A 64,177-nucleotide genomic window follows, 5' to 3' on the forward strand; every position below is an offset into this window, starting at 1 on the left:
AATCGTTAGAATCCGCCGTGCTGTCGCACAGCAAGCATTGGACCGATCAGATTACAATAATGTATTGACCTATGGTGCCCTGGCGAGATGACGCAGACTGAAATAAGCATAAAGTATAAAAGTACAAAATTGTTCAGCTATTGCTGAGTGTTTCGTTGTTAGGCAGTAACGGGGAGAGAAGCCAACAATTTGTGTCAGCAACTTTGCCTAGGTTTATACCAGCAATGGAATGGCTCGTCTACTGATGGAACACTTCCTCTTTTGAATGTGGTGACATCACATCTTTATCCGGCATTGTCCGGGCTTAAGAAAGGGTGTATCAAAAGACTAAATGAGTACTGAGCCTAGCAGGGGTATTATTAACTTCCTTATGAAGGTCTCACTTACTGCCTCATGATTTCCAATATTCAATGTGACATCCTCAGTGATTGGCTCTTTCTGAACAACTAACATGATACTCACCATGCCAGAAATACTCTGCCTCACGTGACCACAACAGCTCGGCCAAATCGGAGTTGCGTCTTGTCGGTGCACTTAACTTACACACTCTTCAACCCTCATTATTATGTTTTCTTCCCCATGTAGTGAAGACTAACAGTGGACATCTAAAATGCTATGATGTTTGCATAATTCTTTACAATGCCGTGCATCTTGTAGATACTGATCAAGAACAAGAGGGATATTATCAAACATCCCTAAAGGGTATAAGTATGATAGCAATAATGACTGATCCGGAACCACAACAAATGTAGAAGTAGATTTCTTTATCCATTTCTCAGGACAAATTGTGGATATCGTATTATGCTCTGTGCGCAAATGAAACAATGGATTCGAAGTACAGTTAATGACAGAATGGACAACTCAATCGAACATTTATCGCAAATTAAACACGTTTACCATCATAAATTTTCATCATACATAAACCTGTCATTTCCTGTCCCGTTTGGGAAATCAACCCAGTCGAAGTGGGTGGATTACAAGTAATAAAACGCAGCTTGCGGTTATAAAATGGCGGAATATCGTCCAATGTTCAATGATTTGTCCATCTACTGTATTTGTAGCCCTAGATTTGAGCCACAATACTTGTGCTATCTCCTTTTGCCATGAAGGTAACGGTTTCATACAGTGTATCGCTTATCAGTCAAGCACAATGAACAAGGAACAAGTAACTAAATTTTGTTTTAAATGTCTTAAAAATGGGAAATGACGCGACAAATCAAAAGAGAGGTCACTGGCTTATTTTTTAGTCCGTGACAACGATTTAAGTTCCGTCCAGCTCACAGGGTGAAACAAGCACCAAAAACTGATTCGGCAGAATATTCGATTCTGAATGTGAATAATGTTATAGTGTTCGGTAACCCGGACTCATGGATAACACTACTCTGGACAATCAATAGATCTTTGAAATGCTTCAGAGTGATAGTAAGGGGACTAAATCGGTGCATAAATTAAGCTAGTGTGTATCAGAATATTTAATTTACCGTATTGATGTCAATAGTAATTGGTTGCTTTCCCTGTGGTCGCTGAACTTCCTCGAGGTCTTTGCATATTTTCCTCGTGGTCTTTGCATTATTATTAACGTAGGAGGCACCACGGGGACAGATATTGGATTCTCAAATTTCACGGTTCTTTTCTAATCTATCTCTGTGTATGCTCTCTTCATTAAAACTTTCACCGTCATTATTTTGTGAGAATCGAAAATGCATTTCTAGAGCACAGAGTCAACATAATGATGACGGCCATTTTGAATTTCAACTATCGGTAAATTTAAGGTAAATGCTTCTCTCGAACAAACGTTTGACCGGTGACCCTTGACTTTTATTCTTGATTTTGAAGGAGAATAGTAAACAGTTTCCTTTGGAAAAAAATGAGCAAAAGTTGAAGTCTTTCACTTTCAAGACGCATGCTATCTTGAGGAAGTAACGTGTCATGTGATCCCAGTGTGATCAGTCTTTCGGAACACCTCGAATACTTTGTTAGCGGAACTTTTCCATGATAGGGAGCGAGGTGAGCACATTCTTCGGGCCGATCGATTTTGCGTTTCTGTGTCGAAAATTTCAGATATACGTTGACATTAAAACATATATTACTGTACATTGTAGGTCAAAGCTAGTATAGAGTGAGATTGGATGTGTAATTTTGATTAGTAATAACTACTATGTACAGTTCACTTTCATTGTAGCTGTGTTGTTTTAACATTTCGAAATACTCTTCGTCACAGACGTGATTGACCTCACTGGCAGTGCGTACTGCAGGGACGGGATTGTCGGCTAACCAGGTTTTGATCATAAGTACCACAGCTCGCTTAGCCTCGGGGCTACCACCGAATGTAGCCTAGGGAGTCTTTTGGCTACATCACTCCAGCTCAAGGAAATGAATCACCATACTGTGCTTTTTGTTGGTTTTCCTCGTAGGTTTTCCTCTACCGCGATTGCAGTTAATCCTGTAGTTCTAATTACAACTTTACTGAAATATGTAATACGTGGAAACATTCTCCCTTGACGATTTCTGCGTGATGACAACGATAATTTTTATATGTTTTTTGGGGGGGAGGAAGAAATTTCAAATTGTTATCGTCGATGATTGTAACATTTCACTCTTGCACTGATTTACTATTTTGAATCTTGTATTTTACTTTTTTGATTTTGTCTTTCTAAATATTTACAAATCTAATAATTCTTACATAGAACAGTACACGGTTTAGGTTTACCAGAAGTGAATGCGCCTTACTTGTATTGCTTTACTATCAACTGAACAGTGAAGCGCATTACTTATGAGTGTCATTGACGTAATACTCTTTATTAGTTAAAGGGCCAGTAATGCTAACTTTAATATTTTTTTCACAATTTTTGTTCTTAATGTCGACCTGATATTTCTTGCACTACTCCCTAAAGCACGTTGATATACACAGTATTAAGCTTGCCAACCCAGCCTTTGTCAGTGTAAACTGCGTTCTTATTGTTGACAAATGAATTCTCGACGTCCGGACTAGAATATAAAGGTAAACAATAACAGTACATTTTTATGGTTGGTCTTTCAACCTTTTTGGAATTTCAATAAGAACTTGTCATTGATACACAAAATAAAAATTATGAAAAACCATCAAATGTTAACATTACTGGCCTTTAACATAAAGCTAAAGTAAAAAATACTTTGTTTTGTGTCGGTGTATGGGTAGCTTTCGTAGTTTTTCTGGAATTAAACTTTGTCTTTGAATTATTTCCATCGTTGGCGATAATCTGAGGCAAAATCAACCGTGTCCCACGACTTTTAAAAATAATTCTTTAGAGCATTCATATCAAAAGTTTCAGGACAGTACATTAACACACATTGTGAATAACAGATACAAACAAGGAACACAAAGCAAAGATCTTATTACATGATTTTCCATAAGACGAAATATCACTTTTTTCACACTTTTGTTCGTTAAAGCTCCATAAGCTGTAAATTTTAGAAATTCCAAAATTTTTTTTGGGTCGGCCACCGTGTCAGCTGATCCCAATTTGGTCAATTTGATCTCGATTTGCACCAACTCTAATGGTCAGCTTTTGTGTGGTGTTATGATCAACCACAGACAAGGAGCTCCTTGTCTGTGGATCGACCATATATCGTTCAACATGACCAGAAAATAATATATAGCACGTCTAGTCCCATTCTATGAGACAAGCATCAATGGAACATAGCATACATACTTTAACATTTCACTCAATATGCTTAGCGCGTGCCATCTCAGTGAATGAGACCAGTGCTGGGAGGCAAAGTCCCTTGTGGTTCACCCTCACGGCGAAGGCTCCTCTGAGTTACAGGTAGTTGCAATGATTGTAAGCTTAGCCTTCAAGTCATGCGCTGGCCTTTTCCAAGATATTGGCTGCGTAGCGCTGTTAGTATATGGCCACGGCTACACAGCCAACATGGCGGAAGAAGCCAACGGACGGCCCTAGGGCCACAACATGCTGTTAGGTTACGGGGCCTTTGTCGTGCACCTACCACAACGACAGTCTAGAGAAGATGTCAACAGCGGCAAGCTTCATTCGCTGGAAAAATGAGGAGAATTATCACAAGTTTAAAGAGGCTTTAAACTGTCGAGGGGAAAACCTACCGCCGTCGTGAAGTGGATAATGTCGTTTATTTCATCTATTCAGGCTTTAGTATCTCCAGAAGCCGGCCGGGCCAGGCGCTCCAATCCGACACCTGAAGATGGCGGTAAGTGCATGCAGCGTGTGTCAAGGTTGTATTTTGTGAATTATTTCGTATTCCATAATAAGTTATATGTTACGATTATTTTGCAATTTCGTGAAATGTATTAATTTCAGGGATGTTTTAGTCTTGATGTCATGAGATCTATTAATGCTTGAAATATTGTGTTTGGGGATTATTTTCTACCAACAAGTATGGTTAAAGCGAAGTGAGCGGATTTTGTTAGATAAGCGTGTGTTTTGTCAGTCATCTTACAAACTCACATGTGCGGACACAGGTCGACTAGGCATTATATTTGTGCTGATTGCCAAGGTTCAGTCTACAGGAGAGTTACTATATACACTGTGTAGTAACTCTCCCTAGACTGAACCTGGGCAATGGTGTCACTTGTATGAACCTGGGCAATGGTGTCACTTGTATATTTTGGCATAGATTGTGAAACTATATAAGGGTTTCCAGAGGGTTGTTCACATTAGCAGATTACGATGTGTAAAATATGATTTTATTAATCATAATCGTATTTATTAATAATCATAATTATCACAACTATTGAGTTTCCAGACGGCATTTACACAAAGTAGACGACATTGTTTATAAAAAAAGTTTTAATATTCTGTAACATTCATATAATAATTTATGATATTTATAATCATTTGTTATGATAGTAATAGGAAAAATCAGCACAAATATAATGCCTAATCGACCTGTGCTCTCACTCTGGTTTAGCACCTCTTCGAAATATCGTCTTCGTTTTACCTGTTCACAGTAGTGCTTACTTTCTGTGTACATAGCATGTCAGGTGTGGTCGACATTGCTGATTGCGATGTAAATATGTCAATATGGGGTTTTCTCTGATTTCATCACGCACTGTATACTACAACCTGATTTGTGAAAGTTCCTTTCCAGCCTTTCCCTATTGCATTATGATCAACGTAGAGGTGAACTCTCGTATTTGTAAATACAATCAACTCGCCCACACGCGACCATGTGATGTGTCACATGTTTTCTGAATCGTCAGCGGAAGTCTGTACTAGGCGTGCTTACCGGTATCTCGTGTTTGACGCATTTGATTTTCTTCAATGAAACCAACAGAAACAGAAGAAGTGTCTGCAAATGACATGAACAAACTATTAATCTTAAAAGAGGAAGAGTGCCTTCGTTGGGTGGCATATGTCAGGAATATAAAGAAGCCTGGGTTTTGCTGTGTCGAACGGATATGTTAGACTTGCTCTAAGTCTGTGGGAATATAAATATCAAAACAGAATACATTGAAGGGAATGAACTCAAGGAGATCGTAACTCTAAGTGGTAGGCTGTTGCGTAGATCGTGGGCGTGAACGCCTTAGCGGCCAGTTATTGATGCCGAGAAAAAGCCAGGCGACCTAGGGCCTTTCATTGCAAGTTCCATGATAGAAACCAAGATTTTTTTGACTTCGCAAAATCCCCTTTTCATTGTTGGGCTTACTAAGAACGGTTTAGCGTATGGCCAAGCGAGGGCGCTTTGGTTCAGTCTACATCAAAATGTAGCTAATAGTTGCGTCTTGAGAATACAATAAGTACAGCGGATATGTAATGTAGGGTCGATCGTTAAACATTCAAACCTTTATTCAGCGGATTGATTGGGATGAAATCTAAAGCATCGATATATGCTGTCGTAAGCATGTTTTGATTGTGAGCTTTAATTGAGTGCCGGATACACACGTACACGTAAGCGGAATTCACGTTGTTATTAATAGCATGTCAAACATAACAATTTAACAAGCGTAAATACATTCATGAATAAGCAACTTTTAATACAGTGTTTTCACTTCGTCTCTCCGCAGTTACAGAATATACGTAGCCCGCACCCATTTTTGACAAATGGCGAGATTCTCGTATTACTGATGTTAACTTGTGCACGGTATAGCGACCAGTCAAGGGATATCAGTAGATTTCGCGATCGAGGTAAGTCGGTTTATTTGCATTCCTCAAGGTAATGCGTTTGTTAAGTTTATTGCATTATATTGTGATCAAGATAATGGCACATTTTTCAGGACTTTGAGATTAGGGTAGTATACTTGCGACTGTTATACGGGGCTGTGGTAGCATATAACAATAATCAGATTTCTTTACGCAGTTTACAGAAAGCTATTAAGTTAGATTGTGATTTCAGGGAAAATAAAAAACAAATAAGTCAAGTTATGGTCGTGTCACGTTTAGTATTCTAAAGAGTTTGGGAATACATCTTTAGCCTAATCCATAGTGACATAGCTTTAGGAAGAGTTTATCAGATTTAACATTTCTTTAAAAATCGGGTCTTATTGCTTGTTTACTTTCGTTCTCGGTTGAAGGTAGAATGCGCCTCAGGGACAGACGGCCAGACTCTCAAACTTTTACAATTCTTTTTAATCTTCCACTTATGGGGATTCATTCTAAGAAAATGGTGTAAAAAACTTCACTGTCGTAGCTTTTCGAAAAGTTTTATTGTTCTTCATCGAGTTATCACAGGGATGGCTGCCATTTTGAATTTCAAATATTCGTGAAACTTGGGTAATTTGCTTCGATAGAATTATTGAAATGTTCCCTACGGAAAGTTTGAGCAAATTCAAGTCTTTCACTTTCGTGAAGCATACTACCTTAAACGATATATGGACAGCATTTCACAGTTTCATTTCTACCATCGCATTATGGAGCTATACTGTCCACCTGTCCTGAAGACCACGGTACATTCTGTTGTCTTATCAGCTTCCAGTAAGACTGAAGTTTTCTTCAATCTTTCGGAGAAACAGCAGACATTCTAAGAGACGTGTTCAGTGATAATATTTCACAAAATGTCTTTCTTTTCTGAGAGAATCGCACGAAAACCTGGGTACGAGGAAAAGCTTTTATAACAAAAACAATGTCAGAAGTCTTCCGAGTACTACGAAATACATAATTAATTATCAGATACTTTGCTTTCGTTTAGATAAAAGCTGTGTGCTAACTTTACCGAAGCAAGCATACATTCAGTTATAATACAGGAGGTGAGTTTTCAAATATACACACTGCCATATACAAAAGTATTTACCCGTCCAACGTTATTTAACATGGAATTCGTTTTCCCTGTCTCTTGTATTTTAATTTATTTGCAAACGCTCAGCGATAATTAACAAAAGAAAAAGTAAATCTCGTTGTGCTGTTACAGTATATTTGAAATCGCCTTGCTACCTGCATCTTGTTCATTTCGAAACAGTTCTGCGTCTTAAGATTGCTTCGAGCACAATTCCTTCATAAGAAGGTACCAGTAAGTTCTAAGAAATCTTAAATGTAATTAACTACGATAGCAGATGTATTACCACTGTTATTTTCATATTTTTTAATGATAATCGAATTAATGCGGCTGACTCGCAGCGTGTTTGCAAGATTATATCGGATTGGTCGATTGCCACTATCACAGCACTTAGGGAGTCTATTTGTATTGTTTTCATTATATTGGTAAGATTCAGCCACCCAATTGGATAACAGCTTCGAAATCGCTGCGAGTCGGCCCAATTAATGTAAGCAAGAAGCAAGCATTCCCATCAAGTATGATAATTGTCTGGGTGCACACATTTGACAAATGCAATCGTATAATGTATGATAAACCTACAGCTCTAGATTGCTTCGACTCAATGAGAAGGCATCATTGAATTTGGAACTAAATTTGTAGCTTTGCATCTTTTGATTGTTCAAATTTATAAAAAGCGTTAGGTGCCCTATGGTTGAAAGTTGCAATACTACAAATTACCCATATAAAACAAGTGTAAAAAACAAAAACAGATTAAACCTATATTGCTAGAGTATCCAATTATCCCAATTGTCCAATTATCAAGTTGTGTTTTTCACACAACTTTAGATAGAATGCGCCCAAGGAATATATAGTCGGACTCTCAAGCCTTTACAATACTGTCCTTTGGCTGCCGCCACTTTTAGACACTAATATTGAAGCTCACTTAAGGTACTATGCACCTCGAAAGTGAAAGACTTAAACTTTTGCTCTAACTTCCTCAGGAATCTTTCAATCATTCTCTTTCAAAATCAAGAATAAAAATAGGGGGTCACCGTGCAAATTTTGGTACTAGAGAAACAAATTACCCAAGATTTACCGATATTCGAAATTCAAAATGGCCGCCATCCTGTGTTAACTCTGTGGAGAAAAATAAAAATTTTCGAATTTCAAAAAACTAAGCCGGTGAAAAGTTTTCTTTCACCAAGCACTTTAAAATGAACCCCACATGTGGTATATCAGAAGAGAATTGTAAAAGTTTGAGAGCCCGAATGTCTGTCCCCGAGGTGCGTTTACCTTAAAAAAGTTACACGTTTGGTTCCTCATAGAGTTAACACAGGAATGTCGTCCATTGTTGTTAAAAGTCAGAAAATATTGGGTGATTTGTGTCTTTTAGTAACAAATTGTGCAAGTTGACACTGATTTTTGTTCTTTATTCGGCCAGAGAAAGGTTAAAGTTGCCACTACAGAAAGATGAGCAAGAATTTAAGTCATACATTTTTATCGCCCGATTGTATGTCAAAAGAATATTAGAAATTCTGCACTAATGCTGTAGAATGACATCATAAAGCTCCGAAAATGGCAGTATTACGATAATTTGCTCCTTTACAAACAATAAAATATTTCAAAGCGACTGCATGTATACCTTCTTTAAATACTCAATGCCTCACGACACTGATTTATAGAACAGTCTGCATAATATACCATTTCATCACATTCTCACATGGTCAATGAAGTACCTTCCAAAATCACATGACCGCCGGCATGCTGTCTCGTTATGTCAACCAATGAAATGTATTTTCGTGTTTTACATGTTTTTTCTTTACAGGTGTCTCCTATTGGTACAGAGGTATACCAAATACCAACCTTTAGCCAAAACGCATCTGCTCCGAGTCAAATCTTCATCGGAAGCACAACAAACAAGGTATGAAATGAAATAGGCTTTTCAAATCAAAAGCACTTGTATGTCCTCGAATCTACCTTAATAACCTTGTAATGACCTTGACATCATTAGTTAGATTTATACAGTAATGCGCCGTAGACTTCTCTTCATCTGCTATCAGAGTCACCAAGAAAGGAGCTTACTGAGCACACGGGGCCAGGGGTCAGTCCCCGGGGTGGGGTTCTTTGTACAACGGTTTATTGTATTTTATTTTCTTATTTTGGCTGTCATGTTTTAAAAAACAGATTTCGACTCCAAACGTTCTGACGGTTTTCTTTATTACCTACAAGTCATTATCTCCTCTCCAACCTGTGTACACAATGCCAGCGGGCTAAGCGGCTGTCCGTATCAGTGGGTTAATTGATTAAGTCAACACCACAGCAGTTCCAGACGTAGTAAAATAAGACCTTTTTTTACTATACGTATGGGACTGCTGTAGGTGTTGACTTACTCAATTAATCCATCTACTGATACTAACAGCCGATTAGCCAGTTTGCAATGTTTGCGGAGCAGGTAAATGGCGTGTGTACAGGCTGGAGCGGAGATAAGGACTTTCAAGTAAAAAGAAAGCCTACCAGACGGTTTTGAGTTGAATTTTTATTTGACATATGACAGCCGAAATTAATAATAATAAAATAATAAAAATAAAATAATTTTAAAAAGAACCCTACCGCTCCCCACCCTAGGGGACTGACCCCATCCCCTGTGCTGAGCATCATATTACCCTTTTTGTTACAAATAAAAACATTATCAGGAAGAGGGTAACACACCTAACGGGATTTATAAATATGTAATGTTTCTTGAACGTGTGCTTTTGTACTAACCTTTTGACAACAACATTAAGGTAGTATACTCGCCCGAGACAGATATTGAATTCCTTTTGATTTGACCGGAATAAGACTGTTGAGTCCTTTTACTATCGTCCGCTGAACAGATTTAACGACCCGTTTTGTCTTCAGCTTGTCTGAATTCTTGGTAAACGGTTTTGAAGAAGTATGAAAGGAGGAAAAATCCCGGGATAGTGGCCGTCATGAGTTTTATTTATTTGTTAAGTTGAAGTAAGTTTGTCAATAACTATGAAATATATATTTTATTTTGCAGTTGACCCTTGACTTTTCCAATTCAAAATTATTTCATTGAGTGGAGAGTGATGTAAAGGTCAATTTCATATTCTTCTGATGCTGTCGTAACTCTGGAATATCAGCAGATCAATTGTAGAGTTCAATACACTTCTTAAGGTTTAAATTTCTTCATGGATTGTTTTGTCCAGCATTTGGTCATATTAAACACCACACAATGTAAATATCATCCCAGGTGTTGTATGCCATTCTTGTCCAACAGAATGAAAGATTTGATGTGAGCAACAGCGGTACTGTATATCTCTCCGGCTACCTTGACCATGATATAGATCAAGAGTTTGATCTTAGCGTATTCTCACTGGAGCAACTGGTAAGTTTGCCAATCGAATCTGGCTTTCAATTGAATTCTCGCAGTTACAAACCACAAAGCAATACCATACAGGCAAACATACTTCGTCGAAATAAAAATTTGTATCATACACACTATATACCAATGAATAAAACACCAAGGGTTTTCTTATATCATGAGAAATCTAATCGTTACAGATCACAGGAGACAAGGTTTGCTTGAAACATAGAGTTCATGTTAAGGTCGAAGATAATTCTATTTGGCCACCAAACTTCATTGAAAGTTGTTGTTTTTGTAATGGCTACAACAAACGTCCAAGGGACTACGTAAGTAGATTTTCCTATAGATTTTACAAGTTGTTCATATTACGGACATTTCGCAGTTTAACATATAAGTTTCGATTGCTTTGTTTTGAAAGTAAAAAATAACAGCTTCTTGATCACGCTTGGTCTTATTAATGCTCGTCTTACTACATTCTGTTGCAGCCGTTTTTTGCGGAAATTTTGTTCGGCGAAGCAAGAGTTCCTCTGGAAGAAACAACGCCACTTGTATGGAAAGACAAAATGTTCTTGGATAGCAGTCCGAATAAATGTAAGAAAGGCAATACGAGTGCCTATTGACTTTGTAATTTCCAATACTTATTTGCTTTGTTGGAAGACAAAAAAACCATAATAGGTAGTCAACTGTCTCTCAATCATGAGTACTAGTCATATTTATACCTGCAACTGTAATAATATGTACGTTATAATAGTTTTTATACAAAGAAGTCCATATGAATCATATCCCCACTAAAATTCGTGCATCCGGATCTGTAGAAGAATAACTATATGGGCTATACAGGTTGTTCATATCAAGTTCAGCTGTCTTGATATTTCAGGTATTATTCAATATGTTGTGTTTCTCGAAGGTTCTTTTCTTTCATTTCAACCGAACAAAAATTTGTCGACGAGTAACTTTCACGACGTTCGTTCTACTCTCACCCTGATTGTAAATATCACACAAAAGCATCGATGACATCAATATTAATTTTTGAAAATTTAACCATCGAATGCTTTAAAAAGTCATTTCAGATTATGAATATCAACAATACTACAGATGAATTTTCACACGAAGCAAATTTAGATGTCCTTCAGAAATTACGAGACATACATTCGTCGACATACCTATGGCAAGGTCTTAACTTGCGGGAGACATATCAAAGTAACACATATATGACTGAATGACTTTACAAGCACTCTATTGCCCTATTCAACAGGTTCGGGAGATTTGTATATTTTACTAGACGACTTGGATTTACAGAACGAGCAGTTGGTCAGTAATTTTCCTCGCTCTGCCATGGCAATACGATGTGTTGACAGAAACACGCTTGAAGAGTTTTTGGCTGGACACACACGACTCCTTCGGGTAAACTGTGCTCTTTAAATGTTATATAGGGCTCAACCATATATTAAGGAAGTAATGTACAGTTGAAGGTCAGCTTGATATGTTTTCAGCTTAATACGTGCTGTCTCCTGCATTTGTGCTGTTATCCTGGACCACCACTTTAAATCTCTTCATCAAAAACTGAATGTCTTTCAGATCAATGACGTGCCATCAAGACTTCAGGAGAAGACGTGGTTCTCAAAGAGACAACAAAGGCAGTTTGTGAGATTCGATTTCTCAGATGCAGTGATACAGAGGGCGCTTGACGAAACTCCCGTTTCGTGCGAAATATTATTTCCTGGTTTGAGACGTGCGTTCAGATTCACAACCGTATTGAAAGTGCTAGGTAAGGAGTCCTACCTATCTTAATACATTCACTTAGAATAAGGAATCTATACTCAAACCATGTAAAAAATTTCATTTATTTTGCCAAATAATTGATACATTACTGGAAAGAAGGTCAATTCTGACTTATGAGGTCAGACTTTGGTTGAATACCAACAATTTCATATAACCGTGACTACCTATAGAGAATACCTATTTTAATACAGGAATTAAAAATACGTTCTATAAAACATCAATTGTTGCATAATCCTATCGCTCATGATATTGATTCGTGTTTATTTCTGAAATTTTTTTTGTATCGATCTAAAATGATAAATGAAATAAATTAATAAATATTGATTTTGAGTGGGGATAGCAGTGGTCAAAGGTTTTATAAGACGTTTTGTAGAAATCAATGCAGAATAGTTTTAACAATATGGAAAAGTAGTTGCTACTGTTTCGCCGAAATAAATGAATGAAGCATTACGAGGCAGCTTCTGACATATGATAAGTATCCTGGGCTCGGAGGTGCTTTGAAATTTGTGAAGAAAGCGTTCTTTATGTCACCGAGAACATACAAACCGTACATAGGTAGAAAGAGATTTGTAGGTAATTTGTAATAGAGTGATAAACCTATTGTGACTTGTTGACGTATGTCTACGAGTTTTCATATAAAGCTATTTACTTAAGGTATTATGCGCCTCGAAAGTGAACAACTTAAACTTTTGCTCAAACTTTCCACAAGGAATATATCAAGAATTCTCTTTCAAAATCAAGAATGAAAATCGGGGATCACAGTGCAAATTTTTGAAAAACATATTATCCAAGATTTTCCGATATTTGAAATTCAAAATGGCCTCTACCCCATGTTAATTCCATTGAGAAAAATACAATTTTCGATTTTCAAAATAAAAAAGTTGGTGAAAGTCTTTCTTACTCCAAGAGCTTCAAAATCAGTCCCCACAAGTCGTAGATCAGAAAAGAACTGAAAAAGTTTGAGAGTCCAATATCTGTTCCAAAGGCGCCAGCTCATACTGTGCATATCCTTTACTAGTAATGTATCTGAAAAGTGTTTGCGATCATGGAGAGTTGAACGGAGACACATGATTTAACGACTGATAGAATAGCATGTGTCGGACATTTTTATACCAAATTACAGTAACAAGTTGTTGCTCAAGGAAGATTTGAAGATCTTAATTTACAAGTTTCAATTCTTATCCTATTTGAAGGATGCCCAGATGGTTACTATGGCCTACAGTGCGAAGATGTCTGCATTTGCAAAAACGGGGCAGCATGCCACGTTTTGAATGGAGCCTGCAAGTGTACACCCGGTTGGCGCGGACCTGCATGCGATATACGTGAGTAAGGTGTCCATGTTGATTATGTTTTATTGAAAAAATTATATAAGAATAAGATGTAACTCACTTACGTCTGTTTACTGTTTGTTTACGTTATCTAATTGTTGTTGTTGTTGCATCATCGGTCCTTGACATTCCAGTGAGACTTAGAGGTATCCGGAAATCGTTGCTTATACATGTGTTACAATGAATTTTGAAGCTTTTGGGTGAAGAAGGCAGGCGATATTTGCAGACACACATTTTGATGTAATAGGAACGTAATTTTCCAACTCATTCTTGAAAAATATTAGAAAATTCTCTCATCGATAGACTATACTATGCTGTTTTATGAGAACGTAATGGACAAATAGTAATACAGGAAAACTTAGGGGCTAATCTGTATAATGACGTCATAGCATCATGTTATGTATCTCTTCATAATCTTAAAATTACCCTTTAATATGACACTTAGATGTAGACCACTTTTCACAATTTACAGGTCACAGTGAAGTACGTCTGGGTGCAGAGTACAGGGAAGCCTACTTCGGGGAGTATGTGTTGCTCTCAGCCACCGGTTACAATGTTGAACTCAAAAATGATAATGTAAAATGGTATCTCAATGGATCAGATGAATTCTTGAGTGGCTCGAAAGATATTACGGTTTCAATCAACAATAGGTGAGGGATTTTTATTGCTATTATATATTTTTTTTCTGATTATATTTTCCCGAATACATCGGCAAAGATGTTCTCTGATCGACAAAAATAGACAGCTTTCTTCGATTACTAGTATAGTTCTCTAGCTGTTTGTAGCTATAACAACAAATGCGAGCCAAATAATAAGTAATTCCAAAACTACGTGATTAAAACTACATTGAAACTTAGCCGACCATGAAAAAAGCTGAGAACATAAAGATGTTTCACCGACTACTAATGGCAATGCGTTCATACCCTTAACATTCCGATGTGACAATACACGTGTTGACAATTGGCACAGTCCATTCAAATAGAATCATTTTTAATACTACCGTCTGTCTGTCTTCTTTTGTCTGTATCTGCGTCTCTCTGTTTTTGTGTCCCCGTCTCTATATCTGTCTGTCTTTCTTTTTTCCTGCCCTAATCCCTTTCCATAGTTCGAACACAGTAAAATTGACAGTTTTCAGTGTTGCTGATAATAACGCCGGAGTTTACCTAATTTCCGTAACCGATTCCGAGGGTAACAACTTAACAGATACTACATTCCTGTCCTTCAAAGGTTGGTATCAGGTACTGAGGTTAGAAATTTAAGTACAGGTAGATGTAGTAGCAGGTAGCAAGAATGATGATATATAGGTAAGCTTGACTATTGTGAGTGAGATACATTGGTCACTTTGACAGTTCATTGTAAATGGGATAATGTAACGTTGATCGTTCGCCGATAGGCGGCGTGTGTCTCAGTCGGCAACACAAATCAATCATCATTCGCCTTTAGTAGTAAAGAGATATACTAACTTTTAATATCATACTCAGGTTGTCACGACAACTACTTTGGTGCAAATTGTGACTTGGCTTGTGATTGTGAAAATGGAGCTCAATGTGATCGTTATCAAGGTTGCGTATGTCAAGCAGGTTGGACTGGTATCCACTGTGAACAGGGTTGGTAATTCTTTTATTGTTATTTTTACCGGCAGTTATTATATTATTTTGGTTATTTTAATATGTTTGTTACTTTTCATATAATTATTACGTAATTTACTCAACTAACGAAGGTGTGTAATTTTAAATCCACTATTTTATATCTGTATAAATATTTCAGTGCGTCAAAGTAACATTGTTCCAATTTGAAAAATAAGGTGCGTCAGTCAGTACATCTCACATTTCGTTTAATGCCATTTCAGCATGTCTATCTGGCTGGTATGGCAATAAGTGTACATCTCAGTGCTTGTGTGAGAACAATTCTACCTGTAACACCGTGGATGGAACCTGTAGGTGCATGGCAGCGACTTGTGGACTGTATTGTCACATCAAATGCGAATGTGACAATTCACAAGACTACATCTGTGAAGAAAATATTGAAAAATGTCTTTGTACAAGCAGTTTGAAAGAAAAAGGTAAACCTTAAGGTAGAATGCGCCTCGGATACAGATATTTGGACTCTCAAACTTTTCCAAATCTTTTCTTATCTACCACTTGTCGCGGGGTCATTTTGAAGCCCAAGGAGAAAGAAAACTTTCACCGTCTTAGTTTTTTGTAAATCGAAATTTCATTTTCCTATATTGAGTTAACGCAGGAATGGCAACCATTTTGAATTTCAAATATGGGTAAATCTTGTGTAATTTGTTTCTCTATTACCAAAAATTGCATGGTGACCCCCGATTTTTATTCTTGATTTTGAAAGAGAAATGGTTGAAAGATTCCTTTGGAAAGTTTGAGCAAAAGTTAAAGTCTTTCACTTTAGAGACGCATACTACCTTAAGTAGGAATGGGTAAAAAATAATTAACCCTCGCTGTTGTTAAATGTGAACGATCATCGACACACTAAGTCATGTTAAACAATGAATATTTCATTAGAAGTGCAATACATATGTGGGCATAATTCCTGTTTAAATAGATTCCCCACAAGACCGTGAGAATGGTACACTGACGGTGAAGATAATCGGCGGTGTCGCTGTCGTGGCACTTATTTCGACATGCCTAAGTTTCGTCTTTTTTATCCGTCATCGAAACGGCTACAGAGGATTCAAGGCCATTGTTGATACAGAATTTGATGACTATATACAGGTAAAGGAATGCACGTTTGAGTGAAATACACTGACCGACAACCGACACCGAATTACAGACAAACTGACTTCTATTGGGCCAGCATCATACACAATTTTACTGTCACTATATACTTGTGTTATACCATCTTGCATTTAATGAGACAATAAGACAATAATTTCGTCAAAGCTGAGTTGGTCTTTTCAAACTTCATAATCGGACCTTTTTGAATAAAAAGAAGAACAAGACATGTATGTGTTTTATATGCTGTTAATATAAAACCAAATGATGACCCTTCTCTCATGATATTATACGCTTGTTAATTTTTAGGGGTTAGCGCTTCAATTAGACATTGCAGAACATTCTCAAGCTCTTTGTCTTTGATTGCTGTAGGGACTACTTCATGACCACCCAGATCTCCCCGATTGGAATCTCAGACGAGAAAAGATAAAAGTGATAAGAGAAATTGGATATGGTGAGTTCGGAAAAATTGAATTAGCAACGCTTGAAAGACGAAATGGACCAGTGACTGTAGCGATTAAGTCGCTTAGCCCAGGCAAGTTATTGATATTGTAAACTTTCATTTTTAGTACCTTTCATTAAGCGTTCTTTCTCTCTGTTTTTAAGTTAAATGTTCGACAATAAGCAACATGTCTTAAAAGAGAAACATTTGTGGAAGGTATCTGTCTTCGATGTTGTCGCAGTTTTTGGATACTATTACCACTAACCGTTCTCTTCTGGGAATAGCTGGCGAGAGGACTTTGGGAACAGAAACAGAGTAGTTGCTCAACGTCTTCATAGATAGCACCGTTTGTACCTTGAGGTATACAGTCACCTGTAATCTACATGTGCCCATATATGGTCAAAGGGGCGTTCCTTGATATTCAAAATATCCATGTGAGGGCGCTCTTTTTAAAAAAGCGGCCACCCGCTTAAAATCTGTGATTGGTTGGATTTTCTCTTTCCATGGTAACTGTAGTAAATTGGAACAGGTGACAGTCCACCATGTTGCCAGCTGTTGTTCCTTCTTTCTTCTACCGTCCGTCTGCTGTCCTCTGTACTCGTAAACACACCTCTCATATCCAGTGGTTGTTCGAATACAATTGACATGTAAACTCATCATATTACCTTCTATATATGTGGATATCATGCACGATCAGATCCTCTCACACTGCTTATACGCCAGTACTATTATCATTTAATTGTTTTATTTATGAGTGTAGGTATTACGTAATAAAAGCAAAGTTTACGTCAAGGTGAATGACCTCTGAAACAATACTATGATGGTTGATTGATAACATTGTCCACGTACGAACTTCACCCAACCTTGCTGTGTTGATGTTGTAAAATCGCCGTTACACGTCAATTAAAACAACGCCTTGGCCATTTATTGTAAGTTCTGTAGCTTGAAAGATCTCGATAGTACAGACATACATGACATTGTATAAGCTATACAAATATGCAGGAGGTAACGCTATGCTTTAATTTGGTGACGAAGGATGTTATTCTTTTTTTATGAAACAAAATATTTATTATTACCCTCTTCTTTCTATCGATATAGCGCAATGTCTTCCGATCTCGTACCGTGACTTTTGCCATGAGATCACGTGTTTAAAGAGACTTAATGGTCATCCTAATATTATCAATTTTCTCGGAATAGTACTTTCTGGAGGTAAGTAATTAGACATACTTCAATGTTTAATTTTCCTTTTCCAAAAAAGACGGCTGATATACAATGAAATGTACCCTTAACCGGTTCATGCGGAGTGCATCGTTTTAACACAATTCGACCAAAATTTGAAGGTATAAAGACAAAAGACTTACACACTTTAAAGCACATGCCTGAAAAGTTATTACGGTTTACTTTGGAACAAGAAAATGTATTTTCAACGACATATGTTGTGAAATGCAACTTGATATAACTGCTGCATTGAACATAAGCATTATTCTTGTCATTGAAAGGTCCTTAAACATCATGATCATCATGATCATGATCATGATCATGATCGTCATCATCATCAATATCATCGTCGTCGTCGTCCTCGTGATTTGAATCATCGTCGATTGTATTAGTTTTTAGTAACATCATAATCATCATCGTCGTCGTAGTCTTCATAATAATTACTGTGCAATAACTATAGCTTCAGATATACAAAGCTGTTCTTCTCGCCGGAAATAAACAACATTTGACCATTATTGTCAAAGCTCTCCATTATAAGTATTATCTGCCCAACTTATACTTTCTAGAGCCAAAATATATTGTTGTGGAGTATGCTGCGCATGGTGACTTGCTGAGCTACATACAGAATCTGAATAGTGAAAGAATAACATTTCAAGAGGAGAACAGGCTTATGCGAATCACCAGAGATACAACACTGGCCATGCAGTATATGGAAAAAGAACGGGTTTGTATCTCATTAATAGTTCTTTAATTACAGTGGAGCCATTCTTGGTAATTCGCATTGCCATTTTAAATTTTTCATGTGATATTTATTTTAAGCTATTGTATGCAACCCAGGTATGTAGTTAACCGGGAATCTTTTATTGCAGTATATACACCGAGACCTTGCCTGCAGAAATATATTGATTATGGAAGACTATGTCGCCAAGATCGGTGATTTTGGTTTGAGTCGCGATATCTATGAAACTGGACAATATTGTAAAGACGCATGGGTAAGTGTCGAGACTATACGTATTTATCATCGGCAGCGTTATTATAACTGACATGATAACTATTGCTTGTGTTTTATTGTATGTCAAGTTTTTGGTTCGAATACGGCGCAGATGGAAATAATTTTATTATATTTGAGCATGATAATCATATTCAATTTAATACGTTAGATTTTGGTTACTTATTCCAATTTAGCGAAACATCTTTCTTTCTTTTTACTTTACTCGTCACTACCTACATACTGTATCACTAACAGTCGCAGGACCAAGGTCCGCTACCTCTTAAATGGATGCCGGTAGAGTTCCTGACTCAAGGCATTTTTGAGAAGAAAAGTGATGTGTAAGTTTTGAGTTCTTATAATATCAAAATCTTACAGTGATCTTACATATAGCAACACATCTACATTTTGAAGCCACCCCTAGCCTTTCTTGAAATACAAATCCCAAGTTTATGGTACGGCAGACCACTGTGACTACACAATAAAAAGTCAAATGGATAGAATTTTAGCACACAATGCTTGGTATTAGTTCTTATCATACATTGTATGATTGTATGTAACTTTAATCAATGCACTAAAATGAGATTCAATTTCTTTTAGTTGGTCGTTTGGAGTTTTATTGTGGGAGATAGCAACTCTTGGTAAGTAATATCTTATATGGACTCTAAATATTTACAGGACTTTAATCTCTCTAGCTCCGAATATGGAAACTGATGGCGCTTAAAAGAGCCTGAGCTCAGAATTCACAACTCACAACAGCCAGCTTAACATAATTCCCGATACCAAGATATGCACAATGCATGCTTACGCTGATATTAATAATTACAACTAAAGAAAATCATAAGAATAATATTCCTGTCAATGTGAAAGTACTACTGGCGTACCATCATCACGGTAAAATCAAACATGTTTTAACTTTGCCAATACAAGAGCATGATATGTAGTGGTCTTGTAATTCCAAGGACAGGTAGAATGTGGTAAGACGCTTTTCTACAGTACTCGGATGCAAATAGAGGTTTTAACGCTTTATTAGACATTAGTGTAGCAATTTCCACCTTCAAGAAACGTAAATAGGGATTGGGCTTATTGCTTAAACATTGTAAATATTGCGAATATCACTCAGTCATTAAATAAAGTCAGTCACACATGCTCTTTGTCAATAAATTCCCTGCGTGGTGTTCCTACATCTACACCAAACAAATGAAATAGAGATCACTTTCGCAGGTATGACGCCGTTTTCAAACGTTCCGACTAGTATGATGGTGAAATTTCTACTGGAAGGCCAGAGGCTTCGGAAACCTGAAAACTGCTCAAAACATTTGTAAGTCATTCCTCTAATTTTCATTTCTATCTGCAACACGCTCTGTTTTGTACATAGATTTTGCTTAATATCGTCTATGTCAACTGCTACTGTTATTTCTCTAACTAAGTTTTCCGGTGTTAAAGTAGCTCTTCCAATTCAAACCATTCTTGTGATGATATCGCCCTCAATTTTGTTAAGCACGTCAATTTTGACATCCAATATGATAACCCTTCACAGATACGACATAATGCAGAAGTGTTGGCGATCAGAACCCGAAGAAAGACCGTCAGCGGAAGAACTTACCAAAGAATTCGAACGTTTATTAACAAGTGGAAAGGTAGTTATCTGTCATTTCATTTTCTTAACAAAAGTATCCTCTTTGATTGATAAACATTCACACATACAGTGTACCTCTAACAATTCGGTGATCTATGTGTATATCTCGACAAACTTATACATAACAGCTTTTACTCTTTATACGGCGGCTGTGAAGTTCAAAATAAACGGCGCGGTTCAAAGTAGAATCCGCCTCCAGGACAAATATTCGGACTCCACACTCTTTACAATACTTTTGTGGCCTAGCATTTGTGGGGGGTCATTTTGAAGATTATGGAGTAAATGAAGTTTTCGCCGGCTTAGTTTTGTGAAAATTGAAAATTCTATATTCCTCCGTAGAGATAACATAGGGATTGAGGCCATTATGAATTTCAGATATCGGTAAATATTTGGTAATTTGTTTCTCTAGTACAAACATTTGCGCGCTGACCTGTAGTCTCATTCTCATTTTGAAAGAGAACAGTCAGTTGAAAATTTACTTGAAGAAAGTTTAAGCAAAAATTTAAGTCCTTCATTTTCAAGGTTCGTATACCTTAAACGTATGGTTCAAAAGTTGACTCGCTTAATTCTGTGCCAAACAGAACATAATTTTACTACATAGAAAGTTTAGTGTAATATTTTGATGACAGTGTAGACTTCGTTTCAAACCATTTCGTACAAACGGTCCAGCTATTACATTCACCCAAGTTTATTGATGTAAACTCTCTGTGAAACTAGCAACCATCTGTTTTGTTTTATTTTAGAAGTTCTTCGTTAATGTAATTCCCGATGACTTTGAAGTCTTAGACCTTTAGTGGGGTTGGTGAACATCAAATCTGTCAAGATGGTAAATTTGCTTGGTTCAATGGAGAGTGTACAAACACTTCAGCGTTGCCAATCGGCACTCTTTCAGTTCTTGCGGAATGAGATCATTTGTGACACAGGAAGAAGAGGAAACTAGAGATTCATTGTGACGCCATGAAAGTTCACTTTCTTTGAAAGTGATGTATTTCATTCCAAGTCATCGCCTGAACTTACAGTCCACGGACACTTGACTAAGTTCGACTCTCAATAGAGCTTCCTACCCACTATAAGTGGGTGTACTTATGAAGACCAACTAATTTTAATTATTTACACTTTTATAGAGCGGCCGAATTACTGGTAAAGTAATTTTCCCGGGGCTCATGAATACATCAAGAAAAGGAAAAGATTAGATACAAGAAAAGTATATCACAAAGGCACGTTGCTTTTAACATATTCTTTCAATTTACATTTGTACAATTGCTTAAAATTCTTTATCAGCCATCATCCAACAAGTGTAACTTTAAACGCGATTTTCTGTCAGTGTAGTAGTTATCACTTTCAATTTCTTTGTGCAATCCTGTAGTATAATACACATTGGCTGGTTTTGATCGGTACGATTCTGAGATGGCATTTTAGTCAGAAAAGACATACAGACTTCTGCGATTACAGCGCATCGACCTGGTAAGCGGTGACATAATATTTGTTTGTGTGCAGTATTTATGTAAGGAGTAAAAAGTAATAGAGTTTGAATAATGGATAGAACAATATATTGGAAGCAATTATCTGACAATTTTCGATTCATTGTAAATACCGTTTATGCACTTTGCAGGCGCTCTTTCCGACAGAATAAAACCATTCTAATGAACAATTGGGGAAGCAGCATCCTTCTCGGACACAGAAAAAAAATCTTTAATTTTTATGTCTAATACTATTGACCTTAAGCGCTTGTAAGTATAAATAATATTTAATCTTCTCAAAAGGAATCTTATTTTCTAGGTACTGATATCAAGATCATTTATTTGTTAAAATTGGTAACAAAACTGTAATCGTTGTTCATATTGTAATTTACGTGTTATCAATGTCTTTTCCATCTATAGTAAAAACCCCATCAGAGGTTTGTGAGTCTTTCAGGGAAAACTAAGAATGCAATTGCATTATTCAACACATGGAAATGTTAAGGAAAACAAGAGGCCATTTAGTATCATTCTTCGCGATATTTTAATGTAGGGTGTTCAAGAAACTTCTAACACGGTTTCTTCAATAATTTGTAATCTGTCCTTCGTCTCAGGAACCTGGTACTAATACTTTATTATACATTATCACATCATTAATCATTGTAAAAAGTATCGATATCACAAAACTTGCTTGTGATCATTCTGGCAAGCATTCTGAGGTCTTAATTCATTACTTCATTTAAGTGAGAACATTATAACATTAAAAGCATCACAGTGACAAAAAGACAGTGACGAAATGCTTTCTCAAGAAATAAACTTTGTAATTGTTGATTTAGCGTGCTATTACGTATACTCTGTAATTTTGCTCAAGTATCTTAAAATTTTGATACATCTACAAGATATCAGTAATTGTAATTTTTGCACAAAGTGAAATAGCGAACAAGCTACTGTGTTTTCAGGAAAATATATTGTCACATGGTCGATCGATTGGAATCGTCAAAATTGTCCGGCACGTATTGTTCTCGACAGTCGTTGCTATCCCGATTAATTTTACAAGGGATCGGTAATAATGTGTTACGGAGATATTTTATCTCAGACAAAGGTTAATGAACCTAGCGGACATCAGCACCAGTTAAATGGTCAATTAAAACAACAAGATCTCAATAATAAGTCCATGTGCATACAAACCATATTTGCGACAAAATGTACATATGTTTGAATTATGAAAATAGTCAACACTTTATAAAGGAACATGATAATTTCACGTGATGGGTTTGCAACGTGTCACAGTGACGTTTGAATATTAATTGTTTAATTTTATTAATTAATTGTTTATGATTGGATGTATCATTTTATCTTTAATTCATGTCTATCGTATGATAAAAGCCACGCCTTAAAGATAACGTTTAAAATCCTATTTTAAAACAATTCATTAAAGTTAGTTGCTTTAGGGAGAGGAACACCGCGGGCCCAAGACATTTAAACTATGGGAGAAGCGTTTCTTTGGCGATGGCAACTGGCAAGCTTGTCTACAGAGAAATAAAGTCTATGTAGTACCAACGAACTCTGAACGTCTCGTGTAGTCAATACACTGAAGATCCCCAGGTACCTCTCAACAGGCCAAGGCGAGTCCACGAGAAGAAACAAACGATTCCCCCTTGAAAAAACGAATAGTAACAAACGCAGTGGTATACCATTATCGGATAGTTGTAATTCCTCACAAAGTTTGATACTGTATACATATTTAAAAATATAACGGCGGTTTTTTAGATCATGATGTGCCACAGTTCTGAAACATCTATGCTTAGTCATTTACGTTGATTTCGATTAAGGTAGAATGCGCCTTGACGACGGATATTTGGACTCTCAAGCTTTATAGATTTTGTTTTCGTATCTACAACTTGTGAGGGCTTACTTTAAAGCACCTTGAATAAGAAAAAAATCACCCTCCTAGTTTTTCGGAAATCGAAAATTGTATTTTCTCCCATAGAGTTAATGCAGTTGTAGCCCCCATGTCGAATTTAAGATATTTGGTAAATGTTCGGTAATTTGGTTCCCTAGTCTGCGACAAACCTTGCACGGTGACCCCATATCTATAATCTTGATTTGGTAAGAGAATGGTTGAAAGTTTCCTTGAAGAAAATTTTAGCAAAAGTTGAAGTCTTTAACTTTAGAGGCGCATACTACCTTAAACGTGTTAAATTGTCGGGTGCGTTGTGCCTGTTGGCTTAGCAAACCCTAAAGCTGACAGATGATGACAACCGGCATGTATCATCCACATAGCGATGTTATTGCAGCCTAGTCAGGCAGTTTGCCTGGGAAAAGGCACGGAAACATCAAAAGCATTACAGTACATGAAGTAATGTCCCGCTCAGTTAGTTAGGGATGTTGTTAACTTCCCGTTTTTTCACGTTTTATCTAAAGCGATTTACTGAGTTCTGAACCACTATATGTGATTCTGGCTAAACCCAAAGCAAACTGTCTTATAACTTGATAAAAAGTGAAAAGGCATTTCAAAATGTTGTATGATAAAAAAGTCATTCGGTGAATAAAAAAGTTTTGAGGTTTGATTTAAAAATGTTAAAATTCTCACTGCAACGGAGTAAAATGGGCAGCCTGTTCCACAACCGTGGAGCACTTGTAGAAAATGACCTGTCTCCATAAAAAGCCGTGTTAACAATAGGCTGATAAAGTGTATAAGCTCCATCTGTAAAAGAGCGAAGAGTGCGGCCAGAAGACGAATATTATACAAGCTGTCTTAGGTACGAAGGAGCCATATTATTTAAAACTTTGTAAGTCAAACAAATTATTTTAAATTCAACCCGTTTCTCTATAGGGAGCCAGTGCAATCTCTTAAGTAATGGTGTAACATGTTCTGTTTTCCTTGTTTTAGTGATTAATCGTGCAGCGGCATTCTGAATAGCCTGTAACTTATTAATTTGATAATTTGGCAGACCATAAAGAAGACTGTTACAGTAGTCAAGCCTTGAAGTAACAAAAGCGTGGACTAATTTTTCTGTTGATCCCTGGTCTAAAATATTTCGGATTTTACTAATCCTCCATAAAGCAAAAGACGCTGTTTTACACAAATTTGCAACATGGTATGTCATGGTCATTGAAGCATCAAATGTAACACCAAGGTCATACACTGTGGATGATGAATGCACACTGACACCCCCGACTTGTACATCGCACTCTCCTGGTTGGTTATCATTACCAAACTTAGAGGAGAATCTTATAACTTCAGTCTTACTGTCGTTAAGTACAAACATGTTATCATGCATCTAATGACGAATCTCACTGACACAGTTTTCAATTTGTTCACTTGGTACACAATCACGCGACCAAACAATGTACAGCTGAGAGTCATCAGCATAAAACATACCTTGTAATCTGTGGTTATCTATAATGTCCTCAAGGGGTGCTATATACAAACTAAATAAAACAGGTCCAAGGACAGAACCCTGGGGAACACCACAAGCAACCGATTGTGCCTCCGACATTACCGACCCAACGCATACTCTCATTGTTCTGCCTTGTAAATATGAAGTAATCCAGTTGAGGACAGTACCGTGAATACCAAACCGATGACGTAGTCTATGTATCAATATATTATGGTCGATGGTGTCGAAGGCAGCTGACAAATCAAGAAGAATTAGAACAACATCATCCCGGCGATCAAGAGCCCGTAGTACGTCATTTTGGACTCGAATGAGTGCAGTCTCAGTACTATGTCCCTCTCGATAAGCCGGCTGACATTTGGCATACAGACTATTATTGCACAGATACGAATTAATTTGAAATAAAACGGACTTCTCGATCAACTTAGAGATGTATGTTAAGTTTGAAACGGGTCTATAATTTTTCAAAACATTTTTATCTAGGTTTGATTTTTTTTAACAATGGACGTACAATCGCTGATTTACATGGGTTTGGGAATTTACCAAAATTTAGTGAAGAATTGATGATACATGTGATTGCTTGAGATACTTGATGCACGCACTGCTTTAGCAATACTGTTGGTATAGGATCATGACTTGAGGATTTAGTGGGTACGAACCTATGAGTTTCTCAACAAAGTTAATTGATACTGGTTCGAAAGCGCTGAGATTACAACGTAAGTCTGTAGGAGGGTCTGAAGGTGGAACAGATATCAGAGTCTCACGAATCTTTTCGATCTTGGAGCGGAAGAATTCTGCGAAAATGTTCGGTAAAAACTATTTGGGTCCATGTCCGGTATGACTGAAGCTAACACACCCTTAGTACCAGCGATCTCATCAATTATACGAAACAAGTTCTTGGTATCCGCACACGCAATGCGATTGCGATGGTAGGATGAATGTGCATCACGTAATTTGGTTGTATACTGGTTTCTAGCAGATTTAAACATTTCTTCATGTACAACCAGGCCTGTCTTCATCCACTGCCTTTCTAACTGACGAAGGTTTCGACGTAGCATTAACAGTTCTTCTGTAAACCACGGAGAACGCACTTTATCCAAAACCTGTTTGGTGACAACAGGTGCATGTCATCAATAACTGAAGTCATAGCATTATTGTACGCGTTCACAAGCTCATTGGAGCAGCTATCAACTTCCGTGAGACTTGGCAATGACGATGCCGCAATTTTCTGTTGAAGAGCACTAATGTCGATGTTAGCAAGCTTTCTCGAAGATCGGAGAGTTTTCCGTGGGGGTGGTCGCATGAATACTGTTGAGAAGTGAATAGCTGCATGGTCAGATGGCAAGAGCCAATCAGATTTGATTTCGTTTACGCAAGGATCAGCTGCACTGGTGATAATGAGATCCAGTGTATGGCCTTTGGTATGTGTCGGGCCAATCACATGTTGAGCAAGTCCCATCGAGCTGAGTAAATCTGAAAACTTAATGTTATCAGTATTCGCAACATCGTCAAAATGAATGTTAAAGTCACCAACAATAACTAGCCTCCCACGAGAACAAATCACACTCTCCAAGAGGGTAGAAAATTCACGTAGAAAATCGTTGATAGTTCCCTTTGGTGGCCGATAGATGACTAGAAGATGAACAACGGATGACGAAATATTCAAGTTACCATCAATGACTTCAAAACTCTTAAATGACTGTGTCTTGTTTGAGATGAATTTCAAGTTAGATCTAAAGATAACAGCCGTCCCTCCGCCTCGTTGTTTCCCGCGTGAAACCTGAACTATTTTATAACCACTCAGCGATGATGATAAACGCGCTGGGATGTTATTGTCTGATTCTTTCAACCATGTTTCGGTTACAACAAATATATCAGTATTATTTTGAATGATAGAATCAGAGACAGACTGTATCTTGGTACCAATGGATCGGGCAATTTCATAACGTGAACTTCACGGTGCGAGCTTGTACAGATGTTGATCCCCTACGCAGGGTAATAAGATTTAACAAATTGATAAAACGTGGCTGACTCACATTTAGACGCTGAAAGACACTTAACACTGTGGTTTTAGGTTTACTGATATTCCTTTCTGAAAGTCGAGCAGGTTTATTGGTCGTTATCAAGTAGCATGATTGGGTCCTTGCAACAATATTAACACTCTTCTTGCAGAAATCGGCTCTCTTCCCTCTGTGAGTAGGTGGTTTGCGTTGTAGTCCACATGACTTAATCACATTCCAAACTGCTAATGGTAATCTCTGATTGGTCGGCGACTTACAAAACAGATGTAACAGACTTCTACTGTACAGCATAACTAAAAAAATAACTTGTAAATGAAGTCAACCTTTAACAATAGCCTGTTGGTAATGGCGGCTCGGACCAGGATTCGACCTGCAAGTTACTCCAGAACCGCCGATGCCAAGAGCAGAATAAATGAGCAAAATACTGAGTTTCTCGTGTAGTAGGTTGAATGTACAAATGTTCATGTACGCTGCTTGTCACTTTAAGTCCGTTTAGGGAAAGCACAGGCGAGAAAAGGCAAAGGTTTTGGGAGCTCGGTCATGAGGCTGCCGGCCAGGCGCACTCCAATACATGCTATGTTGCGTTTGCATATTCTTTACTATGTCATGCATAGTTCGGATACAGATCAAGAACGAGGATATGGCTAAACATCTATATAGGGATACAGTTGTCGGAACTGCGCTCAAAGGTCGTATGGGACCCATCCGACCAATGTAAACACTGTATCCAAGGTACGATGGTAATTGATGAAAGTTAAAACATGTCTGTCATAACCTAGATTGTGTAACTGAAATGTTGCAGGTATAGTGATGAGGTGCATGTAGACATCATGCACGAAATACATTGTTTGTAAAAAATAAACTCGCTCAGGCGACGTTCCGACGACCGTTCCCCTTTAAGAGGTAAGTATGATGTAAGAATGACTGACCGAAAACAGACAAACTAGTAAAGAAACATCTCCGTCCATTTTTCTGACCCAAACTGATTGAAAAATCGTTCCATACTCCAATCGTCAAGAAGACTTCGGAAATTTGATTAAATAATCACTATTATGATTTGAGCTTGCTTTGTAAGTATTTCATAATAGTTCCTTCCCTTAAATCACCCCGATTTGACAAGTTTTAAGTAAAATAATAATGCTGATGTGTAAGTCATGAACGATGTACTCTAAAATGTTGATATTACCCACAGTAAGACATCTCCTTCTACACTCTGACTTACCCCTTTAGCAATTAAAACTGCTTCAAATCTTTCCATGTTATATCGCAAAGAGACACTGAGTTCTTCACAATTCAAGAATGCGGTCCAATTTTGCTCGGTGGTATGTTTAGCATATCACTATATGTACAAGTCCTAACAGATTGATTATTTACCAACAAATATGTCTTTCAAGCATAGCTCCGACGCCAGCCACCCTTTAAACTTTAAACTTTTTCCTCCTTTGATGTCACGAATAATACGGATGTAATGTACAGAGTCACTTAACTTTCCTAGATAGAGTAATATCAGGCACGCACTTCAGGTTTTGTATTGTTGTTCCGCATATTGTTGATAACTCAAGATAACAAAAATTTTACTGCTGCAGTTCTGCTAACTATACGACAGGAGCAATTGAAATTTTGGCAGGACCAGTGACTGATCTTTGCCGCTTTTGCATTTCAACACATGCATCATATTGAATCACACTACACCACTGCTATAACTTGCTCAAAATGTTGCTATTAACACGATTGGAACTAATTTGGGAAAATTGCATGGTGAAGTAATGTCGGTATAATCTGTAAATGATAGCTCATTTGCTTTCCTTTTTAAGTTATATACTTTTTCTTTTGAGTAAATTGTAATATTGCAACATTCAGCTATAGGGAACCTAACACTTTTGAGGACTTTTAAAAATATGAAGATCCAATTATCCCAAATAAGTTCCAATCGTGTTTACTGTAAACAGCATTTTCGTCGAACAAACAATAGAGCGAGGGCGTACGGCTCGTTAACTTACGCCATTTCGCGCTTGTTTTTTAAAACAAAGGAATCATGCAAAGAATGACCCTCTATGAAAATGGGTTATACGAAGCGAAGCTCTTTCCTATCCCAATTTTCGCTCGCACTCCGCAGCGCTAAAATTAGGAGCGTGCGGATGCTGAAAGGGTAACTGACAGCGACTGGGGAAAAAAAGAAGAAGCTAATATTTTATGTTACTGAACTGACCCGATCTGACCTCCATGCAGAAGTTACACCTTTTGTCGTTCCACCTCCTGCAATGGTATAGTCCTTTCTAACGTTGTTGGGTACTGTATGCGTACGCATTACACTCTCAGACGTTCGAGCCGGCAGCTTCACAGGTATGTTTGTGTTTGAATATTTTTCCTGTAAAATCGTTCTAGCTTCAAAGCATTGAAAACTTGCAATACTGATCGGAAGATCTGGCTGTAACGCTGGCGAGCGTTTTCTATGTCGATTTTAGCTAATCTTTTATCTCGGAATTAAAAATATATCTTTTTGAAAGCGTAATCTCGTATATACACTTTACAACCGGGGTTGTAACAAGCGGCACGTCACATTTGACGACCCCTGTGTCACCTGCGGCTCAGTTGATGGTGTTCCTTAAGTGATCTGTTTGACTGTTTATGGGAAAAATTAATCTCTTCGCCCAAGCTTCTTCAAAATGTCTTGTTTTTATTTACAATAATTGTCCGAAAGGAGTGCCACTGGTCGTTAAGGGGATTCACTTTTCGTGATGAGTTTGAAAGTGTCACCTATTTCAACCACCCTCTGTGTTTTATCTTCGTTTAAGTCCAATTTTTATTCCATGCTTTTCATAAACAAGGCATGGAGATCATGTTATCTTGTGTCATAAAGTTCAAAGAATCATTTCTTTGGAAATTAAACATACGGAGGTAATTAGCTTTCCTTCATATATGATAGATATTGTTGCAGACATGCGTTAAGTAATTAATTCATGGAATTGTTGTCACCGAAATTGGCGGGATAGTAGTTGGTCAAGACGATGAGACCGGCAACATCGAGCTATGATTTGATAGCATTTGATAAAGCGTTAAAACACAGCTACAGCATTAATGTGCTACCCCTGTAATTTCTGTTGAACACGGCTTACATTACAGTCATAAGCCGCACCCGGAAATAATTTATAACCATTAAAGATTTCTTCAAACTTCCTGTTATATATAAAGCAGGAAATTTACTTCTGAAAAGTGCAACCTTGTTAGCTAAACAATCTGATTAAAGAAATGCGGAATGTCTAGTTGCATGCTCGAAGGCTTGGATTTCTCCAAAGCCAGAGGTCAGACGAATTATTTTAGGGTTGATGGTTGACGCTTAGCTAAATGCATTCTTCTTCAAACGAATACCAGTCTAACTTCTGCATTCAACAATACTTCCATACACCCTAATCTATTTTGAGCTGCACAATTTGCTGACATACTTTGTACTTCATCTTTTGTTTCACACAGTATACACGGAAAAAGTAACTTAGTTGTTATTTCATACATTTACCATAACATATCAGCAATGATACATTACATTGTATTACCATGCCCTCTCCATCGGATTTTAATTGGTCGAGCTGAACCACGTGACTGCCCACAAATACACAGTAATGGTTTGTTTACATGCCCGTGAATATGAATAATATCGTAAACATAGTAACTTTAAACCTAAAACGAAAATTGTAATTTGTACAAAGATCATAATCAATCACAAAATAAAATGGAGCACTTGCGGGCCAAGTTTAGACACTTTTTTCCAAAAAATATCCGGATTTGCAAAATTTTTGCAGCGCGCACTACTCACTGACCAGTTCTGGGGCCCGTTGTCGTTCGCACGAGAAATTTTCGTAAATTTTGACGGTTTTTCGGGCTCGTTGATAATATAATGGAAATAACAGACTCCGCGCTGACCATTAACGTTTATTTATGGGCACGGGCTCGAGGAAAGCCAAAATTAACGGGCTCGGCAAGCCTCGCCCGTTAATGTTTGGCTTTCCTCTCGCCCGCGCCCATAAATAAACGTTGACGGTCAGCGCGGAGTCCGTTATTTCTATATTTATTGGCGCGGGGGAGGGGAAAGCCAAAATTAACGGCTCAGCTTAATTTTTGGCTTAGTTGCCTCTCGCCCTTGCCCACAAATACATATTAATGGTCAGTGCGTCGCCCATGCATTTTAAGTTTAACGCAATACGACGTACACTGTGCCACAGTCAACATCTCCAGTGTTGCCGTGCTCCCACTGAAAAACTCATCCGTTTACTGACTGCTTGAACATTCGTACGTTGTCTTTATCACATTTCTCGTCGATGAAACAGCACAGAACGCTAACGATACGTTTTTTCTCCGTATAGTGTGTACGGGTCGGATTGGTATTTCCTACACTCAACGTTTTCCGTCAGTGAGAACAGTGGACGTGGTATCGTGGCAAAATTTACCAAAGGAGAACGTTTCTGGCGATAAAAAATAACGCCAACTGCATACATTTGACGTTATTTTCTATCGCCAGAATTGTTTTTCTAATCACCACGTTCTTATTCCAAGCTATTTTTAAATTTACAATAAAAAGCATCGATGTATCTTCGTTTGGGATAAAACATGTCACACTGTTCGATGGCAGCCGTCTTGTATTAAGGGCCAGCGGCCTGGCATAAAGTACGCTGCAGCGCGCTGAGTGAGTCGGTCTTGGGGAGCTCACGCTGGATACAAGGCTATCAACACCTGTGAAGAAGAATATTCATCTAATGCCAATAGTGAACTGTCACCTTAATGAAATAACATAGCTGTGACAGAGCATGAGCTCAGCTCTAATGTGATATTAAGTTGAATCTTGAAACCTTAATGTGATCCCTTGGTTATTCCATTACGAATGAAAATGTTATGAAACGTTTTAACCTTTTAAAGCAAATACAGCACGATTATTTACACGTCTCGACAAATGAGATCGCTGTATTTGCGCCATCATACTAGTATGATAAACTACCCAAATGTCGCCAGGCCCTTGCGTCGTATCAGTAATCGTGTGGCATTTGTGCCGCGCCATACACTGGACTTCGTCTTGTTGTCTGTCGTAGCACAAATAGCACGCATGTTGATACGACAGAGGAACAGGTGATATTGGGTAATAACCTCAAAATAGTCTCTACTTATAGAATGACCATGACTGTCTTGAGTCTTCTTTTGGGCCTTCTGCTATATGGCAGTGGAGCAAGTGTTGCTGTGAGTGGTAAGATATTAAAATATTTAATCATCTAAAATTCTTCTTTAGGTATGCATGGAGCATCAATGTGTACAATAAGCGAAAGGTGCAGGGACAAAGGAATTCTGATCACTACGATGCACATTAGTAAGATAATAAAAGAAATGTGTGTGTGTCAGTGTCAGTGTCTGTGTTTGTTGGTCTATGTATGCTCGATTCATAATTTCAATTAAACGTTAATATATATATATATATATATATATATATATATATATATATATATATATATATATATATATATATATATATATATATATATATATATACACACAGAGTGAGAGACAGACAAGCAAACAGACAGACAAACAGAGAAATGTATGAATTAATTGACAAACTTATTGTTGCTTCACACTTATATATGAAACACATTGCACTTACATCAATTGCAATTCTTCCATGTTTATTTAGACCATATGAAATGTCAAAAGTTCATCGAAGGAGGGTATCATTCTCTATCATTATCTGAGGTAAGTGTTTCTGTAGCCCTATTGCACTTTGTTCACAATAACACTGCATTAATTTTTCTAAATGAATGTTGCTATTCATATAATAATTGTTGACGACCACCCGTATCCTAAAATAAAAGCATTATATGTGAACTCGGCACCGCAGATATCTGGAGAAATGCAGTACGACGTGAAACGCCGAGGATGTGTCGAAATGATATACGTTGTTCAATTCCATTTATTTCTCTTCCTGTCTGATGCAGATGACGCCGATTGGTACTGAGTTGTACAAAGTACCAGCTTTTAATGAAAGGACAAGTGCCTCCCATTACTTCTTTATCGACGCTTGCGTAAACAAGGTAAAGACATTACAGTACTTCTATTCAATCTCACATCAATCGTGCTCATAAGTCAATCAAGCCATACACATGTATACAGCCGGTAAGACCCTCCTGTGGAGGAAATAGTTACTAGTGTATAGAAAAAAGTTGCCCGCTGTCGCTCCATGTTTTTCTGCACGCCGTTCTCGAATACCGGATCGCAGGATGCAGCTTTTGCCCCCGCTTTCTCTGTACGGCAAGAACACGCGTACGAGATGCTAAAAAAAATCATATTTTTCCCGAAAAATGCGAATTTTTCCGTACTCTTGCAATTTCAGGCAGGGCTGTTAATCGCCTGTGCCCCAGCCAAATTCTATCGACGGGACAAAGTATCCAACAAAATGGTATTATCTGGGACAGAACGTACGTGCTTTCTTTCGAGAGTCTTAGAAGTAACATCGCTTATCTTAATAGGCTTATAACATTTTCTATCAGGTGACATTGATTCTGCGGTCTCTGTCCCCGTGGGACGATCATGTCTGGCGCTGATGGAATACTTGATGTACGTTTCCCCGGCACTTACCCCTATTTGGTACACGAAGGAAATTCAGCGAAAAGAAAAGTTACAAATGGTCCTCAATTTCGACGGTCCAGTGCACCTACCAATTTTCGTTTATTCCAAATACTAATTAGTATGCTATGACATGAGAAAAATTCTTATTATACATGAATCAGTGTAAATACAGTCAACAGGGACCACGCGATGACAGTGGGGTAAGTCACCCCTGACCCCTCAATCCTCGCCAAAATTTTGCGTCCGTTCCAAAGAAAACGACCTTTGGGGAAAATCGGGAGAAAATTATCGAACCCACGATCTTTGAGGCTTTGGATACTAAAACATCGCTTATACTAGTCCAAAATGAGTATACTCTTTTGACGCGAACAAGTAGAGAAGAAACAGTGAAGAAATACCCTTGCTGCGACTTGTGCAGGTAGTTTTCCCTCCGGTTTATTAAGGGCACAGAACTTTCCCACGAGCGTGCGTGTAAATCGCGTATTGCTCGCTTCATCTGTCAAGGGACCGTGATCTGTCAAAGTAATACAACATATACGAAAAAGGAAAACAACGGTTTCCAAGAAATCAGATTTGAATTCCATTTCTACAAATTCCTATCAAGTATGGTAGCCCGATGTTCAAGACCCTGGATCCGTGTTTATTAATGAATGTAAAGTTGTATCGGCGCTCTGCATACGTGATCCCCGCACTTCTGGAATTTCATGCAGCCGAAGGAAAATAAATATATGGTTTTAAATCTGCACATCTGGAAAGATCTAACTCTAAGACATATCACAAATTAATGTTTATCAATTTTGCGGCAGCTTGAATGAAGAATTACCCCGCCTAACGACGAAAACAAATAAAACCTTGATATGTTACCATAGTGTGGGTGTGTTATCCAGGGCCCTTGACTCGGAAAAACAATACATACATAGAGTTTGCGCGAGGAAATTTAAAAAATTGCAAACGTTCGAGCTGCAACTTTCGGTACTTTGCACATGAGCGCCAAATAGCAACAAGTTTACTGACCGTTGCCCTGATGAGGTAATATTTGCTCAGAGTTTTGGCACGCGAAGGGGCGAGACGAGATACATTGTACACGCATTATTCTGCCGTCGTGTAATAAACCGAACTTCTCTTCGCTCGCCGGCTTTCATGCGACTACTGGAGTTGTAAAATTGTGAGCAAAAATGTCGCAAACAGCTTAGTTTGTTATTTCAAATACTAAATTTGTGAATGAGTACAAAGAGATGCAGGCAAAAATCAATTGATAAAATTTTGTTCAGTGTTGTATCATTGATACAAGAAATATACTAATGTATCCAGAAATGCCACGTTTACAAATATAGTGTAAATAAATTTCACATCTACACGAATATTTAGGGGTGCTAGATATAAATATTTGATAAAAATTCTTTGTTGCTCGATATGCTATTTGCAAACTGGTGCACAATGAATTATAAAAGTCAAGGTTCTGATGTTTTAAGGTAAAGGGCGACGAATTCGGACGCGCACACGCTTTAGAACGTTTCTGCGCAGATTTAACTCCAGCCTGTCGCAGATGGGTTACTTTGTAGCGCATGTATTTAACATCACCTGTCATTGTTGAAATTGCGTTTTTACCTAATTTTTTGACCCAGTCTCTTAGAAATACATGTGACCTATAACCTTGTCATATTTTGACCCCCTAAGAAGCTGGTTTTTATTCAATATGAGCGAAAATTTACATTTCTCTCCCATTTACATGCCGCATATTACCCATTCACCTGGAGATATTGTAAAAAGTAGCGTGGTGACACCCTTTTATTAAAAGTGTAAACTAAATGGTATTATGTCAGGATTTTATTCGCCAAGTTTGGTCAAATTACACCATTAAAAGCGACAGGAAGAAAGTTCGAAAATTATGTAGTAATATAATTTCGATATTGTCATTTTGTAATCGATACTTATGTTAAAATTTCTTTACAAACATCATGAAAACTATACATTCGATAGATATGGATCTTAAGTCTTGGTATTTATTAAAATTAACTCATTTGCTAAGCTTTTTATAATTGCTCTCTTTAGTTTAAGTGAATTATATCATTTTTATTATTTCTAACGACACCATTTAAACGTCCGCTTCCATGGAAACGAGCGTGGTAACCCCCATTTTTTATTTTATTTTTGCACTTGCACAACTTCCAAGAATATTTGTGCAAAGTTTCAAGAAATGACACACAACTTAATTTTGACGTAATTCGTAGTACTTCACCTTAATATGATTTCTTGCCATATTTATATGAATTCCGCCCATGACCACATACACATTAGACAGAAGATGCCATGGAACAAAAATTAATTTATTTGATCAGTTTTTCTTTAAAAAAATAATCTCAACCGTTCCTATTTTTCATTTTTCAACAACTAATTAAAGATCACCGTGGAAGGGAACCGAGAGATCATTCCAAAGTCCAAATGTCTGGAAATTAAAAACAAAATATTAATAATACACAGCAACCATAAATGGCTTAATCATATCATGGTCTCCAAGCCAATCCTATAAAACGGTTTAACCTTAAATTGCTGTTTATCGATTGTGAAACTTCGCAGTCATCTTGCTTTACATTTCAGGCAGGAAAATCTTTTTGTTAGATATCTTGCTGATGGAAATGACTAGCGAACCAACTTTACAATTTGCAAAGAAAACTGTGAAAGTATCTGCATTTTCTTTTTGGATATCGGTGTTGGCGAAGAATTTCACCTTTTAACCCATCATGTCAAGGCACCGCAGCAATTTTGGATCTGATGCTTCTAAATTATTTTAACAGAGCGCACATGTTTCTTACATCAACACTGCTGGCATGGTACTTCAAAATCGGGAACTATTCCATTAAGCAGGGTTCTGCGAAGCATCTTGTTATAATTAAAGATTAAATCAGAAATTTTCTACAAGAGTTTGGAAATAAGGCATTAAATACTAGATCAATTTTGTACCGGTGTACACTTGTTAGTTTATGGTGTCCATATCGTTAACTCTTTCGAATGATCCGTAATTAATACTGAGTTTCTTCAGCATGGCGGAATGTTCCAAATATTGTATTCGTAAGATATCTTGCCTACAAATCTCCTTTACAACCTTAGTTTGTTGTCTCCTAGCGTGTCTAGGTTTGCCTGTTGAAAAATGAAAATGAATTTATTAATTTAAGCTAGTGATTGAGTAATGCCTTCACCGTTATTGAACGGTTTTAACTAGTTATATGCCGATTTTAAACTTGGTTGAAAAATTTTCTTTGGGGCATAGATAGATTTCACCAATATCGACGACTGTAAAATAACTGGTGGGTCCATAAATGAAGATGGCTGGCAGATATCAGCCGCTGAAATCAGCGACATGCTTTTTCACCTCTTTTAACAGGTGTTTGTAAAATGTGTTTGTAAAGCCAACATATTTGTAAATACTGTAATCCCCTCTCAAAACATATACGACTCAGTAAGAATTTTTTTTTTTATTTGAATACTATATCTCTTCATGCGTGATCTAAAATATACAGAATTTGGAAATATCGAAAAGTATTTCTTCTGAGATTTTCTGCGGTCCATAACTACAGGTTGTGCCGTATCTGGTGATGAACCTAGCGACAAAAACGCGTATGTGGTCGATCTGACTTGTCGTCTGTAAGGCTGCGTGCCAAATAAATGGTGAGGGGGGGGGGGTGGAGGAATCGCGATTGAAATCTTATTTTTTTTCAGATCCCCACCCTCAATACCCTAAAAAATGTTCAAGTCCCCCTTAATACCCTCTAAAATTTTCAAGTCCCCCCTAAATTACCATATAGCCGCATATTTATAGGGAATGCTCGCAGAGTAAAAATAAACATGTAATGTTGTCGTTCTGCAGGTTGTAGAGCCATATACCTAGGGCAAGTTCTTAAATTGATTCATTTTTAAATGCATCAGTGGACTTTTTGGATTTCTCAATCTAAGCCGACTTGAGTTTATTCAACTCTGGCCAGGTCAATGGCACCAGCTGAAAAGCACACAAAATGACAATCATGAGAGAGTATGAAAATTGTGTATTCCTGGCTACGTTTTACCAAATTGTGAAAAATGAGCACAGTGACCTACCGAAAAAATTATGTTTTAAAAAAACAAGACATATACAACTTAGATACCACTTATAAATGTTTTACCAATTGACAATACTGGAAGGTTAAAATTTTCCATGAAATTAATGTTTTAATCTCGGAAATTTTGGGTGTAATAAAAAATAAATAATTCCATGTAATCACACATTTTTCAATTTAAATTAGAGTCTTTACTGTTCAAAGTTTTACTTTTGTGTTATTGTACAATGAGATGTGAATATTTCAGTCACTGCATGAACTTGAAATGAATGGTTTTATATATTGATTTTAAGTGATTTTAGAAAAACTGACTTTACATCGTACATTTGTATAAGATCAAGTATGGTGACCTCATCTTTTTTCTCTAATATTTAATTGTTCTCATATGCCAGAATTCAAAAATCAATGGTAACTGTTAGTCCCCTAGTCTTCTATGTGTTGCTCTCTGGCTGGATTTTGTGTACATGTATATCAATTGAGTGTCCCATGACCGAAACTCTTCTCAAACTACATCAGAGTCAGAGCTACATGTATCACTATCACTTCCAGTATGTAGTAGAAAGGCAGTAGTTGTATTATTAACTTTTTATTTGACATTATTTTGTTCAGTTTATACAATTGCGTTCTTGTTCTACTCCCTACAGCATGTTGAGCTATCCAGTATTCAGCTTGCGAACACAGCCTACGTGTACCGTGCATTTGTATCATTCAATTACCACCAATATTTAGACAAATGGGCTTTGTTGACAAACTGAATATTGTGTTTTTCAGCATGCTGTAGAGAGACACCAAGAAACTGTGTTTGATACATTGCATAGAAAGATTGAAAAATTATCAACAGTTGCAGTTCCTGCCCCATTACAAGACCAACTTGTTTTACGAAAATTTAATGACATTCATAGATTTTTAGATTTTTTCGAGATTAAAGACATAAAATACGACAAAACGGTTCTAGATTTTGTTTAATTATTACTAACATTGGAACCATTGGATGACATCAAAATGTTGGTAGTCAAACTATTTTCAGGTCCCGCTACAGGCAGAGCAAAACTTTCAAGTCCCCCCTCGACTACCCCAAAAAATTCGAATCCCCCTGAATTCCTCCAGCCCCCTCACCATTTTCTTGAACGCGGCCTAAGTCACTGATTGTGCCCGTCATTTTAGCATTTGTGCCAAAATGAACGAGAAAATGACATAAGGACTAGCAGAGAGGACATTTCATGGAATTCTGAAGTGTTACTGATTTGAAGTGGCTAAACGTAATATAAAATTTCCCAAAAAAGCTACAAAAATAAATTTTAATTACAGAATTAATTTGCCCGAATACACTCTGTCCTTCTCTATAACTTCACCTTGAATCGCCAATCACATCGATTGATGTTTTTTTAGCGCATTCTTTCATTCACTTTCATACACATTGTGGACTAAAGCTAAGAGTAACGATTGGACAGTAAAGTTTGTCTTACCATACGTCAGTTTTGTCAATATTTAACCCCCTTGAATAAAAGAATAAAAACAAGTGATACTCACAATCGCTGTGATGGAAGAAGTGACACTCACAGTCACTATGATTGCTGCCCAATGTAATCAGATGTAGATAGCGATCCTTGAATTCAAGCAAAGTCGCATCAGGCATCCCTTCTTCAAATATCTTTTGTTCTTGCCTTCTTTTGCAGAATGACAGGTTCAACGTGAACAGCAAGGGCGTCCTGTATCTTGCTGGATCCCTCGATCATGACATCGACCAGCACTACCAAGTAACAGTATTTTCATACGATGACAGTGTAGGTTTTTTCTATTTTTGCTGTATTTTGCTATATTTACCAGACTAGTCGCCATTGAAACTATTATAGCTTTAACCTTGATAGTAATTCCATTGATAATTTTCCCACAAGAAGTCAAGTACCGACTGTATATTTGCCCTCCCGATGTACATTGTATTTACCGATTGTTATATTTGCCAATAAAATGCTATGTATCATGCAAACATTGATAACGATTTCTAATCCGGATTAAACACAGTTGTCAGCAAAGCATAGGACATTGCATACATCGAGGCCGTGTTAACAAGTCGAAACTTGGACATGATTTTGCAATTTTAGGAATAGAACCAGAAAGTGCACTATTTAGCAAGAACAAAAACACTCCCAAAAACATCATAAGATACAGGTATAGAACTTAATAAATAAAATAGTAAATAAAACGAGCTGTAATTGAGAAACTGAAACAGACTTGTCACGTTGTGAAAATAGGGGACGGTTTCCCTATTACCTCATCACACCACTTCCCGTGACCGTTAGTACAATGCTCCATAGGCATAAGACTGAATTTATCTTTAACAAGCCTTCAGAATGATATAAAATACTATCAAAATATTAGAACTATCAAAAGATACTTTTTCAAGAATACTGTCATTATCGTGATGTGTATTTAAAACATGATGTTCGCTGTGACCTGCAATCTCTGCAGATCCGGATACTTTCGTAATTTAACTTCTTTGTTGTGTACACATGACCACTTCATTTTATTCTACTCCTTAATAGGTTCCCTTATAGTTAATATTGTCTAAATACATGTAAACCTCTCATAACATTGATGAGTCACTAAAAAGATGACAAATGACAAATCCCTGTATATTTTCAGGCTATCGGGATCAATCAATGCGTGAGGTATACTGTGGATGTCACAGTCGAGGATGTGTCCGGTTGGCCACCATACTTCAACGAGTCGTGTTGCTTTTGCCCTACAGTCAAGAATCGACCTAAAAACTATGTATGTGTTGGTCCAGAAATGTATTTCTTTTGAGCCCAAACATTCGTTTTAATCTTAATATAAGCTTACACTCCGGATGCGCGATTCCAATGCGTTCAATCAGTGTATCAAGAATACTCTCATTTCAAACAGTGCTTTTTCTGGTGAGGGGTGCAAAGTCTAATAACCTTAATTACAATTATATACACAGGGTCAATGCCAACAAGTAAGATAAGTACAGATATACCCAGGTATACCCTGCAGCTGTATTAACAGAAATTAGTCTCTCAATCCTAACTCTCATTAAAATTTAATGGTTAAAAGGGTCATCCTGAAACTTTTTCATCGCATTTTACAGTGTCACTCTTATTTTGCTTTCAAAGGAATTTTACAAAGATTTGTATGATAACACATTATCTAGTTTGTAAGTCCAACAGAACTAGCCCTCCTGCGTAGCGACGTGTCATTTGCAAAAAGAAGAACAGGTTTCCGCTGAGTGGCAATGAAAATGTTAACATCGAATAACGTCAGCATCCAATAATGCGGACCTGTTTTACTGTTCCCAGTCGACACACAAAAGCAAGTTACACGAACTAATCTATCCCAAATGGTTTGGAATGAATATAATAACTTTGTTGACGTTAGTAATGTAAATCACTGACCAAAGAGAAACCTAGGATGTCATTTACTTTCATTATTTATAAATTGTCTACGTCATAAAATTACAACCCTATAAATGGTACCCTGATAGCATGTATGTAAAGGTGTTTCAATTTACTTTCAGCCCTTCTTTATTGAAATTTTACTTGGTGAAGCTCAAGTACCTCTGGAAGAAATGACGTCGGTGCTTTGGACAGACAGACTGTATATGGATACGAGTTCGAGTGGATGTAAGCATTTGAAACATATAATTCACGCTCAACTCTTCTCTTTTATCTCGGATATGATGCTTTATAAGTTCTATAACTTTCTTTACACCGCAATTATGTAACACTATTATATATGAAATAAAATTCCGGGACTCTTTTTTTCAATGCAGGAAATCTATCCTAAGTATAAATAGTTGATAAAAACACTCGTCTTTTTAAAATATACTGTTACTTCTTATCCCTTAGAACTTTGACAAATTAGTGTACTGACAAAAGCTCACGATAATGACGTCATTTACTCACTTCGTAGGTGAGATTGATCTGTATTTTATGTTAGATGGTGTAACAGGCACGTTATCGAAGGGGAATTTCCGTTCTGAGCCTGTCATTGTGAAGTGCTCCAATAAAGTCACAAATGAAGAATTTACAGCCGGAGACATAGAATATTTTGAGGTAGGACTTTATACAATGAGCTTATGTATGTATGTATGTATGTAGATAGGTATGTATGTATGTATGGATGGATGGATGGATGGATGGACGGACGGACGGACGGACGGACGGACGTTGGTAGGTATGTATGTATGTAGGTAGGTAGGTAGGTTGCCAGGTATGTATTCATTCATTCAAACATCCACATCTATTTACTGAATCATTGTATGATATACCAATGTTCAAGTTTATTAGAAGATGAAGACTATAACAACTTGATAAAACACACAATAAATGATGTAATGAAAAATTTTCAACACACTTGCAATAAAAAGAAATTATGGGATATGATGAAAATTAAAATAAAAGAAGAAAGCATCAATTATTCGAAACAAAAAGCAAGAAAACGAAAATTGAAACAGGATTGTCTACAAGAGCAAATAATTGATTTGGAAAATAAACTTGGGAGTAATAACGAAAATGTGTTAAAATTGTATGAAGAAAAAAGAGAGAGCTAGAAGAGCTGTATGTGAACAAACTTAGAGGCATACAAATCAGATCGAGAGTTCAATGGTATGAAAAAGGGGAAAGGAATAATAGATATTTTCTGGGACTTGAAAAGAAAAGATACAGAGAAAAACAAATCAATAAATTAATTGTAGATGATAAAACTATAACAAATCAAGAAGATATTTTGAAAGCCCAAGTTTCCTTCTATGAAAATCTATATAAATCTCAAAAAGTAGACGATGTAACAATCAGGGAGTATTTGGAAAATATAAATATAGATTGCAAGATAAACGGTAGGGCGGCAAAATCCTGCGAAGGAATGATTACTGAAAATGAATGTTGGAAAGCGATTTGGCAAATGAAAACAAACAAAACACCAGGTATGGATGGTATCCCAGTAGAATTCTATAGAAAATTTTGGAATTCTTTAAAATCTGTTATCGTCTCTACATTCAATGAAGGGTTTGATGAAAGGAAACTTTCAGTTTCACAAAACACGGGTCTTATCACTCTCATTCACAAGAAAGACTCTAGATTCATCCTGAAAAACTGGCGACCAATTTCTCTTCTAAACCACGATTACAAAATTCTATCATGTGTGCTGGCAAACAGGCTTAAGTTTGTCTTACCAAAAATTATCAACAATGACCAAGTAGGCTATCTGAAAGGACGCTTCAGTGGTCAAAATGTGCGTTTAATTGAAGATATTATCGAATTTGCAGAAAGAAGAAAAAAGGTGGAGCAATTGTATTTTTAGACTTTTGCAAAGCCTTTGATACAGTCGAACACAATTTCATGTTTCTGGCATTAGAAAAGTTTGGTTTTGGTGTATCTTTTATCACATGGATCAAAACAATATATTCACAGTGTATCAGTCACATAATTAGCAATGGTTGGATAACACAAGCATTCAATCTACAGAGGGGCATCCGGCAAGGGTGTCCCCTGTCAGCTTTGTTATTTTTGATAGTTGTGGAAATATTAGCGCAAGCTGTAAGAAATGATAAAGAAATAGAAGGTTTTACAGTGAACAAGCGTCGTATCAAAATCACCCAATTAGCTGATGACATGCAAGTATATATTACTAAAGATAAGTCATTAGCAAGAGTTCTTAATCTAATCGATGAATATGGGAAATACGCAGGCCTGAAATTAAATAGAGAAAAAACAGAAGGTCTTAAAGTTGGCCAATGGAAGAAAGGGATCTTGGATTAATTCCATGGCCAAATCATCCTATTAAAGTTTTAGGTATATATTCGGTTACAACTCGGAGGAGGTAAAGCAGATGAATTGGGATAATAAATTGGAAAAAATAGCAGCATTACTTACACTTGGAAAAAGAGGTATTTAACAATTTTTGGTAAAATATTAATACTTAAATGTCTTGCCATGTCCAAAATAATGTACGCTGCGTCCATGATAGATGTACCTATGTATGTAATATCACGTCTCAATAGTTTGTTTTATAAATTTTTATGGGGAGAAAAAAAGGGAAAAGTTAATCGATGGATCGTCATAAATAAATTTGAAAAGGGAGGCATTGAAATGATTGATGTTGAATGTATGATAAAAGCGTTGAAATGTAGATGGGTTGGGAGATTTCTAAATAGTGACAATGATACCTGGAAATCAGTGGCAGAATATTACTTTGAACCTTTTGGCGGCAGTAAATACATTTTTCGATATAATTTAGACAATAGAATTCTTCGTTCGATTACAAAACAAATGCCTGATTTTTATAAGAATCTTTTAAAAGTTTGGTACGAAACTCTAATGAATGACAAACAAGCCACTTTAAATCCATGCAAGGTTGGGGAGGAAATTATATGGGGAAATCGATTCATAAAAGATAATAATGGGAGCCTCTTTTTTACTGAATGGATTGATTCGGGGTTTATCTATGTCGCAGATTTATTTTACAATGGTCAATTTATTAAACTTGATTATTTGCTGGAAAAGTTAAAAAACAAGAGAGAGTGGGTAATACAATACTTGTCTGTAAAGAATGCATTGCCAAAAGATTGGCTGAACTGTATGAGACCAGTGGCACAGAAAATTTCAGTAAATCGAAACACAGGTGTCCCTCGAATGAAAAATCATCAGGGGAAAGTCAAGGATGTTTTCCAATTTACATGTAAAGATTTCTACTGGAATTTTTTACAGAGTAAGGTAATGAAATCATATGCTCCCACAAAGTGGGAAAATGAATTAAAAGAAAAATGTAACTGGAATTTTACTTGGATAAGACGAGTTAAAAACATGAATATTAAAAAAATTGCACAGTTTAATTATTTTTTGATGTATGATAAAATTCCACACGGGTTAAATCTTTACAGATGGAAAATTATTGATTCATCAGACTGCAAAGTGTGTAAATGTGTTGAAAATTCAAAGCATTTTCTTTTTGATTGTAAACCATTCGTTAAACCCTTTTGGGAAAGATTTACTAAAATAGTGAATAAAATTTGCAATATAAATATCAATATTACATGGAAAAACATAATCATTGGTTATCTGCAAGAATATGAATGCTTTAAAACGATCAATACAATGTTAATGATTGCAACATTTGCTGTATATAAAGCACGGATTGTAAATCAAGAATGTATGTGGAAGTTTTGATAGAAGAATTGACATGCATTAATTATATTAATAGAGATGAAACAATAGAAAAGTTTATTACGACTGTATAAAGATGCAAATGAAATGTAAGAGTGATATGTTATATTTAAAATGATGGAGAAATAAAGAATATTTATTAAAAGAAAAAAAAACCAATGTTGAAATCTCCTACTGACGATATATTCCAGTCGATCCGAAAGGTACCAGTTCGTCTGCAGAAAGAAGGTTGGTTTGCAGAAAGACAAGATTATCATTTCCATAAATTCAACATAGGCGATAGGTTCATTCAAGAGATCTTCGCCGAAGCTTTCCTAGCATGCAGATTTGTATTCCCTGGCTTGTTGGATATTTTCAGCATAACTGGTACCTTTAAAATCCTCGGTAAGAATTGCGTTCATGGAAAACAATAAGACTGAATCCTATTTAGTTACAGACGAGGACAATTAGCAGTGGCAAGTTATTGTTTATTAATATGGACCTTTTACTAGGGATGGTACATGCCTGTCTTGAGAATGTTTGTGGCAAACGTTTTGCAATTAATTATGGAAATATTGAAGGGTGTGGTTCCAATAATTTGTACTGCATTATTTATATGTTCTGATGATTGATTCCATTTAAGGTGGAAAGCGCCTCGGGGACAGATAGTAGGATTCTCAAATTTAATTCTCTTTTGAGCTACCACTTGTGGGGGCTCATTTTAAAGCTCTTGGAGAAAGAAAACCATCCACCGTCTTAGTTTTTCGAAAATTCAAAATTTAATTTCCCCCCATAGAGTTAACATAGGAATGGCGGCCATTTTGAATTTCAAATATTGCAAAATTTTGGGTAATATGTTCGCTAGTTCCAAACGTTGCACGGTGAGCCCCCGATTTTTATTATTGATTTGGTAAGAGAATGGTTGAAAATTTCATTGAGGAAAGTTTGAGCAAAGGTCTAAGTCTTTCACTTTCGAGGCGCATACTAAAGTAAACCAGAATAAACGCTGGAGTAAATATCTCATAAATATCGCTTGTTTCATAGCTCGTGGCTCATTGATACGTATACGCCAGTTCAGCACAATAATAATGCTTGACGGCATGGTCGCTGCAATTGCAATCCAATGATTCTTGTGATTGCGTCATCGTACGTCACGGCCCAACTTCGATAGTTTTTTTTATTTTTAGCAAGATTTGCAAGCAACAAAGTAATAAAACTACAAAATTAACTTTAAAAATTGATATAAATCAAAAATCATTCATATCCGTTTATTTTTGTTTGGGATAAAACATATCGCACTGTTCCATAAGCATCAGTGTTGCAGGCGCGCTGCCAGCCGTCGAGGGTCACCGCCCCGGTCACCGCCGGCACCGTGGCACAAAGTACGCTGCAGCGCTGAGTAGTCTCAGTTCAGCGAGCTTGCCGCACGCTGACTGTGTCGAAGAGGAGTATCTTAAAAATATCTTTATCCAAAACCCATCTACTAGTAACAGTGAACTGTCACTTTATTGAAATACATAGCTGTGCGAGCTTATGGGCACAGCCCTGGTGTGATATTAAATATGAGGTTTGGAATATTCCCTGAATTTAAAGACTGTTATCCTTTGAATAATGTTATACAGAATGAACTCAAGAGAATGACATTCCTTATATTCTTAAAGGTTGCCCGGATGGATATTACGGGGTCCAATGTGAGAAACAATGTATCTGCAAGAACGGGGCAACTTGCCACACCCTTCATGGTTCGTGCAAGTGTGCCCCCGGTTGGAATGGACCTTCGTGTGATAGACGTGAGTGTACGGTATTCATAGCTTAATAGTTACGTTAACTAAAAGTACATGGAACTATTGATTAGTTTTAAATTTACATTTTCATCTTCATTTTCTTCACCCTAGGGCACATGGAAATACTATTTTAGTTATGCAACCATAATGCAGTGTGTGCATACGCAATGTTATTGTTGGCAATATGAATCCTTGTCTTAACGAAAAATTTACCTATTGTCATCTTCGTGTAATACTTGGAGAAGAACAAGAAATTGCAATAGTTTTGTAAAAAAAGCACAAAGTTATAGAAAATTATCAAACGTTACAGCTAATGGAACTGTTATCATTAACAAGTATGGACTACGGCGACTGCGCTTGTTCAAATAACCTGCTTACGTAAATTTTCTTGCATATATATCTCTACTACACATGTCACTACGATCGATTTTGAGTTTGCAATGTATTTCAATACTCCGACTTAGCTTCAATTAACGGTCTTGAAATTTTAATTAAAGATTCACACAGATTGGTGGGATACATTCAGTACTTCATGCATGTGTTGATGATGTGCCACGCTGCTTTCTGTTTAATTAATTTTTCAATGCTAGATGACAGAGAGGTCTGTCTCGGTGCACCTTATCGCGAAGTTTTCTACGGAGACCATGTTACAATCTCAGCCAGAATGTATAATGTTTCCCTGGAAAACCGCACTGTAACTTGTACCTGAACGGATCGACTCACACACTGAACAAGTTAGAAGGCTTTGCTGTTAGGATTGATTCAAGGTACCTTGCTAGATGTACTTATCTTACTTTTTATTTATTGGTGAGAATAGTTTTCAAGCGTAAATAAATGGTATATGTCTGGTTTTGGTGATAAAGTATCAGCTGATCAATATCGACTAGCAAATACCAAATAAACTTTGCTTAAAAAGTGAAACGAATGAGCTCTTGTTGCCGACATTTTGCATATCCCGGCACGACACAGAAGGAAAAAAATCTATACTTGAAATGCACAATACTCAAATCTGTTACTCACCATTTCATATGAATTGTTAAATTGCTCAATATACATACATTTTATTAGTGTTTGCTTCTTAAAGGATTGAGCCTACATTTTATAACACGATGAAAACCACTCAAATCTTACAGAAATTTAACACATCTCTGTAGTCGTACATATATACTAGAACATTCAGATAGCACAGAAGAAACAAATATATAGGTTTCAACAAGCCTTACGTTATACGATATTTCTTTTGTCGCACATTTGCTTAAAAGCCAGACTAGTCCTGTTCAATGGAACCTTACCTTTCCTAAATCTCCGCGAAATTAACTGCCCGTTTGATCTAATTCTGCATTCATATGTATCCCTGGCAGGCAGCGTTCAGATTGTCGCCTGCCTTACGGACCATATCCCTCTCTGTGTCACTTCATTTGCCAAGTTTGCACGGTAATTAAATAACTACTCGTTTTCTAGTTTGAACAGAGCGGAATTGGCAATATTCAGTGTAACAGAGCAATTGGCAGGAACCTACTTATGCTCAGTAACTGACAATAACGGCAAGGGCACCAACTTTACAGACAGCACAATTCTGTTCTTCAAGGGTATGTATGTATGTATGTATGTATGTATGTATGTATGTATGTATGTATGTATGTAGTATGTATGTATGTATGTATGTATGTATGTATGTATGTATGTATGTATGTATGTATGGTATGTATGTATGTGTGAGTATGTAATGTATGTATCTATGTATCTATGTATCCATGTATGTATCTATGTATCTGTGTATGATGTATGTCTATATGTATCTGTGTGTATAGGTATAGGTATAGACCAATCATCATCTTACTGTCAAAGGCTGCATCAGTATGCTCGTAAAATAACATATCTATAACTGGTAGTTTATTGTTCTGTCAGTCCCTCCATAGAGCGGTTCTGTTACTTTTTTAATAAACCATATAAATCAAATGCGTTTTATCTGATCACTTAGGTTGTAATGAAAATTACCACGGTGAACGGTGCAACCTGATTTGTGATTGTAAAAATGGCGCCCGCTGTGATCGATATAGAGGCTGCCTATGCTCGGCAGGTTGGATGAGTAGAAACTGCGATCAAGGTAAACAATTGTCATATTATGTTATGATTCCCATACGCCTAGCTACGTGTATGCGTTGTATATGTATAGTAGTTCAAGTTTGCGACTGAATGTTCATTAGAAAACAAACAACGAAAAGACGTGCGGCGTATTCAATAAATGTATTGTTCTGAAGGAAAAAAGAGACCAACAGTGTCGATATATCTTTATCACTGTCTCAGCATGTTTGCCGGGATATTTTGGCGTTTATTGCCAATACCAGTGTCTTTGTGACAACAATTCAACATGCAATCCCAAGGACGGCACCTGTGTTTGTATGCCGGGGACGTGTGGAAAGAACTGTCATGTTCGATGTGAATGCGAAAAGGGGGATGGATTCATCTGTGAGCACAGCACTGGAAAATGTATTTGTACTCCTCCAACTCAAGTAAAAGGTGAGATAACATGTATCGACGACAACTGCAGCCAATTAAGATATCATGCAAAACCTTAATGTTAATGGCAGTTGGCTGAATCTTATTGGAATATGGTATCTTCTGAGTGCATAGTTTAACTTGGATGATTGATTGTAAAGCAAACCCTAAGTTCGTAGATCGTGTCCTTATGACGCAGCAATGTCTAAAGAGTACCAATATATATATATATATATATATATATATATATATATATATATATATATTGTGGTGTGGTCGTATCAATAAATAAAAAAAAACGCATTTGAAGAAGCTCTTGGTATAGAGCTAAACGCCCTCAAAGTGTAGAAACTATGGTGTCATAGTGCTGTTTATTCATATATATATATATATATATATATATTTATATATATATGTGTATGTATATAAAATTTTTATATATCAATGTTTTCCTCTTAAATAGACAAAACTAGTGTTGTAGAAACTGGTCAGAGAGGATTACACTATCTACAATATAGATAGTAACTAGTACAATATATATATATATATATATATATATATATATAATATATATATATATATAATTTTTATATCAATGTTTCCTCTTAAATAGACAAAACTAGTGTTGTAGAAACTGGTCAGAGAGGATTACACTATCTACAATACCTTTATATAATGCTTGCCATCACTATTGTTGGACTGTTTCTTATACCAACGTGTGTTGCGTGTGGTGTACGTCGTCATCGCCAACAAAGTGGGTTCAAAGCAATAATTGACACTGAATTCGACGACTATCTACAGGTAATTGGTCTCCATCCTTTAGAGTATTCTCAAAAATGCGGGTATGTATGTCCGATCGGATAATATGTACATGCATACATTACATATATCACACATACATACATACATACATACATACTACATACATACATACATACATACATACATACATACATACATACATACATACATACATACATACATACATACATACATAATATGCATTTATGCATGTATGCATACATACATACGATGGGTTGTTAGGTCGGAAGGTAAGATTCTTAATTCATATGCTGATGCTGATTTTAAAATCTTATATGCCTCATAAATATCTAAAGGTATGTTTAATAGTTAAATGCTCACTGCAATTCTATAACAAAGCAGTGTTTCCTATGCGCAAATCATCAGAATTCACATGAGTGGCTACTCCAGATGTCATCCTTGGAGAAAGAGTACAGTACGTAGGCTCGCAAACCTAATTTGCAATCTATCGTAAATTAATGGTTTCATTTAGGAACTGCTTCATGAACAACCCGATATTCGGAGTGAGTGGAACCTCGAAAGGAATATGATAAAAATACAGAGAGAAATCGGATGTGGAGAGTTTGGAAGGATTGAATTGGCAGAATTCCGAAGGGGGAAGGCAACCTGCCTTGTTGCAGTGAAATCGTTGATCTCTGGTAAATGTTTTCATATTAAGAATGAATTTGTGTTCTAGAAATCATGAAAAAGTTATCAAAAAGTCCGTAATATCTTTCCTGTACTTGAAAAATGCAGTTATCTTTATTTTGTGTTCATATTCTCACGATTATGATAACATTTGATTTGGTCTTTCTCTGTTATAAATATAGGACGGTGTCTTCCAGTCTCATACCGCGACTTTTGTCATGAGATCCTGTGCTTGAAGAGACTGCACGGTCATCCAAATATCATCAACTTTCTCGGAATAGTTATTTCGGGCGGTAAGCAATTTTAACTTTGATGTTTGTTCAGCCAACTAAACAACGATGATGATGGTTATTATTATTTGAGATTTAGAATGTTGATTTACGAATTTTTCTTACGACGATTCACCTCTCTAACAATTTTCACATTGACTTGGAAAGACCATAGAAAGTAATTTCTTTACTTAAGTTTACGGCAGTGACCTTTTGTATTAAAATTGATATTACCTTTCTCGTTTTTGAACCTTTCCATGCAGACCCAAAGTATATAATCGTCGAATACGCTGCACGCGGTGACCTACTGAGCTACGTGCAAGCTTTCAGAAACCAAGGTGTTACATTTCGTGAAGAAAAAAGATTGGTACGGATGGCTACGGACATAACGTTTGCCCTGCAACATATGGACATGGAACGGGTCAGTGTTTGTATTTATGTCGTACTGTTCGGAAGTGCCTCTTTTAGTTTTTCGAAAAAGCCTGTATATTCATTAGTTGTTAAAGAATGTCGTACATCTCTTTTTCAGTTTATTCATCGTGACCTTGCATGTAGAAACGTTCTTATAATGGAGGATTACATCGCCAAGATTGGTGACTTTGGTTTGAGTCGCGACATCTACGAAACAGGTCGATATTGGAAGAACCCCTGGGTAAATATACTGTCAATCAAGATTAAAGTGATTTCAAATCGTTGGCATAGATTTTAAAATGATACACCTGGAAAGACCTAACCTTCAAGATCATATGCACAGCATTTGTTATCCAATTTTAAGCTAATCCTTCATTATATCATACATAATGCTACCGAGGATTAATCGTAAAACGTTAAGTTGATGCCTACACTGTTATTTCCAAACCTTCAATGAATTTGCTTAATTCTTTATGGTCAATGATATGAGTTGGCATATTGATGCAAACTCGTTGAAAGTACTACGAAATTACTTTTTTATATTGCTAATTGCATAATTATTGCAATGGTCAAACCTGAGCTATACAGAGGCTGACCAGCCTAAACGAGAGAGCACACTAAATCGTAAGGTTTTACCAACGCACTGCTCTCTGTGTAGATGATCAGTAGGGCAAAATATAAACAAAAGAGACAGCCTTTATTATTATAAACGTATGTCGAGATCATAAATAGTCAATATATTGCTTCAAGGAGGTTTTGCTGGCAAAAGGTTGCTCTTGGGAATCAAGAGATTCGTTAACAGTGCAAATGTCTGTTCCTTCAGAAAGATTTGAACTCTATCATTTGCAGAATGTCAGACGTTGTTGACTTAATGTATAAAACGTATGGCCATCATCTTATAAACATAAATTTTGAGAAGCCACAAGACCTTTGACAAAAACACTTAACTCAGATTGTTGTCTCAAAGACGATTCTAATACTGATGCTTGTTTACTTGTCAACAGTCACAGTGCCAGGGACCACTGCCTTTCAAATGGATGCCACCGGAATTTATGACTCAAGGCATCTTCGAGACGAAAGGCGACATGTAAGTGATGGAGAGAGAGAGAGAGAGAGAGAGAGAGAGAGAGAGAGAGAGAGAGCATGCTGCCGATAACGACTTCAAAATTTTGCCCTATGTGTTTCGTGAAAGTGTTTAAATTTAACGTCCAGTCAGAGCCCTTAATAACTTAAAAAGTCATATAGAAGCACACAGTTATTCATGACCTAATGAGAATTGTTTTATTTTTTATTTCCCTATATAGCTGGTCGTATGGAGTTATGCTTTGGGAGATAACAACTCTAGGTTAGTTATACCTCATAGCAATATTTTAAATTAATTGTGAAGGTCACCTTATTGACATCCACTATTTTGCAAATTTAAGCGTTTGATCAAATGTTTTTCGAATCTCCACCAAGGTGAAACGCCATTTTCAAATGTTCCTGCGCATATGATGGTGTCATTGCTTCTGGACGGAAAGAGACTTCCGCAACCGGAAAACTGTACGGACAATCTGTAAGTTGTTATATAGAAGTAGTAGTAGTAGTAGTAGTAGTAGTGTTATAAGAGTAAGTCTTGTAACTTGTTTTGTTTCTCTATAGTAACAAGATTATATATAATATTACATCTTCCTGTGATAAATAACCTTTCTAAAACCACACCAATTTTTACACATCGAAATATTCAAAATGGGTAAAATTTTAACAATTGGTATACCTGGATAGCATCAGCAAAAACTATCTGTCTCTAAGATTTGTCCTTCCCTCTCAGTAATCATTTCACAAGAAATTTTGCAGTATTTTTGCACATAGATGAACCAATATGTGCGAACGCAAGTATTGAGCAGCTGGGCTAACATCTGAGATAATATCGACAATATTCTTTATGAGCAAAAGAAAATCTAACTCGTCTTGAACATACAACCATTTTCAGTATTAGACAGCGAAGCCACTGCAGTGAACTACGATAAAACTGCTCATTTATTAGTTTCAGCTGTAGCCAGCTGGCAAAGTCGACAACATTGTATGTCCTATTCAGACATTTTGTCTGGGGAAGTTGAAATAAACGAGATTTGTAAATGGACCAGTGCATGGTAATGTTACATTATATCTTTATCTTGAACACAGGGTGCCAATCGTAAACTCTCATTTACAACCCCAGACAGAGCTAGTTTTGCCTTTGGACAAGCAGAGTTTTTGTCTGTATCAAGTAGCCTTGATCTACACTAAAGTGGCCACGGATGTAACAGAAACTGTCCAGTAAAACACACTACACGCCAATCTGCCAGCAGGCTACAACTGAAACTAATTAGTGTAAGCAGTTTTATTGCAGTTCTCTGTAGTAGCTTCGCTGTCTAATACTGAAAATGGTTGTAACGTCCTTGGGACAATTAAAAGAATCTTCTGAAAACGAGCTCATGTCAAATTGTGATTCGATTTGTTCAAGTTACACAACATACTATACCTGCGCAAGAACCAAAAATTCACAACATAAAGATTCAAAGATACAAGTTTCAAATAAAACACTAATGAGCAGCTGAATTTTCAGTTTTCCATTCCCAACATTCCAATTATGAAATAAACGAGTTTTCTATTGACGATAAAGTATTAATATACATCATGCTTTCAATTCCTTTCGTTTTCGAATAAAGAACTATGCGACAATTTTCATGGACAAGTACCGTAATTTCAAGGAAACCGTCGTCAAAATATATTTTTTTAATTTTCTGGTCATTGAAAGTGAGAATCTATTTCATAATCGGACAATACTTACGCGTCCGATTTATCCATGCATTTCCCCATGTTTCAGAGCCTATCGCTCGTGACAACGCTTGTAACTGCATTGACTGAACCGAAGCTGTGCACATTAAGGAATGAAGTCTCATAAAGCTCATAAAGTTCGATGTCGGAGACCAACGTATTTCCTTTATTTGCTTGCTAATATGAAACTCTGAAACAAATAGCCTTGGGTGACACGGGCAAAATGCATTCGGTGCGGGCCTCAAAATCAAGATTTTTTTTTTTCAAAAAAGCTGCATTTGAATTTAAGGTTCCCAGAGTCGTTCAAAACCGCTGATTTTGTGTAATAATCATTGATTTATTCTATTGTATGTACAACGTGGTTCTCTCGAAATTGTCTCTCATAAACTTCCATCGATATACTGAATAATGGTAGACTTCTAGGAGACCCCATTTTAAAAACCAACGGTTAACATCGTCAACCATATATTGCATTCGCTATCTTTGACAATGTTATCGACTGCAATATTTATTTCTTAATCATCTATTACAATATCTTTCTAAACGACTTAACGACTTAATTGAACAGATAAATCATCGATAAACAATGAAACTAGAAAAGAGATAATTTATATAAATTGTTCGTCGTTCTTATCCCCTAATCTGTAGTGACTAAATCATTGTGCACATGCTCCACTTACTGCCGTCGCGATAAGTTTACACACACCAAACTTCCGATGTATTAGGTATACCGCTGGTGATGTTGTGTTGTATTCTTACATATCTGATATCACATTCCCCCCGTGAAGCCGTCGTTTTATGGAGGAAGTGAACGTCGTCATGGGGAGTCTACCAGATAAGCTCAAAGGGTCATTCATTTTGGCCCAAGGGTTGGTAACGGTCTGTGGGTTGGTGAAATAAAATGTGAATGGTACAACTACACTCTCATTTGTCTCACGTGTCATTTATTTAGAATAATATATATTTTCACTGATTTCATTTTCACATGCGGATTTTTCATCGGTGCTGGCCTTCTTCAAAATGTCCACATAGAATGAGTCCCTTTATACAAATGGTATCAACTGCAATCACTCCAAGCGCGCGAATTTCACAAAGTACACGCGCGCACTCTGTGCACTGACCAAGCGACACGTACCAATTTCAGTGAAGTACTGCGGGACGAAAATACGTAAAACGTATTTCTAACTTGTGTGCCTGCTTAAGGAAAATATCTCAAGTTTGAAAACGGCTGAATTTCAAATTCAGTATCGGAATGACGAAGGAGACACAATAAAGTTATCCAACAGTGAACTCGATGTCAATGATTTGTATCGTTGCTCAGAAACTCTTCCGAACGCGGATACAAGCAGGTAAAATTGGAGGTCATGGAAGATTTCTCTCATCGAGTACGCGGCAAGCGACTCTCTTCAAAATGACGTGAGTTGGAAGAATATTCGTTCGCTTTATCCCGGCTTCGTCGAAAAGTGTACTTGCAGTGGATCAAGGCTTGTAACCATGTCGATGTATCGAACGACACGTTCTATGTTTTGCTCTGTAACTTGTTCTGCAGGTACCTGCGATATCCTCTTGTAACTATAGTTCAAATCTCGTTTAAAGATGGCGTATATAGTTCTGTGGGCAGGGCAGGAATCAATGTCACAGAGTTCACTATTTAAAAGCTCCGCACGAACTTCGCTGGCTGTCATCGATGGCTTCCTTGTTTTCAGATACTCGACATACTCGACATCTGCGGAGCTTTACACACAGTGTCAGTTTTCGGACAGGGTAGTGAATTTCGCCCAAAGCCGTTTCATAAATGACGAGCACTACGAAATCTTATTATCATACCTTTCGAAACTTGTGTTTTTATCCTCAAACTGCTAACACCGACAGAGGTGTCATAAATTAGGGGGTCAAAGTTGCCAAATTTTTGACCCATGTTGAGTGCGTAGTAATCGGACTGCTATCGCAATAATCGGACGTCGTATTTGGAATATGATTATAGGGGCTAAATACTGATATTTTGAAACTTCGAACCCCGATTTTCAATTTCGTTGTGTTTAGAAAACTACGTGGAAACATTTCGTGATAATTAGTTACGTTTAATCCATGGACGACGCAACTGTATTTCGACGTGTATAGCGCTTAGATATCGGACACGGGCTGTTTCTGTGTGTTGCGTTCGACATCTTGTATCGTACGGTGTGGCTAACTTGCCAAGTTTGTAGCGCCCGAAATAGCTTCTACCTAAAAAAAAAAACTATCCAAACGGGACAGTAGCGTCACCTGACATGTATAGGCGGTAGCATGCCTTGTAAAAAGCTATCAATACGGAGCGAAGTGAGTACAACGAACAGCATGTCCGAAAACTGAGGTCGTCCGAAAATCACACTGAGTGTACTGTGTGGGCGTCCACTTGCTCTAGCCGTTACAGTAAGACCGGTTTTCTTGAATCGCCTCAAAATAGTTGCCACCACTGTTGATGCCGATATATTTTTGTCCTGAGCAACAGATCTTATAGAGTGTCCATTCAGCCAAAGCTGAATTATTTCAGACCGCACTGTCGGGCGAACCCTTCGCTTCGACGACATGTTCGGTGGAGCATGGATGTAAAAAATAGATCCATGGGTGGAGATAGTTTGTGCGCGGGACAGACAACGTAGTGGTTGATACCATTTTATTAGGGTTGGGAGGAATGATCGGTAGTAAGTTCACATGTATATTTTTTAAGGTTATAGGCCTACTATACTGGTGATGAAAGACGAAAAGCGAGAGAAACAAAAAATAAAGCAGTGACACTTGGTAAATGATACAAACAGTAAGAAAATGAACAAGAGTCATTGATTTAATAAAATTTTATTTTTGTGTCCTCATTCAATAAAGTGGAATATTCCGTCCCATCTGTACAGCCGCCACTTTTATGGCCAGGCTCAGCTAGCAGCTCCCGGTGGAATTCCAGAAGCGTAAACAGCATGTGTAATTCTACCTGATTACTTGGGTGATTACGTGGGAATGTAACAACATCACCAGCGGTATACCTAAATACATTGGAAGTTTGGTGTGTGTAAACTTATCGCGACGGCAATAAGAACAGCACAAGTGACAGAAACGCTGACTTAAAACGCCGAACAATTTACTCACCAATGCCGTTTTCAGGTTTATCTCAAAGTAGATTTATAATTTGATAATTTGTCCCTTAGCCTTACTTGATCCATCTATTCGGGGTCTGAGTAACAATGCGAAAGCCTAGTATACAGTAAGGAATTATTTTGCATCAACAATTTTACTGATTTCACTTAACTGTAAATGAGTATCGTCAGTGTTTCGGGGTCGGGTAGAATGATTGCAATCGATCAGCACCGTTTATGAATGAAATTGTATTAAACATTCATTATCTGCCGCTACCTCCAAATCCAAATTATCATATTCTAGGCGTTAGGTATTAGTCATAGTAAATTGGAGATGCAGACACTAAAAAAACTAGTTTTCCTTTTCTTAGTATAACTAACATTACATACTGGTCTATACCTCTAGGTACGCTATTATGCGAAAATGTTGGCAATCGCAACCCGAAGACAGACCTAATGCTCAGGATCTTACAAATGAATTGAAAGACTTATTTACAAAAGAAAAGGTAATTTAAAACGCTAGTTTTCTTTCATGAGGAAAGCTAACATTAAACACATTCACACACAAACAAATAAACAAAAAACAGTCACGCACACAACAAGCGTTACATTGTTGGGTTTTACTCGTAAAAATGGGTCGCCACCAATAGCTCTTTACTTGAAATTCAAAGTACATCGTGATTTTTTAATCTGGCCGAATGTATATTTCTCTTAAATTTCCACAGAAATTCTTCAAAACTGTCGTCCCGGATGCATTGGGTGTGGATTGAACCTACTTGTGCGTAACGAGTCAAAGTACGGACATAGTGCTCGAATACGAAGTGATATCTATCAAAGTTAGTGTAACATCCTATAGGTATTGGCTCGTGGTATATTGAAAAATGTAAATTTTTATCGCTTCAAGTTCTGAAAATATTGCAACAAAATTTGTTGTCCTGACTCCATACCCAAACCTTGACAAAATAAGTAGCAGTCAGACGTTTCAATCAGGCATTGCGATTATCATCCGTTTTCCCGCTATCTATCAGTGAAGAGAGAGAAGAAACCACTTTCAGAGGGCGGCCACAAGCTGTTTTTCACAGGAAAACGTCCTAAACACTCCTAGTCTTTAAAGGAACCGTGCAACAATCAGTCAAAAACGAGCCAATCCAGCAAGACTAAAAAACTGGTGCATGTTGAACTATGGACGCCAAAGCATACAAAAAAACAGTTCGCAGTTCAGGAAAGTTAGAAATATTGTTGAGTTCCTTCTCACTGAAGTGAGCTGCTACTGGAAACCATTTTATATTTCTCCAATGTTATTTTTACGTTGAATGTTCTGCAGCCATATAAATTTGTCCATTGTATTGACGACAATGGTTTGTTATTCATGTGTACTTCTGTGAATCTGTTTGAGTTCTCAATATTTATTACTAGTTGTTAATACGCATGATGTAAGATAAAATACCCTTCCCCCTGTTGTCAAATTTTGAAACATGAACGTTCGAACGAAAGGTATTGTTTAGAATAAATTCTTCCTTTAGTTACTGTTCCTCTCCGTCGATATTTTACCCGCTTCTCAACATTAGGGAAATGGCGTTGATGTGACCTTGTCTTAGATATAATACACTGATTGACGAATGGACATTTATGCGAGGCTTTTTATAAGCAAACTATAAATTAAAGTATTACAGTACATGATGTAATGTCTCGCTCAGTCTAGTTAGGGATGTTGTTAACATCCCGTTTTTCAATGTTTCAAGTAAAGCGATTTACTGAGTTCTGAACCACCATCGGACTCTGGCTACACCTAAAGCACACTGTCTTATGACAGCTCAAGAAATACTCGACCAAATAAGAGTTGTGTTCTGACAATGCACTCCACTTTGTAATTCCCCAGCGTTGATCATCTCTCCCAACTTAATTTCTCGAAGACTAATACCAGAAATATGTGGCATTTGCATAATTCTTTACTATTTCATGCATAGTTCGGATACAGATCAAGAAAGAGGATATTGCTAAACATCTATATAGGAATACAGTCCTCGGAACTGCGCTCAAAGGTCGTATGGGCCCTTTCGACCAATGTAAACACTGTATCCAAGGTACGATGGTGATTGATGAAAGTTAAAACATGTCTGTCATAATCGTCGTCGTATAATTTAAATGTTGCAGCTATGGCGATGAGGTGCATCTAGACATCATGCACGAAATACATTGTTTGTAAACAAACTCGCTCAGGTGCAGTTCCGACGACAGTTTCCCTTTAAGAGGTAGGTATGATGTAACAATGACTGACCGAAAACAGAAAAACTAGTAATAGCAACATCTGCGTCCATATTTCTGACCCAAAATGATTGAAATATCGTTCTGAGCTCCAAGCGTTCAGAAGACTTTGGAAATTTGATTAAATAATCACTATTATGATACGAGCTTGCTTTGTATGTTTTTCATAATAGTTCCTTCGGTTAAATCACCCCGATTTGACAAGTTTTAAGCAAAATAATGATGCTGGTGACTGAGTCATGAACAATATACTCTAAAAAGTTGATATTACTCAAAGCAGCACATCTCCATCTAGACTATGACTTTTCCCTTTAGCAATTAAGACTGCTTCAAATCTTTGCATGTTATATCTCAAAGAGACACTGAGTTCTTCACAATCCAAGAATTGTGGCCCAACTTTGCTCGGCGGTACTTATCTGTGTTTAGATTACTATATGTACAAGTCCTAATTGATTGATTATTTACCAACAAATATGGCTTTCACGCATAGCTCTGACGCCAGCCACCCTTCCAAACTTTAACTTTTTCCTCCTTTGATGTCACGAATAATTCGGATGTAATGTACAAAGTCACTTGATGTAATATCAGGCACGTACTTCAGGTTTTGTATTGTTGTTCCGCATATTGTTGATACCTGAAAATAACAAAAAATTACTGTTGGAGTTCTGTTAACCATACATCTAGAGCAATTGAAATTTTGGCAGGGCCAGTGACTTATCTTTGCCGCTTTTGTATTTCAACACATGCATCATACTCAAAGGGATATATATATAAGCTGTAACTTGTGACCAGTTTTTCAGTATTCTGCTTCCGTATATCAACTACCGCATCTGACCCTAATCCGTTAGAAGTCATGCTGAAATTTCGAGTACTTTGTCAATACGTCTTGTATGTGTGTAAAGATTATCGTGTATATTTTAAAAATGGATTCTAGTCCGGACTTGAATACATTTTCAAGAATAACAATTGGAATTATACTCATATAGGCTGTGCTGATATGCTAAATACTCGTCATTGAATTACAGTTTGGAGATTCAATGCAAAACGCGTAGGGAAACCAAAAAAACAAAAGTTCTGAAAAAAAGCCAAAAGATACAGCTTGGAGCTTAATCACATTACACCATTACCATAATTTGCTCAGAATGTTGCGATTGTAAACAAAATTTTCGTCGAACAAACAATAGAGCGAGGGCATACGGCTCGTTAACTTACGCCATTTTGCGCTTGCTTTTTAAAACAAAGGAATCATGCAAAGAATGACCCTCTATGAAAATGGGTTATACGAAGCGAAGCTCTTTCCTATCCCTATTTTCGCTCGCACTCCGCAGCGCTAAAATTAGGAGCGTGCGGATGCTGAAAGGGTAACTGACAGCGACTGGGAAAAAAGGAAGAAGCTAATATTTGATATTACCGAACAGACCCGATCTGACCTCCATGCAGACTTTTGTCGTTCCACCCCTCCTGCAATGGTATCGTCCTGTCTAACGTTGTTGGATACTGTGTGCGTACGCATTACACTCTCAGACGTTCGAGCCGGCAGCTTCAAAGGTATGTTTGAATTTTTTCCTGTAAACTTGTTCTGTCTTCGAAGCATTGAAAACTTGCAATAATGATCGGAAGATCTGGCTGTAACACTGATGAGCGTATTCTATGTCGATTTTAGCTAATGTTTATCTATTAAAAATGTGTCTGTTTGAAAGCGGCACGTCAGCGTTGACGACCCTGTTACCTGCAGCTTGGTTGATGGTGTTCCTTAGGTAATATGCACCTCGAAAGTGAAAGACTTAAACTTTTGCTCTAACTTTCCTCAAGGAATCTTTCAATCATTCTCTTTCAAAATCAAGAATAAAAATAGGGGGTCACCGTGCAAATTTTGGTACTAGAGAAACAAATAACCCAAGATTTACCGATATTAGAAATTCAAAATGGCCGCCATCCCTGTGTTAACCCTATGGTGAAAAATAAAAATTTTCGAATTTCAAAAAACTAAGCCGGTGAAAAGTTTTCTTTCACCAAGAGCTTTAAAATGAACCCCCACATGTGGTACATCAGAAGTGAATTGTAAAAGTTTAAGAGTCAGAATGTCTGTCCCCGAGGTGCGTTCTACCTTAAGTGATCTGTTTGAACATTTGTGGGAATGATCTCTTCGCCCAGGCTTCTTCAAAAAATTAAACCGGTGGAAACGTTTATAGATGACAGGACCTTTGAAAAGTGATTCTTTAGACTCTATTTCCCAAATGGCAGGTGTTTGCAAACACACATTTCTGTTTCGTAGTTTATTTACATATAGGCCAAATTTGACTACAGTGTTATATTATTCTGTCTGATGATTGCAGAATGCATGAACTTAAGTAACAGATATCATTACTTTGTATACTTGAAGTAACTTTGTGTTATTATTTATAACGCTCTTGTTCCAAGTCGATCTCACCTCCAATCCCGAAATAAAATTTTAGGCTGATTGGCAACGTTTTGATATGACTTGCATATCTTTATCAAGCCAGTGACTAAAATAGGCACTCATGCGCAAGATGAACAAGAGGGTGAAACCAAAAAAAATATAGGGGGTGGAGACATGAAATATAAGAAACTAGTCGTGTATTGAAGTCGGCTCGTAATCATTCAGTCCATTAGGATACATTGTGTCGGCCCTATGTATTCAGAGACTTTCCAGCTCTTTGAACAAAGTCGCGTTAGGGACATGACATAAAAGTATGGCTGAGAGAGCATTATCTTGGAGAGTATGTCCTGGTGGTCGAAAATGTGGAACAACATATGGTGATCTGTCCGCTCTACTTGTTTTAATGTTGGAACGATGACCATTCAATCTTAAGCGGAAGGGTTGGGTTGTTTTACCGATGTATTGGAAATCGTGTCATCTTGTGTCATAAAGTTCAAAGAATCATTTCTTTGGAATTTAAACATAGGGAGATGATTAGTTTTCCTTCATATATGGTAGATATTGTTGCAGACGTGCTTCCATGGTATTGTTGTCACCAAAAGTGGCGGGATAGTGGTGGGTTAAGACGATGAGACCGGCAACATCGACGTATAATATGCATTTAATAATCAGAAGCGTTAAAACACATTGATATGCTCCCTGTAATTTCTGTTGAACACGGCTTACATTACAGCCATAAGCCGCATCCGGAAATCACTAACCGTCAAAAGATTTCTTCAAACTCCCTGTTTTATATAAAGCAGTGAAATTTATTTCTGAAAAGTGCAACCTTGGTAGATAAACCATGTAATGTCTAGCCGCATGCTCCAAAGCTTGGATGTCTCCAAGGTTAGAGGTCAGACGAATTATTTTAGGGTTGATGGTTGACACTTAAACGCATTCTCCTTCATTCAAAGGAATACGAGTCTAACTCTGCATTCAACAATACTTCCATACACCCTAATCTATTTTTAGCTGCACAACTGCTCTTCTCTTACACACGTTATACTTCATCTTTGTTTGACACAGTTGGTACATGACAAACGTAACTTAATTGTTACACAGTATGTCGTTTCATACATTTCCCCTATGTTTCCTAAACTTTATCATATACCTATGCCCATATCGCTCCCTTCAGATGACGTTTACCATAAAATATCAGCAATGATACATTACGGTAAACGACGAGAGACGCATGTTAACGTCATCGGTTATAGGGTATTTTAGAGGACAAGGGACAATATTTAGGGAAGTTAAATACAGGAATGATAGGCGCAAGTGGCTCACTGATATGATACGCATGTGTCACTGCAGCACGATTATAAGAATAAAAGCTTTGACCGCATTTTTGCTGCCATTGCAATCCAATGATTATGTGATTGCGTCATCGTACATCACAGCTAAGCTTCAATAGATGTTACTTTGAGCAAGATAGCAATAAATTTATAAAACTACTACAGTGGCGTTTGACTGCGTGTCCGGATTGCTTTGCAGTACTCAACAAGTCTACATGTTGCTTATCACTAGGAAAGTCAACATTTGCAACAAGTTATCTTTGATATCAGATTACGGCGAACTTTTCTCCATGCACTGTCTGCAATCACTTCCAGGTCTTTATTTTAATTTTAGGAACTTTATGAATGAGAATATACAGGTATACACAGGCGAACTAGACGTTAATAGTCTAAAAATATGATATTATTTTGGTAAATATTAAAAATA

The 64,177-nt window shown here is 37.1% G+C and overlaps 3 protein-coding genes across 3 annotated transcripts; all 3 read left to right on the plus strand.

Annotated features, from left to right (window-relative positions):
• Positions 1-7,148: 7,148 nt before the first annotated feature.
• Positions 7,149-22,253, plus strand: LOC139141321 (uncharacterized). Its single transcript, XM_070710949.1, has 22 exons — positions 7,149-7,198; positions 9,029-9,124; positions 10,484-10,591; positions 10,768-10,896; positions 11,056-11,161; positions 11,826-11,974; positions 12,149-12,338; positions 13,546-13,674; positions 14,153-14,330; positions 14,786-14,907; positions 15,162-15,287; positions 15,530-15,742; positions 16,243-16,412; positions 16,785-16,947; positions 17,953-18,063; positions 18,639-18,796; positions 18,942-19,064; positions 19,319-19,401; positions 19,661-19,701; positions 20,285-20,381; positions 20,601-20,700; positions 21,443-22,253. The coding sequence occupies exons 5-22, from the start codon at positions 11,134-11,136 to the stop codon at positions 21,491-21,493; spliced, it is 2,232 nt and encodes a 743-aa protein (XP_070567050.1). The 5' UTR covers positions 7,149-7,198; positions 9,029-9,124; positions 10,484-10,591; positions 10,768-10,896; positions 11,056-11,133; the 3' UTR covers positions 21,494-22,253.
• A 10,488-nt stretch (positions 22,254-32,741) lies between these two features.
• LOC139141322 (uncharacterized) lies at positions 32,742-49,736 on the plus strand. Its single transcript, XM_070710950.1, has 13 exons — positions 32,742-32,808; positions 33,250-33,308; positions 33,551-33,646; positions 39,949-40,056; positions 40,916-41,044; positions 41,808-41,913; positions 42,203-42,345; positions 45,645-45,837; positions 47,094-47,222; positions 47,807-47,983; positions 48,678-48,805; positions 49,198-49,323; positions 49,524-49,736. Exons 1-10 carry the CDS (start codon positions 32,742-32,744, stop codon positions 47,923-47,925), a joined length of 1,149 nt encoding a protein of 382 aa, XP_070567051.1. The 3' UTR covers positions 47,926-47,983; positions 48,678-48,805; positions 49,198-49,323; positions 49,524-49,736.
• Positions 49,737-50,335: 599 nt separating this feature from the next.
• On the plus strand, positions 50,336-60,158 carry LOC139141074 (insulin-like growth factor 1 receptor). Its single transcript, XM_070710647.1, has 10 exons — positions 50,336-50,516; positions 51,010-51,175; positions 51,347-51,457; positions 51,697-51,854; positions 51,963-52,085; positions 52,849-52,931; positions 53,149-53,189; positions 53,303-53,399; positions 58,157-58,256; positions 58,476-60,158. Exons 1-10 carry the CDS (start codon positions 50,391-50,393, stop codon positions 58,518-58,520), a joined length of 1,050 nt encoding a protein of 349 aa, XP_070566748.1. The 5' UTR covers positions 50,336-50,390; the 3' UTR covers positions 58,521-60,158.
• The last annotated feature ends 4,019 nt before the right edge of the window (positions 60,159-64,177 follow it).

This window comes from Ptychodera flava, chromosome 9 (genome assembly GCF_041260155.1).
Source record: "Ptychodera flava strain L36383 chromosome 9, AS_Pfla_20210202, whole genome shotgun sequence".
Lineage (NCBI taxonomy): Eukaryota > Metazoa > Hemichordata > Enteropneusta > Ptychoderidae > Ptychodera > Ptychodera flava.

Excerpts from the sequence above, each read along its gene's own strand:
- LOC139141321 (XM_070710949.1), top strand. The coding sequence starts at position 11,134 with ATGTTCTTGGATAGCAGTCCGAATAAAT. Across the intron at positions 14,908-15,161 it reads TACATTCCTGTCCTTCAAAG|GTTGTCACGACAACTACTTT; the intron begins GTTGGTATCAGG and ends TATCATACTCAG. Across the intron at positions 16,413-16,784 it reads AATTTGATGACTATATACAG|GGACTACTTCATGACCACCC; the intron begins GTAAAGGAATGC and ends TGATTGCTGTAG.
- LOC139141322 (XM_070710950.1), top strand. The coding sequence starts at position 32,742 with ATGACTGTCTTGAGTCTTCTTTTGGGCCTTCTGCTATATGGCAGTGGA. Across the intron at positions 33,309-33,550 it reads ATTCTCTATCATTATCTGAG|ATGACGCCGATTGGTACTGA; the intron begins GTAAGTGTTTCT and ends TGTCTGATGCAG. Across the intron at positions 45,838-47,093 it reads TGGTACCTTTAAAATCCTCG|GTTGCCCGGATGGATATTAC; the intron begins GTAAGAATTGCG and ends ATATTCTTAAAG.
- LOC139141074 (XM_070710647.1), top strand. The coding sequence starts at position 50,391 with ATGCTTGCCATCACTATTGTTGGACTGTTTCTTATACCAACGTGTGTT. Across the intron at positions 50,517-51,009 it reads AATTCGACGACTATCTACAG|GAACTGCTTCATGAACAACC; the intron begins GTAATTGGTCTC and ends GGTTTCATTTAG. Across the intron at positions 52,932-53,148 it reads TTCGAGACGAAAGGCGACAT|CTGGTCGTATGGAGTTATGC; the intron begins GTAAGTGATGGA and ends TTCCCTATATAG.